Source organism: Meleagris gallopavo, chromosome 4, assembly GCF_905368555.1.
Source record: "Meleagris gallopavo chromosome 4, MGAL_WU_HG_1.1, whole genome shotgun sequence".
In the NCBI taxonomy this organism is placed as follows: domain Eukaryota; kingdom Metazoa; phylum Chordata; class Aves; order Galliformes; family Phasianidae; genus Meleagris; species Meleagris gallopavo.
The window spans coordinates 39,800,804-39,859,137 of NC_139407.1; the positions used below are offsets into that span (position 1 = coordinate 39,800,804).

A 58,334-nucleotide genomic window follows, 5' to 3' on the forward strand; every position below is an offset into this window, starting at 1 on the left:
TACTCAAGGTGGGGCCTCACAATTGCTGCATACAAGGGGAGGGTTCCTTAAGTAGTTCCGCTAACCACACAATTTCTGATACAAGACAGGATGCCATTAGACTTTTTGGCCATCCTGTCCTGCAGCATCGGAACATAATGTGCAGAGCTGAGTGCTGGGAAGAGGGTACACTGACCACACCATGCCAGGCAAACAATACGCCCATAGGAACAGCAGTTTCCAATAAAGAAGTAAAGCATGCTTTTACCTTGACACGCACTTCGTGTGCCTTTGGAGGTGCAACCTCTATCTCCTCAACAGAGAGTGATTTGCCCGCTGCCCAGGCAACTGCAGCTCTGCATCGGATAACCTGGAAGAATGGGAGCGGTGTGGCTGGGTGAGAAGGTGAGCCTTTGAGAAACAGTAATTGATTAAAAACAGGTCAGTTGGTGGTTTGTCGGCCTCTGTCAATAGCACAGCTCCAAGGAAGTACTAAATGCTCATTGTGCCCTGGCCTGTGCCCTCCCAATGACCGCTTCAGCAGCCTGTTCTTTCAATGGGATCCTGCGGTCTCCCTCTTGCAAGCAGTTCCCGAGGAGAGGAGAGGACTGAGGCAGTTCTGGAAGGAAACTGAATCGCACACTGTGTTCCTGGACAAGGAGTCTGGAGCAGAGGAGCAGCTGGCATTCAGGTAGTGTTCATAGCAAAACAGCTACTCAGTTTTCAGCGGGAGAAAGCTGTTTAAAGCCCCCCGTGCTGGGTAAGCTACTGCCTCACACAGATTCTGACGCGCTGCAGCTATATGAGAGCAGAGGCTTGTGTAAGTCAAAGAGGTTTGGGTGAGACAGGGGAGTCAGAGAAAAGATGGTCTGCAGCCCAAGCGTGCTGGCTGAGCCATTCCCAGGGTATCTCTGTGGGAGGGCAGAAGGAAAAAAGGCAACAAGGCGTCCTTACTTTTCCAGTAGTGGCCATGTGGTCTGAGAGGAGCTGTCTCCAGCAGTGGCAGAGGATGGAGGCTTGGTGCCGTCTGTCCGCCTGAACCCGAGTCTTGCGTGGAACCCCTGAGCGCAGCTGGGCACCGCTGGCTGCAGGTGAAGGTACAGCAGGGGCGTGCTGGAGTCCTGGCGGAGGGCCAGAGGAAGCTCAGAAGAGAGTGGGAGAGGTGGTTCCCCTGCATACAGGGGTGGGTGCTGAGGGCGCAGTGAGCGGGGAGGAGGTGGGCAGAAGCAGGGAGGTACTGATGGTTGGCAGATATGCTCTGTGGGGAATAAGTAGAAGTCCTCCAGGATGGCTTTTATTGGCGGCTCAGCCTTTTGGGGAGACTCCCCACGCCCTCTGAAAGGCGCATCAGAGCTCAGAGAGACTTTTTCTCTCTGGCTGCTGGTGGAAGAGCTGGAGGGAGGGGACTCCCATCACCACCTGTGCTTCCTTAGACACCACTTGTTACCAACGAGAAACCTTTGGCCTGGCAGCAGTTTGCCCCAAGGTATTTGTGAAAAGGTTAATAATTACAAAAAAACCCACCAAGATAACTGTGATACGGTGAAGTCAGGGGTGGGAGCTCGTGCTTGCCATTGGCAGTGAGGCCCAAAACCCAGCTTCCAAGTCACATTAGCACTCTCAAGCTTCCCCAGTGCAGAGAGGCATGGCTGATGTGTCTTTCTTGTGGCTGAGCTGTCCCCTGGGGCTTGGAGGCCCTGTTGGGTGACTGTGGCTTCAGCTGTGTGGAAGTACTTCTGGGCAGCCTGTTCTCCAGCCCTGCTTGTTCAGCCCAACATCTGCGCTGTGATGATCAAGTTCTGCCACGCTGCTGTCAGGAGCCTGAGCTCTTGGTGTTCCCAAACCTGTGGGCTCTCAGGACAGCAAAAATGGACTTTACATGCTCTTGAACAGGACAGAATTGAGAAAGTTTGTTGTACGTCACTCCCTAGCTCTTTTTTTTTTAATTTTTGATTCTCCACCGTGATGACTGATGTTATATTCCCTAAAATTCATGCCATGAAGGGCCTCGGAAGCACCATATTTGTGGCACATGGAGGACAATTTCTCTGTCGCTTCTATTCCTGCTGTCTGGGTTTAATCAAACCTTTTTTGACTTCTGTTGAGCTCCTGATTTAGCTGCGTCTTAGCTGATACAGAAAAGCAGCTTTGCCTCCACAGAAGAAGCTTTCTTAGAAGCCACCAAGAACTGAGACGTGATTCCACTCTTGTTTCTACTGAATCCGCATTACCACAGACGGGATCAGTTACATAGAATTGAAACCCTCCTCCCACTCCTTTGAACAAACATGCCAGTGATACAGTTCATGCTGTTGGTGCTCATGCAACCTGCCCTGAGAGAGATGAGATTCTTCTGCTGAGCTTCACCAACACACACTGCTTTTACGGTCCACAAAAAGTCTTTGGACCTGACTGCACAGATAATGCCACATAAAGAAATCCTTGATGTTTGGGTCTCCCTTGCTGTGCAAGCTGGGTTAAGTAGACGCTTATGTTTGAGCAGCTCCCTCTGATAGGTCTAATCTCTCAGTAAACCTGTCTTCAAATCATTAACCCTGCTGGCCTGCTCAAGGACTTGTTCAGCTGACGTACCCTGTATTCTTTGTCCCCGTATTTCAGCCTCCTTTACCCAACTATTGGGAAAGCACTGTATGTCTTCCTTTGTGTACTTAGGACTACTGGAAGTGGCTATCATCTCTTTAAGAAGATAAGTTGATATTGACCATGTTTTCCAAGATAGAAGTGCCTCTGTCCACAATGCTAGGTTGCTGAAAGCAGCAAGATTCCATTTTTGTTTTGGCAGCTGAGGGGATGCACTGGAATGGCACTGAGCTGTACTAGTGGCGGTTCAGGCTAGGTAGTACGAAACTTTTCCTTCTGTGCAATCAGACGTAGGAACAGATTTTGTAGTAAGGTGGCTGAATAGAAATAGCTCCTGTTTCAGTTTCTTGATTACAAATTGATTACAAAAGCCATTAGATTCTTAGTTTGATTTTTTGCAGTCTTTTACCTGTCACCTCTTTCTTCCCAATTGCTTGGAATTCACAGACAAGGGCTGGGAACACTTCTTTTTGTTTAATGGAATCTCATAAAAATGAATCTACTAAAAGAAAAGAAAGGAAAAGAAAGTTACAGAAAGCTCAAAACCTTTAAAAGAAACTTGCAGGAAGAAAAAACCAAAAACATCAGAGCTGTTTTCCAGGAGGTTTAGAGGAGTTGTAGGGGCGATTTTCAGGAGTTCTTCCTGTAACCAGTGGCTGTAAAGGTAAACTCTGAGTGGTGCAACTTGTTCTGGGCTGGTACCTCCCTCTGAGGGAAGGAGCCTTTCCACTCTGTGAGCTAAAACGGAAGAAGCAGCAGAGTGAGACACACAGAAATCCGTGGCACTGTGCGGCGCTACGAACCACGGAGCCAGCAGTGTGTTCATGTGGCCAGGAAGGCCAGTGCTATTGTGGGATGAATTAAAAGGAGTGAAGCCTGCAGCAGGCTGAGGGAAGTTATCCTCCCTCCGTACTCTGCTCTGGTGATGCCACCTCCGGAGTACCGTCCCCAGGTCAAGTAAAGCAGGGAAATTCTTGAGAGACTCCACTGGAGGGCTGCAAAGAGGATGAGTGGCCTGGAGCACCTCCTTTAGGAGGAAAGGCTGAGAGACTGGGAACCATTCAGCCTGGAGAGGAGAAGACTGAGGGGACCTTATCAGTGCTTGTAAATATGTAATGGGCAGGAGTCATGTGGATGGAGCCAGGCTCTTTTCAGTGGAGCTCAGCAAGCGGCCAGGCGTGAATGGCACAAAGTGAAACGCAGAAAGATCCGTAGAAGCATGAGGAAAATCTTCCTTCCTTAGAGGGTTTACAGAGCACTGGAACAAACTGTCCAGTGAGGGTGTGGAGCATCCTTCTCCGGAGATATTCAAAACCCATCCGGACGCTTTCCTGTATAATGTAGTCAAGGGAACGTGCTCTAGCAGGCGGGTAGGAGTAGATGATCTGCGGGGGTTCTTTCCAACCCCCAACCCTCTGTGATTCTGTGAAGGAGAGAAAATTGAGAGAGTCAGACATTGTGGTGCAATGAGAAGAAGCTGATGCTGAAATGAAAGCTTGGACTGACGGGCTGTGTCAGCGAATGACTTCGTGGAATGAATGAAACACACATCCTGATGATCCTGAGAGATGAAAGACTGGCAGTGCGGGCGCTCTGTCCCTTGGTCTGAGTCACAGCATTCAGCCAGCTGAGATGGTGGCCGAGGTGGAAGTGCTTGTGCAAAAGTGTGCAAGGTGTTTGGTGTGAAAGTGTGCAAAGAATGGCAAAGAATGTGCGGGTCAGAAACATGAGCACCTTTTGTTCCACAGAAGAGTTTGTGAGACAGCCTTTATTTATATAACTGTTTTCTCAGGAGAGGGTGGGCGCAGGAGCGCTGGCAGCTGCAGCACAGCTGACAAGTTCCTTGTGCTTCTGTCTTTGCAGTCCATGAAGGGCGACGGGGGAGGGAAGGGCCCGCACAGGAGGGCATCTGCTGGGCTGTGTGCTGCACTCGTGCTGCCCCGATCGCATCCTTCAGAAGAGCAGCACGCTGCGAATGCTGGAGAGGGAGGAAAGGAAGGGAGGAGTTACAAGTGGTGCTACTGGCAGCGTCTGCGAGCTGACAGAAGTGCAGCTTCAATAGCTGCTGTGCATCACTCCTGTTGGTCCGAATCCGAATCTCACCTTTTGCCTGCACGTAGCAATTCAAATCCCTCGTTGATTTTAGCAAATGGCAGCGTGTGTGTGATCAGCAAGTCAGAGTTAAATTTCTTCTCCAAATAGCTGGCAATTAATTTGGGGATAGAGTCTCTCATTTTCCAGCCTGGAAATGGGAGAAATGGCATGCAGTGAATAACTGGAGATTTAGATTTATTGTTGTTACATGTTCTATTGTAGGTGCCTCCAAACTCAGTATATTCTATGATTCTCTTATTCTGTGAAGTGGAATTTCAGTATTCATTTTCACTTGTAGCTTTAACATCAGCAGCCTCCTACAAAGTCCTTCTGGGATGCTGCCAAGCTTGAAGTATTCACGATACCATAGAGGCTAATGGATAACAACTGTGAGGTATATGTCTTTTGCTCTGATACCAAGTACCTTGCTGAACCATGTAATTGCATTCTGAAGGAAAGCATTACGTTATGTATGTTATGTCCTAGAGCATATTTGTTCCAGAGACATTTGAGAATTCCCGTGAAGGAGAAGGTTGAAATGTCCAAAATATCTTTCTTGGCTTCCTACCTCCAAGCAGAATCCCTTTACAGGTGCGCCCACTTAGTAGAAGGAATGGATCAATGGGAACTGTTGAACCAGCAGGTGGTTCCCCAATCATCACACAGACTCCAGTGCTCATATTGCAAGAGGCCAGGGCAGCAATCTGATGGGACAGGCAAGCACATTAGCTGAATTTGTCATAAATGCATTTTTTCCTTGCAGGTTTTGTGCCTGCCTGATACCTAATAATGGCGGGTGTTTCCTGCAGCAGCCTTGGAAACCTTCATTCCTATTGTGACACTTCTGAATCATTTCTCCCCAAGCAGAATGAGGAGTATCAGGAGAAGTAGTAGGAGTAGTAGGGAATGTCAGGAGTAGTCCGCATGTGTTGACCAGGGGGAGGTCATGCTTGACCAACCTGGTAGCCTTCTATGACGTTGTCACTGGCTGGGGTGGATGGGGGGAGAGCAGTGGATGTAGTCTACCTTGATTTCAGCAAGACATTTGATACTGTCTCTCACAATATCCTTGCAACAAAGCTGAGGAAGTGTGGGATAGATCAGTGGACAGTGAGGTGGGTGGAGAACTGGCTGACTGGCAAAGCACAGAGGGTTGTCCTTGACGGTGCAGTGTCCGGTTGGAGACCTGTAACTAGTGGTGTTCCTCAGGGGTTGGTGCTGGGTCTGGTCTTGTTCAACATCTTCAACAATGACCTTGATGAGGGGATAGCAGCCACCCTCAGCAAGTTTGCTAATGATACGAAGTTGGGAGGATTGGCTGACACGCCTGAAGGCTGTGCTGCCATTCAGCGAGACCTGGACACTCTGGAGAGCTGGGCAGTAAGAAACCAGATGAGGTTTAACAAAAGCAAGTGTAGAGTCTTGCATCTGGGGAGGAATAATTGCATGCACCGATACAGGTTGGGGGATGGCCTGCTGGAGAGGAGTTCTGCGGAGAGGGACCTGGGTGTCCTGGTGGACGACAGGTTGGCCATGAGCCAGTAGTGTCCACTTGTGGCCAAAAAGGCCAATAGTATTCTGGGATGCATTAAAAAGAGCATAGCCAGCAGGTCGAGGGAGGTGATCCTCCCCCTCTACTCTGCCCTGGTAAGGTGTCATCTGGAGTACTGTGTCCAGTTCTGGGCTCCCCAGTACAAAAAAGACAGGGATCTCTTGGAAAGAGTCCAGCGGAGGGCCACAAAGATGGTGAAGGGCCTGGAGCATCTCCCCTATGAAGAAAGGCTAAGTGAACTGGGTCTGTTTAGCCTTGAGAAAAGAAGATTGAGAGGGGACCTGATTCAGGTCTATAAATATCTAAGGTGTGAGGGCAGAGTGGCGAGGCCAGATTCTTTTCAGCAGTGCGTGGAGACAGGACAAGGGGAAATGGCCAGAAACTGCAGCATAAGAATTTCCGCACAAATGTGCGCAAGAACTTCTTTATGGTGAGGGTGACAGAGCACTGGAACAGGCTGTCCAGGGAGGTTGTGAAGTCTCCTTCTCTGGAGATATTTAAGACCTGCCTGGACATCCACTTGTGTGACCTGGTGTAGGGAACTTTCTTTGGCAAGGGGGTTGGACTCGATGATTTCTGGAGGTCCCTTCCAATCCTTACGATTCTGTGATTCTGTGAATATTCAGAATGACCTCAAGTGCAGGCAGCACGTAAGAAGGCAAGTGCTGTGATGGAATTTGTCTGATGGGATTCTGAGAAGAAGGACGTGCTAAAATGTCACATACCACGGTATCTGCAGTTCCAGCGGCCTCAAAGGAGTAGTCTACACCATGACCGGTCATCTCGGTGAGCACCTGCTGGATAGGCTTCTTGAAGTCTTTAGGGTTGATGCACTCGGTGGCTCCCAGCTCCTTGGCCTTGGCAAACTTGTCCTTGTTGATATCGATGGCAATGATGCGGGATGCTCCAGCTGCCTTGCAGCCCATGACAACAGAGAGGCCGACTCCTCCGAGGCCAAAGACAGCACAGGTGGAGCCCGGTTTTACCTGCATGACGTGGGGCTGAATTAGTCTCCTGTGTGAGGAGGAAGTCTGTTGCTTTTTTGAGGATGTGAAAGTGGCTGTGGGATGCTTATTTTCGACACGTCTGAATACCAACCTTGGCAGTGTTGATGGCAGCCCCATAGCCTGTGGGAAAACCACAGGCAAGCAAGCAGACTTTGTCCAGAGGTGCAGCAGCATCTATCTTGGCCAGGGTGTACTCAGGCACAACAGTGTATTCTGCAAAGGTGCTGTTCCAGAGGAAGTGATGGATTCGTTTTCCTTTGCAAGTGAATCTGCTGGTCTTGTCAGGCAGCAGGTTTTGTGGTTCAGTGAAGCTGTTGGAAGTATATGTGTAAGTTGTTCGTCACGTAAGGTACATGTAAGGTGTGTGCATGTCAGAATTGTTGACAGTTTAGCCTGCTTGGGTAAAGGGGTAGGTGAAAACAAACTCACTGTGATTTCAGGCAGTAGTTGGAGTCAGGATTCAAGCAGAAGCTGCATTCTCCACACTGAGGAAGTGGAAAGAGAATGACTTTGTCTCCTGGAACAAAGCAGATCCAGCATTGTTAGCTGCCTCTCACTCAGCGGCCTGTTGGTGTGCCTCTGGTGAGCTTTGTGATGACGGCCACCTGGCATGAACGCTCTGCTTTCCCTGTCTGAACAACACGTTCAGAGCCCGCCTCAAGCACTTTGTGGTATGGATGAGGAAAGTGTGAGTGAGAGCGTAGCACAATTGGTGTGCAGCCAGAGGGAGTTTCTGATCTCTGGGCAGCCTTACAGAATTTGAGAGCTGAGTTCTGGCTGCATGTGTTGGTTACCTGGTTTCACAGAGGTCACTCCTTCTCCAATGCTCTCCACAATCCCAGTTCCTTCATGGCCTAGGATGACTGGGAATTCTAGATCAGGAAATGTACCTTCAAGAACATGGTCATCTGTGCGACAGATTCCTGTAGCCACAATCTGTTAGCGGTGAAAGTGCAGAGAACATTTGGAACAATGTTGATTGGCTCTGAGACCCTCAGTGCCTTTGTTGTGGGAACTATGAAATGTCACATAACTGTGCTTTGGTGGTTTTTTGCTCCACCTGAATGCTTATTGATCTATGGGGTCCAGTATTATTTGCCCCAGGATTCTCAAAGAGCTGGCTGATTTCATTGTGGGTCCACTCTTAATTATTTTTCACTAGTTTGGGAAATCTGGCGATGTTCCTATCTACTAGCAGGTGGTATACTTCCCAGTTGTCAGAAGAACAAGAAAGACAATTCTGGTAGTTACAGGTCTGTCAGTCTCACTTCTTTGCCTGGCAGAATTGTGGAGTAGATTATTTTGGGAGATATTGTAAAATACTTGAAAGATAATTGGTCACATCTAATGTGGGTTCACATGGGGGGAAAGTCCTGCGTAATGAATTAATGTCCTTTTACAACAAGGCTAACCCCTCACCCCACCCTCCCTCCCACTTGACCAAGAGAAGCCTTCTTGGCTTTTAGCAAATCTTTCAGTACCTGTCTTTATCTTTCAGGACCAAATGTCCAGCATACAGCTAGAATGAAACATAATTCAGTGGATGAACAACTGGCTGATGGGTTGGGCTCAGAATACTATACTAAATGTGGTCATAACTACCTGGTGACGAGTCATAAATGGGTTTTGTCAAGGCTCCATCTTGGGGCCAGTTTTCTTTAATGATTTCATCAATGATTTGGATATGGAACTTGATGGTATACTAAGTAAGTTTGCAAATAATACTACATTAGGGAGGGGCTGTTGACTCTGTAGGGGGCAGAAAGATCTTGAAGAGAGATCTTGACAAAATGGAGAACTGGGCAATCGCCAACATATGAGCTTAACAGGAGAATGTGCTAAATTCTGCGGCTGGCACGGGCAACTGAATGCACAGAATGGGGGATGAGAGCCTGCAGAGCAGTCCTATGGAGAAGGACCTGGGGGTTCTGATTGCTGGCAAGTTGAATCTAAGTCAGCAGTGTGCCTTGGCACAGCCCATGGGGCGAACCATACCCTGGAGTGCATCACATCGAGCACTGCCAGCCAGTCAAGGGAAGGGATTGTCCCACTCTGTTCTGCACTGGGCCAGCCTCACCTCGAGCACTGTTCGCAGTTTTGGCACGACAATATAGGAAGGACATAAAACTATTTGAGAGTGTCCAAAAGAGACTTACAAAGATGGCGAAGGCTCTGAACAAGATTTGTAAGGAGTGGCTCAAGTCCCTTGCTTTTTTAGCCCAGAGAAGGGGAAACTGAGGTATGGTCTAACAGCAACCTTACTCCTTCCTCATGAGTGGAGCAAAGCGGCAGGCGCTGAGCTCTGCTTGATGGTGGCAGGATTCAAGGGAGTGCAGTGGAGCTACATCAGGACAAGATGAGACTGTGTGTTGGGAAAAGGTTCTTCACCAGAGGCCAGTCAGACATGGAACAGTCACCACAGGGCAGTGGTCACAGCGTGAAGCTGCTGGAGTTCAAGAAGCATTCAGACACTGTTCTCAGATATAGGATTTGAATTTTGGGTGGTCCTATGTGGAGACAGGAGCTGGATTCAGTGAGCCTGGGTCCCTTCTAGCTTTGGATATTCTATGGTAATATGATTCTAGAAACAGCTTGACCACCACTGATCCCCATGATTGATCCAGGAAATTGGGAAGGAGACAAACATTACTACACACTAACCTAGGGAAAGATTAAGCTTCAGTGCACCCTGATTGCCAGTGGTTATATTCAAGCTAAATCCTCCGAAAAATATCCCATAGTGGAAGGAGGGAAAAAAAAAAAACCCAAAAACAAACCAACATGCTTTTACCTTGACACGCACTTCGTGTGCCTTTGGAGGTGCAACCTCTATCTCCTCAACAGAGAGTGATTTGCCCGCTGCCCAGGCAACTGCAGCTCTGCATCGGATAACCTGGAAGAATGGGAGCGGTGTGGCTGGGTGAGAAGGTGAGCCTTTGAGAAACAGTAATTGATTAAAAACAGGTCAGTTGGTGGTTTGTCGGCCTCTGTCAATAGCACAGCTCCAAGGAAGTACTAAATGCTCATTGTGCCCTGGCCTGTGCCCTCCCAATGACCGCTTCAGCAGCCTGTTCTTTCAATGGGATCCTGCGGTCTCCCTCTTGCAAGCAGTTCCCGAGGAGAGGAGAGGACTGAGGCAGTTCTGGAAGGAAACTGAATCGCACACTGTGTTCCTGGAGAAGGAGTCTGGAGCAGAGGAGCAGCTGGCATTCAGGTAGTGTTCATAGCAAAACAGCTACTCAGTTTTCAGCGGGAGAAAGCTGTTTAAAGACCCCCGTGCTGGGTAAGCTACTGCCTCACACAGATTCTGACGCGCTGCAGCTATATGAGAGCAGAGGCTTGTGTAAGTCAAAGAGGTTTGGGTGAGACAGGGGAGTCAGAGAAAAGATGGTCTGCAGCCCAAGCGTGCTGGCTGAGCCATTCCCAGGGTATCTCTGTGGGAGGGCAGAAGGAAAAAAGGCAACAAGGCGTCCTTACTTTTCCAGTAGTGGCCATGTGGTCTGAGAGGAGCTGTCTCCAGCAGTGGCAGAGGATGGAGGCTTGGTGCCGTCTGTCCGTCTGGACCCGTGTCTTGCGTGGAACCCCTGAGCGCAGCTGGGCACCGCTGGCTGCAGGTGAAGGTACAGCAGGGGCGGGCTGGGAGTCCTGGCGGAGGGCCAGAGGAAGCTCAGAAGAGAGTGGGAGAGGTGGTTCCCCTGCATACAGGGGTGGGTGCTGAGGGCGCAGTGAGCGGGGAGGAGGTGGGCAGAAGCAGGGAGGTACCGATGGTTGGCAGCTATGCTCTGTGGGGAATACGTAGAAGTCCTCCAGGATGGCTTTTATTGGCGGCTCAGCCTTTTGGGGAGACTCCCCACGCCCTCTGAAAGGCGCATCAGAGCTCAGAGAGACTTTTTCTCTCTGGCTGCTGGTGGAAGAGCTGGAGGGAGGGGACTCCCATCACCACCTGTGCTTCCTTAGACACCACTTGTTACCAACGAGAAACCTTTGGCCTGGCAGCAGTTTGCCCCAAGGTATTTGTGAAAAGGTTAATAATTACAAAAAAAACACCAAGATAACTGTGATACGGTGAAGTCAGGGGTGGGAGCTTGTGCTTGCCATTGGCAGTGAGGCCCAAAACCCAGCTTCCAAGTCACATAAGCCCTCTCAAGTTTCCCAGCTGTCCCCTGGGGCTTGGAGGCCCTCTTGGGTGACTGTGGCTTCAGGCATGTGAAAGTACAGCTGGTTCAGCTCAACATCTGCGCACTGATGATCAAGTTCTGCCATACTGTTTTGAGGCACCTACGCCCTTGGCGTTCCCAAACCCATGCGCACTTAGGTCATCAGTACTTGACTTTACGTACTCTTGAACAGGACAGAATTTAGGAATTTTGTTTAGGTTTCTCTCCTATCTAGGAATTACTGCATGGTATCCCATGGGAAACTGTCCTCAGGAAGATAGGAATGGAACGTTGCTGCCAGCACTGTAAGAACACCTTTCTGAGAGCACAAGAGTTCTCCATCCCTCAGCATACGAAATGTAACAGAGGAGTCAGGAAACGGGCATGGCTGAGCACGGAACTGCTTGTCAGACTGAGGGAAAAGAAGGAAATGTATAAGCAGTGGAAGCAGGGATAGTGGCCTGGAAAGAATGCAGGGATGCCATCTGAATGTGCAAAGATGGGATCAGTAATGCCAAGGCACAGATGGAACTGAGCTTGATGAGGAATGTAAAAATTAACATGATGGGGTTCTAGAGAAACAATGGTCAGAATAGACAGACAAAAGAGAGTGTACTTCCTCTAGTAAATGAGAAGGGAGGACTAGCTTCAACAAACATATAGAAAGCCGAGGTACTCAGCAAGTTCTTAGCCTCAATATTCATTGGCAGCCAGGCTTCAAGCTGAGTGAGGGTAGATTTACGTTAGGTGTAAGGAAAAAATCTTTTACGGTTAGGGGGGTGAGGCACTGGAACAGAGTACCTGGTGGTTTGGTTGATGCCCTGTCCCCCCTGGAGACTTTCAAGGCAAGGCTGGATCAGGCCCTGGGCAACCTGATCTAGCTGTGGTGTCCCTGTTCATTGCAGAGGAGTTGGACTAGATGACCCTAAGAGGTCCATTCCAACTCTAAGGATTCAATGATTCACTAAGGGCACATTGTGTCTGACCAATCTGGTGGCCTTCTATGATAAAGTGATGGCAGTGATTGATAAGGGAAGGGCAATTGATGTAATCTATCTGGACTTCTGCAAGGCCTTTCATATGTTTCCATACCACATCCTCATTTCTAAATTTGAGAGATATAGAATTGAGGCTGGACTATTTGGTGAAAAAAGAATTTGTTGGATGGTCACAGCCAGAGGGTTGTGGTCAGTGGTCTATGTGTAGATGGAGGCTGGTCATGAGTCATGTCCTTCAGGGGTCAGTCTTGGGATTGGTGCTCTTCAACATCAATGGTCTAGACTGTAAGATCAAGTGCACCCTCAGCAAATTGACTGATGAGACTAAGCTGAGTGGTGCAGTTGATACAACAAAAAGAAGAGACACCATCCAGAGGGACCTGGACAGACTTGAAAAGAGGGCCCATGAGAACCTAAGTGCAACCAAATCAAGTGCAACGTGCTGCAGTGGGGTCAGGGTAATCACAGATATGTGTACAGACTGGGAGAAGAGCCCATTGAGAGCAGCCCTGCTGAGAAGGACAGGAGGGTCCTGGTGGATGAAAAGCTGGACATGAGCAGTAGTGTGTGCTTGCAGGCCAGAAGGCCAACAGTACCCTGGGCAGCATCAAAAGAGGGGTGGCCAGTAGGGCAATGGAGGTGATTGTCTCCCTCTACTCAGCTCTTGTGAGGACCCATCTAGAGTACTGCGTCCAAGCACAGAGTCCCTAGTAAAGGAGAGATGCAGAGCTGCTGGATCTCATATGAAGAAAGGAAGAGAGAGCTAGGCTTGTTTGGCTTGGAGAAGAGAAGGCTCTGGGGAAACCTCACTGCAGTTTTCTAGTGGATGAAGGGTGCTTTCATCCATGGAGGGAACTGACTTTTTACACACCCTGATAAGGATAGGACAAAGGAAAAAGAGTTTGAAACAAAAAGATGGGAGATTGAAGTTAGGTGATAGATGTAAATTCCTTATTTACTTACTGGAACAGGCTTCCCAGAGAAGCTGTGGATGCCCCATTATTGAAGGTGTTCAGGGTCTGGGTGGATGGAGCCCTGATCTGGTAGGTGGCAACGTTGGCCACAGCAGGGGGTTGAAGCTAGATGATCTTTAAGGTCTTCTTCAACCTAAGCATGATCTCTAGTATCCTCCGTGCAGAAGGGCAGTGCTAATGGGTGGACAGGTGGTGGAGCTGTCTCTTGAGGCACGGCAGCCCTGTGCTGTGACAGTGGCTTCTGCTCCATAGAAGTACAGCTGAGCAGCCCATTCCCGAGCCCTACCAGTTCAGCCAAACATCAGTGTGTTCATGACCAATTAATTACTTTCTATTCCCACTAGACAGGTTTAATCAAATTTTTTTTTTTTACTTCTGTTGAGCTCATGATTAAGATTTATCTTAGCTGATACAGAAAAGCTTTGCCTCCACAGACAATGTTTTGTTAGAAGCCACTAAGAACTGAGACATTATGCCCCTCTTGTTTCTACTGAATTATTACAGACAAGGATCAATTACATAGAATTGAAAGCCTGCTCCTGCTCCCCATTCCTTGAACAAACATATCAGTGATCCAATTCATGCTGTTGGTTCTCTCACACTACCTGCCCAGCTGATTCAGCCCAACATCTATGTGGTGATGATCAAGCTTTGCCACGCTGCTCTTGAGTGCCTGAGCCCTTGGTGTTCCCAAGCCCCTGGGCACTTACAACAGCAAAAATGGACTTTGCATGTACTTTAATCTGCTTTTATGGTCCACAAAGAGTCTTTGGACCTGACTGCACAGATAATGCCACATAAAGAAATCCTTGATGTTTGGGTCTTACTTGCTGTGCAAGCTGGGTTAAGTAGACGCTTATGTTTGAGCAGCTCCTGCTGATAGGTCTAATCTCTCAGTAAACCTGTCTTCAAATCATTAACCCTGCTGGCCTGCTCAATTACTTGTTCAGCTGACATATCTTGTATTCTTTGTCCCCTTATTTCAGCCTCCTTTACCCAACTATTGGGTAACACTATATGTCTACCTTTGTGTACTTCGCCACTTCCAGTAGTCCTATCATCTCTTTAAAAAGATAAGTCAATATTGACCTGTTTTCCAAGATAAAAGTGCCTCTGTCCATGCTTTTAGGTTGCGGAAAGCAGCAAGATTCCGTATTTGTTTTGGCAGCTGATGGGATGCACTGGAATGATACTGAGCTGTACTAGTGGCAGTTCAGGCTAGAGAGTAGCTGATTTTTTTTTCATTTTACTGTGTGATCAGATGTAGGAACAGGTTGTATAGTAAGGTGGTTGATTAGAAATAGCTTCTGTTCCTGTTTCCAGATTACATATGCAGAAAAGGCTGTAAGATTGATCTTTTGCAGACTGTCACCTGTCATTGTTTCTTCCCAATTGCTTGGTATTCACAGTTAAAGATCAGAAACCAAACCAAACCTTTCATAACACCTGTGCTAGCAGCACAGGCCGTAATATCATTTTTTGATACTAAGAGGAATAGGCATTGCAATGCAGAAACTTGACAGCAGTAATAAAAACAAAAGATGGGAAGAAAGATGATTATTTCCATTCTTGTTTTGCTTTGCTTGAAGTACTTTGCTTGAAGTCTGGATGCTGAGCTTGATCCTTTTAAGCGAAGGCAGTGGTGATGCTTTTCAGCAATGTCGGATTCGTATCAGTTGTACTGGCGCAGAATGAAGTTTGTACTGCTGCTAAGCCATCAAGAATCCTACAATACAAGGACGCTGCGAATACTGCAATATAAAATGACAAATTAGTGACTAGACAAAGGGCCCTGTGCCAACATCAGCAAAAAATTCCGCCATTTTCTCTGAAAAAAATCAGGCTGTCACTGTCAGCCAGGGTCGTCCTTTCCTCCCAGCCCCAGCTGTAGTAAAACAATGAAGTAGATATACAAAGCCTGCTGCAGATACAGAGAAGAGAGCAAAGTCCAACAAGCTAAATGCACGCACTATCAAATGAAAGAAAGAAGGGAGAGCAGAGCTGAAAACTGCCACGAGGATAGTGGGACCTTCAGCACTGGAATGGAAAGCATTTTCTTTCCCTTAGATTGGAGTTCAAAAAATAGGCTGTCAGCATAGAGACATTTGCCACAATAAATCTAAAAAAACTACCACCATGGTATGAGCATTCCCATTCACTTTTTGGGCTATTTGTTTCTCTTTTGCTGATTAGAAATGGCATGGAAGAAAATAATTAGCTCTACTCTAACTACTTTCTCAAGCAGGTTATGTTGATTTCTGGCATAGATAATGGGGCCTGGAAATTTTAGGTCAGGTAGGTCTTGGCTCTCACCCGCTAGAGTGTAATGGGCCTAATGTGCAGGGACAGCATACGCTGAGCACAGAGGCAGTCAGGAAAGGTGGTAATTCACTTTCTTGCAAGGGTTTAAAAGTTAGTCCCAACTTTTTAATGACTTTGGCTAAATAACCTATTCCTCATCCTAAAACACTTCCTGAGATGGGAAGCTAGGTCTATCACATGTTCTCTCTAGGTTGATGTTTTCAATTTCCTTGCGTGCTCTTTTCCAGTGGGTGCTGACTTGCTGTTCTGTGTGAGCTTTGCTCCCTCTGTCACAAGGACTCTTTGCTCAAACTAGACAGGAAGTAGAATCTAAAAATTTTGCTGTAAAGAAATAAAGCACCCAGTACATTTCAAAATCTAAAACTTTGCTACCTTTTGTTAGTACAGCAGCTACTCGTGGAAACATACTATTCTGGCCAAGAGTAATGGGCACTGTGGATTGCTTTCACCATTCTCTGTCACAAAGTTAGTCATGCTCTGTCTCACTGTGCAGTTCTTAAAGTTGTTTATAAACAGCTTTTACAATTAAGCAGTGTTTACCTCTTCCCTGTCCTTAGCAGATCAAATCCTTCATTAATTTTAGTGAAAGGAAGGGTATGGGTTATTAATGGATCCAAAACAAACTTTTTCTTCATGTAATCAGCAACCAGTTTGGGCACTGCATCTTTACTCTTCCAACCTGAAAGAAAACCACAGACTGTGGATAATGAACCATTAAATGCTATAAAAATAGATAAAACTTATAGGGGCTTAAATTTTTAGATAAACTTTCTACAGCAGAATAGCATGATGAAGTACTGCAGTGTAACTTGACCTTTGTAATATAGAGTGCCAAGAGGAAGTGCTGTACTAAGTGTAGCTAGTCTACAGTGGAGTACAGTGTGTATGACCAACCAAGCAAGTAAGTACTGTACTGGTGCAAGTCTAAAGTTCTGACTTTTGAATCTTAAAGACACCCCCCACACCCTCCTTGTATGGGAACTGCTGAATCACAGCCTGAACCTCTGATTGACCACCTGAGGCCATGAGTCAGCCATAGGAGCACAGGTGAAGGTAATTCAGGTGGAGGCTCCACCTCTCCTAGACCCCATTTAAGTGTTGACTGCCACTGAGGAAGGATCTCTTCCTAGAGATTACTCCTTGTGGAGAATATTGCAAGCCTACAACATTGGTAAGCATTTTCCATTTATTATCTTCCTGTTGCAATAATCTTACTTAGTCTAACTTTCCTGTATATTTCTTAACTATAACATCTGTATAGTCATTGATTATACATGCCTTAGTACTGTTTCATCCTGTTTATTGATGCTTCATTCCCTAAATCACACACAGAAAAACTGACATTCTGTTGGTGACTAGAAACTTACTAGGAACAAAATAGGGCAGCAGAAGGGGCTGCCTAGTTTTTTCTTGGCTTTATCTGGCACTGTTTGTCTCTATAATAACAGGATCTTCTCCCAGAATAACCTAATTTGTCTTTGACTCTTTTAGTCAGGTGTCTATGGAATGTATCAGAGGAACGGGTTGCAAAAGGGAAAACGCACTGCTAGAAATAAGCTTCCTCTGTCTTCTAGGTCTTTAAGTTTTGTGTTCAGTGAGTTAAGGTTTGCTGAGTGTGAAAATCCTCTGGAAAAGCTCAGAAGAGAGAGCAATTGTGAATGATGGCAGCTTGCTGGGCTTAACCTGATAAGCAGGTTGGTCTGAACTGAATGTTCTTTACAGTTCCCGACTCTGTCTTTGATCCCTGTTCTCCCTTCTTTTTTTCCTCTTCATTTGTCTTTTCTGTCCTTATCTCTTTCTTGCCCTGTCTTTCTCAATACTTCCACTTTTGTTCTTTCCTGTCTTTCATTTTTCTTTTTCCCCCCCCGCTTTCTTTTCCCTTTCTCTCCTTTTCTCCTTCCTTTCTTCATTCTTCCCATCTTTTTTCTCTCTTTTTATGCTACTTTTCTCCTGTTGTCCTTAGCCCCCATCTTTCTCCTTATGACTCCTTTTTTTAATCCATTTTATCTACTGCTCCTTCTACATGCACCAGTCCATCTGTCTTCTACCCTTCTGGGCCCTATCCTCTCTGCCTTTTTGTTTTTTTTCCTTCATTCTCTTTTTTTCTTTTTAATGTTGACATTTTTGTGCCTCTTATTCCCCTCTTCCTCTCTGTTTTTCTCTCTCTCCTCTGCTCTTCAGTAACCATTTGATAATAGTTCCTTCATGAATTCTTTGTGCTACTTTGTTAGCAAATTAGTTATCATTAGTATGTCCAGCTATCAATAATCCACTCCCTTTGATTCAGGTTAACAGACAAGTTTCACAAGCCAGCCAAATCACATCTGTCCAAGTCCTCACCTCCAAAGACGGACCCTTTCCAGGTGCGACCACTGAAGAGAAGCATGGGGTCAAAACTAATCTTCTGTGCTGCAGGGGGCACTCCCACAATCACGCTGACTCCATAGTTGTAGTGGCAAGAGGCCAAGGCCTCAGTCTGCATTTAAAACAGAGGACACACCAGTGTCATGCAAGTCTTGCCCTCAGGGCACAAAAACTTGATTCCTTCTCTCAGGGATCAGCTTGCATTTCCAAATCAATTTCTGTAGCTAACACCATTTTATCCACTCTTATATTTTAGCTTGTTCTGTTTTCCAATTTAGTCTTATTAATGATAAGACACTCTTGGATAGACAATGTTGAGTTTAGTTATATATGTGAAAGTGAGTCACCCTGCTTAGATTCCTTTCCTATTAGAATTTACATTTAAGATCCTTTTCTTAAGTTTTTGAGTATGCTTCTGTCCCTGCATCTCACTAGCTGATGATAGCCAGGCTTCATAGGTTTCAAGTTAACTTAACGCTTTACCAGCAGCTCTCAGCTCCTCACTACTGGTGCTTAGTGGGTTAGAGAAGAGACAGCTAATGAATTAATGCCTCTTTTGACCACATCTCTTGTTTGCATACCATGGTCTCTATACGGCCGATGACCTCAAAGGAGTAGTCCACACCCTGGCCAGTCATTTCTGTCAGCACTTCGTGAATGGGCTTCTTGAAGTCTTTAGGGTTGATGCACTCAGTGGCTCCCAGCTCCTTGGCCTTGGCAAACTTGTCCTTGTTGATATCGATGGCAATGATGCGGGATGCTCCAGCTGCCTTGCAGCCCATGACAACAGAGAGGCCGACTCCTCCGAGGCCAAAGACAGCACAGGTGGAGCCTGGTTCTACCTATATTAACATGGCATCCTGTTACAGTCCACATAAAGTACATAGCATTTTCTTACTATCAATATGTTCTCACCTAATCTACTTCTATATTAGATCACCTGTTGAGAAGACATTTGCTTATGCATATGTACTAATGCAGTAGCCAGCTACACTGATATAATCCTATATGCAACTAAGATAGGCATTAAGATCTGTACTGTCACTCCACTGGAAATAGTGAAGTCACAGCTGTAAAAAGCCACATCCATGTACTGCTACAAATTCTTTGAATTTACTGTGTAAAGTCTCAGAATAGAGGAAGCCTGAAGTTACAATAAAATATCATCTCTGTCATAACATTTTTTGAGGAGTGAGAAAGCTAGAGGTCTGAAAGAAAACTTAGCAAACTGCAATAAAGTTTTTTTAAAATTGGATTTTCAATTGAAGACTTTTAAATACCTTAGAGGAACTGAGGAAGGCAAAGAACTAATATCTTCCTACCACTCTGAACAAAGCAAAAAGAACATACGCCTGCTGGCTGCCATGCTGGCACCTTGCTTACAGGCCACACAATTCTGAACAGAGCAGAAACACCTACAGTGTTTACCTTGGCAGTCTGCAGAGCAGCCCCATAACCAGTTGAGAATCCACAGCCAATCAGACAAACTTTTTCCAGAGGAGCTGCAGAATCAATTTTGGCTACAGCAGTTTCATGTACTACCGTGTATTCGGTGAATGTACTTGTACCAATAAAATGATGAATTGCTTTCCCTTTACAGGTAAACCTAGAGGTGCCATCAGCCATTAATCCAGCAGGTGAAGAAGAAATCCTTTTGAAAAATAACCAGACATAATGGTAAATGAGATCTATCATATGTGGTCAGTTTTGGGTAAGTTAAAATCAAATAGGGGTTGCAAGTAACCTAGGAAACTCACTCATTTTTACTGCACAAATTGCCCTTGGTGCTTAAGCAAGATCTGCACTCCCCACACTGTGGAACAAAGAGTGGAATAACTGCGTCTCCTAGAAAGAAAACAGTAATGATTAAACAAGCAGGCACACAAGAAGCATTCAGGTAAAAACATAAAACAAGTACTTTAATTCCTAAAAAAAAAAAAAGTGCAGTAGGACTGTAGTGCTGGACTTATTTCCTTCCACTGCCTCTCTCTGACATAGCGGACATCATTAATGCATTTCTGACAACTGCTTTCAACATACAAAATCCTGGGTTTCTTTCACAGAAGTGAAACTGAGTTATGCCTTAAATCTTCAAGACTGCTGTCATTCACAAAGTATTCATTCAGCAGCTTTTTGCATCTCTACTTACTAATACACAGCTGAGGAAATAGATTAAAACTGACATCTTCTAGGGCAGGAAGTTGGCATGTTAAGGTAAGAGAACTGTAACTGTTTGCAGAAATGGGAAATAAGTTAAGCATTAATTTGCTAGCTCTCCTGAGTTGTCATCTTATTTAAAGTAATTATCAGAGAAGCAGCAATGAATGCAAGGTAAGACATCTCTAGTTCTTTAGTACAATGATGCCAATTAACTAAGTAACCTGTGTTCTCAGTGCAATCTTTTACCATTTCCCACAGCAACAAAGTATGATAAGTCCCTAAATTGATAATCTCTGCTGCAGGTTAATTTGTGATTTGACAGTTCTGAAATGTGGCCAATACTTCATGTGTTCAAAGTCAGTTTCTGATTTCCACTAAGAAGTGGAAAGTGACCTACAGAACACAAAATGCACATACATGCACAACATACAGGCTTAGTAATCATTCTGCTAAATGAACTTTGCAGGTCTTGGATCTTTTCCCCCTCCTTCCCCTCAACTCAGAGGTAGGTGGGGGTGGTGTGTGTATGCACAAGCCTGTGCTGCTGTTTCAGCTCACCAGGAAACATGAACAACAGAGTGATGCATCAAGTTCTGGAACCAAAACTTATGAGAAAAAGCAGCTAGGGCTATAATTGAAATTTAAAATATACATTTTTGTTGAAGCAGAAATCTCTAATACAACTTATTATATATACTGACCTGCTTTGAACAGTCTTCACAGTTGCAACACACTTGAAGTACAGCGGTGTTAAAAGTGAATTAGATAGGTAGTCCTTTGCAATACAAGTGTTCACACATAATAGGCTTCAACTTAAACAGGAGCCTGAAAACTCAGCACAGATTTTGTGTTCAGTGCTGCTTCATACCTGGCTTTAATGAAGTTACTTTCTCTCCAACACTTTCTACAACGCCAGCTGCCTCGTGCCCAACGATGATTGGAAAAGGCATAGTCAGTGCACCAGTCACCACATGGTCATCAGAGCGACAGATCCCTGTGGCTACAATCTGATTTAAGAGAAAGGTGAGAATGCTTCAGCATTTCACTAATGTCATGTCATATGTAAGTTGTCATATTTGGAGCAGTCCCTTGCTTATCTCCAAAATTACATGTGCACACAATAAAACTAAGGGTAAAAACACTCAATTGCTCGACTCCTAATCTTCATTGTTTGCATGTCTCTAATTTACAAACCAAAACTCCTCTGTGAATGCTTGCTGTGCCTCCTGTATCAGGAGTCCCACTGATTGCTGGGCAGAACAACAGCTGAAGAACAGAATAGAATCAATTCTTATTTTTATATTTACACACAGATATAAAACGCTTATCTTAGTACTACATAAAAAGTATTGAATTAAATAACATTTCTATATAAATATTTATCTTGTAATTTAAATCATAATTTTAAGATGTTAAAATTTTTATTATGCGGTAGTAAAATGTTGCTTGTAATTACATATGATATGATCATTTATTATATTTTTATACATGTATATGTTACATATGTAAAAAAAGCCATAAAATCTCAGCCATACATAATATTCTACAGCACATTTTGTCTTTTCTTGCATTCAGTTGTATTTGTTTTGAAAGATTTAAATATGCCTTAACAGCTTTTATTCTGACAAGTGCAGTTGTTGACCCCGTGTAGGGGTTCTCCTCACCAATACAACACTTAAAACTGCTCTAAAGCAATAGCATCTGAAGTGCAACAGATATTCAACACCCAGATCAAAAAGGAAGCACCCAGTTCTATTTCCTAGCACATATCCAAAAGCAAGGCAGAAAGTAGTTCAAAGCAAACAAAAAAGCCCTCTTAAAAAGAGACACAAGATTAGATTTATGACTTGCAGCATATTGCACAGGAGCTCACTGAATAGCAACTATTTACCTACTGAATATTTTCCAAGACCACATCCTAGAAATCTGCAGAAATAATTGGCTAAGCAACATTAAATGCAATTTGTAACACTTCTTTAAAAAAAAAAATTAAATACCTTAATACGAACTTCATGTGCTTTTGGTGGGGCAACTTCCACTTCCTCAAGAGAAAATGGTTTATTTGCTTCCCACAATACTGCTGCCTTACATTTAATAACCTGCAAAAAGAGCAAAGGTAGAGGGAGAGGCTCTTGCAATGAGAAGGTCAATACAATAAGATTCTTAACATTTGTACATGCAGAATTCCTGCTCATAGAGGAAGAGGGAAAACTAGGAAAAAAAATTAAAAACAACACCAAAGTCAGTATCCATAAGTCAGGGTTTTTTTTGTTTTTTTTTTTTTTCACCAAAATCATGCCTGACTTTGTTCCTATTTCTGTCCCCATTATTTGCTCCTGTTCTTTTTCGGTGGGGTCTTCTCATCACAGAACTTTACACAGCTAAAGCTCATGGAATAAGATTTTTCCACATCTCCCTTAAGGGGAACAGTCACTCCATTAGGTAAGATGTACTAACTGCAAGTCCTCAGGTGCTATTATCTTAAGAGCAAAACAGAAGAGAATTAAGTCTATGACACCAGAAGTTCAGCTGTGCCTAAGTATCCTGTGTGACTTGGGACCCTGCCATACAGTGTGACACCGCTGTGTTGCATGCTTCTGGGAAAGAAGCATAAAAAGCTTTGGTATGAAAAGTTAGCTAAGTAAAAATAGGCATGTCTAGCAACAAAATGTCAACTGGTAACAAAGAAAGCGAGTACTAGGAAATAACAGACCTGCAATGTAAAATAGTGCACTTTCAGTAGCCAGATGTAAAGTGGGAAAGAGCAAGAGCTTTGAAAAAGAGATATGAGAGATCTGCACTAAATCTAATGCTTCCAGTAAAAAAAAAAAGTTACAAGTGAAGCAAGATCACATTTTAAAGGACAACATTTTCTAGGAAACTTCCCTGAAAAGAGAAAAAGGACTTTATTGCACATCGCTCACTAATGATTTCACAATTTGCAAACAAAGTCTGTGCAATGTTTCTGAGAGCAAAGATAACCAATAACTGTGGATCGCTAAGAGCAAATGAATCTCTCATGCAATTAGACAGTGGTTAATTAGGCTGTATTCTGATGGCTGACCATGAGCTTTTATCAGCTGTAACAGAATCCCCCAGATGAGCCAACAGCACACTTGATCTATTATGGCAAGCACTAACTGGAGTCACAGCATATTTTTTTTCTACTCATGTTTTCTACCACCCTTACAAGTCATGGCAGCAGAAGAAAAGCAAGCTGTAGAAACACACCCTTTTAGAGAGGAGGAAGGTTATGTTACATGGTCACACAAACTGCAAGGTAACTTGCATACTGCCTCAAAGATTAAATACACTGAAAACAAAGTGTGGTAACTCCACCACAACGCTCCATCACGCTCAGGCAAAGGCTAAACAGAGAACTGAACTTGGTGAATTTACCTCTGCTTGATGGTCTTAACATATGCACGATTGCACCCTAAAATTTAACATAATGTTTTCTAAAGATGACAAACTTAGTAAATTTACATGAAATGTAAAAAAGCTAGAAAAAGTTAGAAACAGCCTGAGATCTCAGAAGGGAAAGTGATGCAGCTGATAAATACATTTATTTGTCCAAATACTTACTACATTATATGTTAACACAGTCAATCGGAGCTTGAAATTAGCTTTATTCTTACTCTAATGTTATTAGCTTATGTTGCCTCAGTATTTAAATAAATTGAAATTATTGCCTCGAAGAGCCTAGCAGCCATTTCCTGGAAGAGTACAGTGGTCCGCAAGGAAAAGCAGCTCTACTGCACCAGCTTTCTCCTACATTCCCATTTATATCACCCCATCAGTATTTCTGGTGTCCTTGCAAAGAAACTACATTTATAACACATTACTCAGCTGCAGCAAAGAAACTTTTCCTTAAAAAACAAACAAACAAACAAAAAAAAACTCAGCTTACTTTGCCCGCTGTGCTCATGTTGGCTGGCACGTCTGTTTTGAAACTTGCTCCCACAGGTACTGAGCAAAGCTGCTGATAGCACAGTCCTGGCCAATGCCCTGGAAGCTGGTCTTACAAAGTGCTTCTGCAAATGTTTAGCTCCAACATTTAGCCAAGCTGCTGAGCTTAGAGTCCCACCCCTTACATCTAATGCACCAGCAAGAAAGTGAGCCACCCATCTGCTGAAATCTTTACAGTTTACTGTTTTCCCAGACCCTTTGACACACTTATCCCACCCTTTTCATAGCCCATCGATGGCTGGCCTCAGCAATGATGGAAAGAAAGCACAAGCCCTGGCTGGAAGCTCGTCCCTTTTCCCTCCTCTTTGTGAAGCTGTCTTCCAAATCTACAGCTCTCAGGGGCACTGTGGAGGCAAGGAGAAGGGGTGAGCAGCTCCTGAATTCAAAATAGCAGGGTCATGGGAACACAAAGTCTTTGCTGAATTATATGGTTAACACTCTTTAGAGCTCAGCTGATGTATCAAAACACATTATTTGCAAGCTGCTTAAGAAACATACGCTGTTAATCTGTGGCTCTATCTGCTCCTCTGACTCCTTAAGTTTTACAATCTGGCTACTCATTGATCTGTTGGAATGGCTTTCAGTAAACAGTGACCAAAGACTACATGCTTAGTCATGCTGACTGGAAAACAAAAGAAGAGAGAGGACACGTGTTTCTTAACACAGTGCAACAGCCTGCTTGTTTTGCAAGTGATTGCTCGACCTGTTGTATCTGATAATATCAGCAAGCCCCCCCCTCTCCTCACACACCCACACACTCACCCTCTCTGGGTACAGTGCCCTGCTGTGAGGGGTTGTATTGCCCACAGATCATGAGGAGCAGAGATCAGAAGTGAAGGTGCAGGTATGGTAGGGTATGCTGAAGGTCATCATGCTCCTTTGCAGACTCAGTGGACCAGATTAAGTTCCAGAGTCCTGTAGCCTCAGGTGAATCTTCAGAGACAGCAGGAAGTTCCAGCAGCCTCAGAGGTGTACTTCAAGTCTGTTAGGGATGCAAGCCCTGTTTGGTCCAGGTTAGAGGAGCAGAGATCAAGAATCCCTGCTAAGGACTTAAGATTTAAAAGACCCATGGAGCAAAAAGAAAGGGGTTACTTAAGGCTTCCTATGGAAAGAGTGCAGAGGTGGCAACATGACACACCTCTGGGGCACAGCAGACATCAGGGAATTGATCCATAGTCTTCTCTCCTCTTCTGAAGCTAATCTCCTCTTTCTACTTCCAGGATCTTTATAGCACGATACAGCAGTGGTCATGATTCATCTCGATTGATCTTGAAAATACAGAACTATAGGCAACACAGAAATTTCACCTGCTTTCAGTAAAGATCATAGGCAATCTAACTGCATAAATACATTGATTTATGATAATTCTACTGATCAGCTATTACTACCTGTAGTATAGCAGGTACTATATGATATGCTGAGATGCTGTGTGAACTGTATGATCTTCGTGGCATGTCTAAGGCAGAAGACTCACAGATAAACCCCTCATTGGTGAAGCTCACAGATGGACACTAACTGGGCCATTACATCAATGGAAGTAACAAATGCTTTCTCCTGTGTATTGCTTACAGTAATACACTTACAACAACTCACTACCACGACATCAAGATTATGCAGCTAGTCTTCATGTCTGAATTTTCTGTTATATCAAACGGGCCAGTTTAGCTTGTGCTCTCTCATTAAGCTGCTTGAATGTGGGCTTCTAACCACCTTGGTCTGAGCCCTTTTCCCCACCAGCCAGAGATCTCATGCTGCAACTTTGACACATTGTCTGGAAAAGACGATGTATACACATGGATAACCTCAAAAAACTAGAAGGACTCATTTCTCACACCCAGCAAGAAGATAATCTGCTCTCCAAATCGCTATACATCCCACACAACCATACATCTCTACGAGTGGAGTGACAGCTAAAAAGCTCAAAGTAGACAGCTGAGAACCTCTAGGAAAATGTAAGTGATACCACTCATCTCAGATGTTGCCTTGTTCTGTCAAGTTTAGAATTTGTGAGGTGTGGTGCTATTAAAAAATTGATAGCATAACACAAAATGTCAACACAAAAATCACGTGTACAAAGAAGCTTCTGAATTTTGCCGTAAGGCCTTCAAGGTAGAGTATGTTCTGTGTGCTCTGTCTGGAAATACACCCAAAACACCATAGTATTCATTCCTGTCATGTGCAGACTTCTTTCACAGTGCCTAAGGAGGCAAGACCCAGTGACTTGTGCTTCCTAGAAAAACCTCAAAAAAAAAAAATATCACAGAATGGCCCAGGTTGGAAGGGACATCAAGGATCATGAAGCTCCAACCCCCCCACCACAGGCAGGGCCACCAACCTCCACTTTTAATACTAGACCAGGTTGCCCAGGGCCCATCCAACCTGGCACTGAGCACCTCCAGAGATGTGGCATCCACAACCTCTCTGGGCAGCCCATTCCAGCACCTCACCACTCTCATAGTAAAGAACTTGAATTTCTAGTCCAGTCTATTCCTTGACAGTTTTATTTTTCCTTTCTTCCCTTCTTCCAAAGTTCCCATCTATTTTTCCTTGTCAGTTTATCCACTGATCCCTTTATTTCCTTTCCTTTCCCTTCCCTTCAAACTCTCCTTATCTTCACCTTATGGCACACTGACTCCTTGGAAAAGTTTTTCAAGGAATGGAATGGAAGCTGTGATCTACCTCCCTTCGCCAGACTGAGTGCATCCAGTCTGCAGGTGTAGACAGAAATGGTCTTTAGGAAGAAGGTGGTAAGAAAAAGGACCACGCATAGAGCCAGTGAAACAAAGGTTGACATACATAAGCATGCTGCACAAATTATCTGTGTTGTTCTGTCAGATTGCTCAAGATGCTGGGAGCAGGGCATAGGCTCAAAGTCCTGGCATGCAGGGAAGCTGCAGTGCCTCCTCTTTTTGGCTTGCTCTCACAGGCCCTCAGGCTCAATGCTCTGTGCCTTGATACTTGCCACAAAACATGCAACTGGCCCCAGACTCTATCCTGTCTGGTTCTAGGGCAGTTCACTACGAAAGTATTTCTTCTTTAAGCTTATCTATCAAATCTTCCTTCTTATGCAATTAAAACATGGTAAGTAATCACTTTATCAGCCTTTTATCTCATTCTGTCCATCTGAACATGTGGCACTAATACTGCCTCTCCGTTGCTTCTCTCTCCAACCTAATAAGGTTCAGCAGATCCTAGCGAAGTGTAGAAACAGCTAAAGGGAAAGAAAAAACAACTGTGCAAAAACTATGCCAGATTTGTTAGTGGCTGTTGAGCTTGTAGACACAAGAATCCAGGGACAGCCTTTTCTACATGGGGCTTACAAAGCAAATGATAAGACTCTTCGGGGCTTCAGGATCAAAAACTAGCACCTGCATGGGCTGCTTATTAGCTAGGTTTTGCTATCAGTTGCCTTCTTTTCTTAGCTGCTTAGACTGTACATTACCCAAATACTTATCAAAATAATTAACACAAGAGTTACACCAGGAACTCTCCTTTTCCCTCCAAAATGTCAACAAATTAGCAGACAAACCTGTTTTATCTTTTGCTTTTCTCCCATTACTTGGAGAAATTGCCTTGTATTTCCAATCTCAGCAAGTCACAAAAAGGGAGAGAGTGTGCCTCCTTTTCCTGCATCTGAAGCTGAGACACACTCACAGAATATCCTGTGATTTAGTGTCTGTGTAACATTACATATAAGCTTGGAGAATTTCTAAGACCAGAAAACTGTTCAAGAATTGTAAACTCAATTTAGCAGTTGTCTGATTTTTGTCTTTCAGACAGACAACCAGGGTAATAAATTGTAGACAGTTCATGCTGTGTCTTTTCCCATCTTAAATTTCTTTTCTGTTACTAGATGCAAATGCCAATCCCATACTACATTTAAGAGCCTTACAGATCAATTCTAGAAGACATTTTCACAGACATTCATCCAATAAATCCCATGAACTCAAGTTTGTGACACCAATTTCATATGCTGCAAATGAACAGAACTACATAGCACTGCACTTATACTCCAGAAAAATTCCCGAAACTCCTGAAAAGCCCTCAAATCTCATTGGAAAATGTGAATTTTCTTGAATAGCCAAAGCTAATGTCAGGTAGTTTTACAGTCCTGTAGGTCACCATTTCTTCAATGTCCACATGGAAACATTAATTCTCTACAGAAACTAAAATTCCTCTCATGTTAAAGCAAAAGAGTGGTGAAATCAAAAAGGAGGAATTGGAAGCACACAACTATTTCTCTTGACTAATGAGAGACAAATATGAGGCTGCGTTGCTTCCATAGTAGCGTGTGCAGCTCAGATGCGTCACAAAGAACAGGAAGGATTCCATGGTCTCCAACCTTCACCACTCCCCTGCCTGCTTGTGGGCTGCTCAGCACAACAAGCCAGGCTGCAGCCTCCTCAGCTGCAAACCCCTACCCCGGGAAGGTTGCTGCCTACTGAGGGAAGTTAACTTGCTGTAGCTGGATGGAAGGAACTGCCAACCTGGCATCCTGGCGAGGAGGCCCTCTGCAGCACTGCTTCTCAGGTAGTTTGATCTTTCTGTGCATTACAACACTGCAACTTCTTCCATGCTCTCCAGGGAAGAGTTGAGAACTGGTAACATAACAATCATCAGGTGAAGTTACATCGTCTCTCACGAGCCCATTAAGGGAGTCAAGTTTAAGACTACTCTAAATAACTACTGTATGTACCTTCCCAAAGGAGTGTTTTTTTGAACACAGCAACGATAATCCACGTTTTGGCTGTGATTTTATTATGATAACAACAGTGCTAGCTAGTAGCACTTAACTTTACTAATTTAAATATTAACACAATGTTGTGACAAAGTAACACGTCTAAATTCCCCAAAACATTGTACCAGCAATAACTTTATGTAACACTTTGAGGTTTTTAAACATTGGCAAGATTTTAAACTTTAGTTAGACATGGTTCATCCTTTATAGGTAGACAACAAAAGCATAAGTAGTATATGCAGAAAATCAAAAGACCCAGGAAGAGAAAGTATCTTCCACTCCTATAACTTAATTTATAGGCTATTTTTAGTAAGCATTTAATCTTAAGCTTACGAACAGTACGCATTATGGTAAACAATATGTAATTTAAAATAAATACAAAATGGCTTTGGAAAAGCTAGTCTCTCAGTTTATTTTTCTTTAAATCAAAATTATAAATGCTTGCTAGGAAAAACAAATGCAATCAGATGTAATACAAATCAGCAGTTTTTGTTATTCTAATGAGTCAGTCAATCCACTACAACCAACACCATAAATTTTGTATATTTTACTTTTTATGTCAGGAGATACAGCTATCTTTCATTTGTATTATGTACTCTGCATCCAATCTATGGATTGGATGGAGAGTAAAGATGTACCAAAAAAAAAAAAACAACCTATTTCTATGGTTAGCCTATCTTTAAAAAAAATTCTTATCAACTTCTCTGCTGATATATTTTGGTATTTATGTTTAGAATAGATGAAATCTAGGCTAGACTGCAGTGCTAGTACAGATATAAGAGTTTCTCATGGCACAGAGGGTTTTTTTTTTTTTGCACCCTTTAAAGCAGCCTTTGGACAGACAGATGCCTGACGGTCAACAATCCCGATAAGATGTTTTGCTCAACAATCATTTAACACAGAAATCAGACCAAACAGAAGGCATGTTCTTTACTGAAATCACATCAAGACAGCAGCTCTGAAAGACAATGCCTCACATTTGTAGTGAGCAGATCAGGCGAGCTTCGGCTAACCAGTGTTCACTGCTGTTGCATGTTGCTTATAATTCATATCCTTGAAGGCAAGACAATTTCCTTTCTTGCAGGAGAAAGTCAGAAGTCAATTTTCTTTCATCTTTCTGTGTTGACCACAGTTAAATATTACTAAATGCAGCAGTAAAAACAAAATAAGTTCAATATGCTATACAATTCAGAGACTAAACACTTCGGAAAAGTACATAAATCATTACATTCTATGGCAGGGAATTCAACTGGAACTTTGAACTCTCTATGATGATTAATCCATTATGCTATATCTTTTCTGCAATCTATCATTTTTATACACTAAAACTAAAATTTTTCATTTAAATACTTTTACAATAGTAGAGAATAACACAAACCCATCAAATACCCACTGCTATAGAAGACAGTGTTAATTAGCAAGAACAACTGCTTCAAATCTTGTTTCACAGATGAAATGCAGTTTTCTGCTTTGAAATTAGTATTCGTGTTTATTGTTTTCTCCTAAACAAAACTTCTGATTTCATTCCATAAGAATTTAGAACAAGCCAGCAGAGCTATAGTAGTAGAAAACGTGGTAGTGAGGTAAAAAAATGACTTCAATCAATTTATGAATAGTTAAGTATCAAGAATGATTAGAAAAAATTAATGAGTGCACTCTGACTGATATCAAAGAGCACGAGAAGCACTGAGTACATTTGTTACAGCCACCATGAAATCAGGTTATCTGGCAGACTGCTTGGTATTTTTGATCAGGACTAGTTTGTGCAAGGCAGTGGTCTGCAGGAATAACACCAGGGAACCTGCAGTGTACAAGTATTGCTGTATGTGATCAAAACGGCAACTAAATGGTATGCAAACCATATATAATTGAGTATATAGGCTTTAATCACTTACTCCTTTCTGTCTTCTACTTTGTTGTTTTCAGCTCTTGTTAATAAGTCATGTTATTTCCTCAAGTATTCCACATGCCTCCAGGTACGTACAAAAAAAAAAAAAAAAAGAAAAGAAAAGAGATCTTGCCATTAGCTAAAAAAATAAAAATAAAAATCCTGTGAAATGTTAGTTCCACCCTACCACCACATGCCCTGAAATGTAACCACATGGGACATGACCTTTTCTTGACTGTCTAAGAGGGCATACAATGACCTTAACCCAAGAGCTTCAGCTCTGAGATTTACACTTTGTTTTCATATGGGGGCAAACCTCACATCTCATGGCCTTCTGCACACATTGTGAAATCCCTCAGTCCACTCAATTTTTTTTTTTCCTAAATCAGACACAGTCATGGAGTAAAAATGTAACTGTGCAAAACATAAGTGTTGCTTGAAAAGATGTCTTCATCCTTTCCCAATCCTCTTTTCTCCACATATTCCTTAAAATACGAACAGCAACCACATACTGCTTCCTTACCCTAATGGATAACTGATGAATGCTTATTCTGTTCTCGTGGCTGAGCAGCCCCTAAAGGTTTATTTTCCATTTTTTATTAATTTGGTTCTGAATCATCACAAGGTGCCTTAAATACGACACCATTCTTAGGATGTTCTTAAGATGTTATAGTAGTAGATATTCTAACCAAGGTGTCAGGAGCAAAGAACACTGAACATCAGTCATTCGTACTATATGGAAGGTAAAAATAAAAGTAACAGTAAAAACAGCTATTAGTCTATTATTCAATTTCTAAACCCAAAATCTAGAAGCAAGACACCAAGTATTTAGAGAAATAAGACTTCCACTCTGCATACACCACCTTTAGAAATCAAGGCCTCAGCATTTCTTTTGCTGTCAATACTTGTCCCTTCACTTCCCAAGTCAGAAAGCAATCTACTCCTGTTTCAGTGTATTTTGTTACTACAAAAAGGAATCTCACTAGGCATGTCAATGGGCAGCGAGCTCTTGAGCAGAAACAGCGAGGCAACAGAAGCAGTTGCAAAGCAACCACAGGCAGTATTAGTTGTCAGGGGTAACTACTTAGCCATGGAGCAGTAGGCAGCTTGCTTCCACCCTCCTGTGCTTATGGTTCTCCAAAACACACATGGAAGAGGTAAAATAACAGTGAAATATTTAGAGACTAAACACTAATTGAAGCTTCCTCTACTTTTATATGTCAATTCCTGTTCTTCACTTCCAGCATTCAGCCTCATTTGGAAAGCCTAAGAGCCAACCCACTCTACAGTAAGACACTCTGCAAGAGAATAGGAAAGCTTACACAATGAATACATGTCAACATTGTTCTCGCTCCAGGAGCTCATGGGTAACATACTCCTCTAGGAACGTTCCCCACCCTCGGATGCTTTGCCACATACAAGGTAAGAGCTGTACAGAGATCACACGGCAGCCCCAGACTGCCTTAGCAAGCACAAAGAGAAATGTAAGCTAACACAACTTTGTTCCAAAAAAAAAAAAAAAAAAAAAAAAAAAAAAAAAAAAAGCACCCAATGCTCCCATTTCACAGATCTAAAATAAGCATCTAATCAGCATTCACAGCTCAGTAAGAAATCTCACTTTTGGAACTGGTCAGTCATGGCCAAAATACTAAGACCCCTTGGGGACAATATGGGTAAGCAGCATCCCTACCATGACAGCAGTGTCATCTGCATAGTAGCATAGTGTTCATTACATAGAAAGGAGTAAGAACAGCTTACTCAGAAGTAGACATTGAAAAAATCTCTTAAAATCCTCTGCACTACAACATTGTTGCTCATAACCTTAAAATGTACCCTGAACACTCTCCTCTATGCACACACAAACTTATTGCCCTCACTTTATTCCACTAGTGTCTTTACCTTTTCTCAGCAATGAATAATCTCAGGTTGATACTGTAAAAGTTAGGAGCACTAAATTCTTTACACTCTACCGCTAAAACTATTTCACCAAGACAACTGAGGTTTCATTTAAGCTAGAACAACTTCTCTTTCCTTCTGTGCTCACAAGTGTACCTCAAATGCCAAAAACTCTGCTTAGAGAGACATGTTCTCACTTGTTTTTTTAAAATTACTTCACTCTCACCTATATCATTCTGATACTTTTCCAGGAACAACATATTGTGCAATACAGTATTTCATACTAACCTTGTGCTCCAATAATGCTGTGCTATTTTATTGCACACTAGATGTAGATGATTACTGTTCCTACTCCTGAAAGGAATACAGTCAGAAATCAGCATACCATCCACATCAGCAAAACAAATAGTTCTTCTTAGGATGGGCTTCTGTTTCTGAAGTTGAGCCTGTGTGCTTGTACAAAGACATCTTTTTGTCGGTGACTGAAAGAAAACTGTTGATGACTGGACAGATTTACATTGCAGAAAGTATATAAGGATCATAAAAGGGACACAAAAATCTCTACTGAGTTCCTCAAAAACTGTAAGGATAAGTAAATATTGTTAGAGAATTTATATTGGTAGTTGACGAGTTCATAATAAAACTTCTGCAATAAAGTGTGAAGGGTGATGCAGACCAAATTATTTCTGAAAAGGCTGAGTTTCTTCCAATTCAGAATGAACACCTTTGAAGGAAAAAAAAAAGACTTGACACTGACCACACAGCTTAAAATGCACATTTTGTACTCCTCTGTGTGCATATATACAATCTATATAAATTCAGAATATGAAATATATTATATATATATATATCTTTTAAAATGTTTAATATGTATAAAAATATATAAAAATACAGTACATTTATCTCTTTTTCTATAACCTGACAAAAGACAAGGCAGCAAAGATGAAAGTCTTATATTGCTTAGCCAGATTAACTCTAATTGGTTGGGTACCTTTTAATCTCAGCAGAATAACATTTTGCTGTAATTTCTTTCTGCTTCAGATTGGTCTTATGTCAGATACCTAAGAGAATCAAGGTTCTGAAAAGCACTCATCAACTGCTTCTTCTCCATTGCTTCTCCAACTCAGTTTGACTAATAATAAAATAATGGTTGTTTTTGAAATTCCAGCTAAGAAAGGAGGATTCTAGTTCTTCACTAACTGCTGCTACTCTCACTGAAGACAACAAGCTTTTTAAGTTAGGCATGAGAATTATTTCCTGATTACCACTGCTTCACTCTATCCAACCACTCTCCAAGATTTAATTTGGAACATCACATCTGTTAGGCAGAGCTTGATCTGCAGCAGAATGCTTATGGCTCTCTGCCACCTGTTGAAACATACCATGTTTATTCACTGTTTAAACACCTTCTGTTTGCTGTACTATTAAACTCACTTCTTTGGTTAAACAGTCAGGGAAATGGATCAAAAGTCTGTGTGTTAACAGTTTAGAGCCTCTATTTCAGTGTGTCCAACTCAGCCTCCGTGTGCTACCCATATGGGGTTTTGTTCTCATGATGATTCAAGAGCTCATGGACGCAGAATAAGATTCACTGAATGGTCAAAAGCAAAAAGCAAAGTTTTAGAAAAAACACTTGAGAAAAATGAAAAAGTGCCATTTCATTTGACACATGAAGCAGTGGATAGAGCTCACCCGTTTGTAATGCTGGCTATAGGTCATTCCCAAAAGGCAGTAGGTATCCTCTTCTCATATGCGGTACCGTCCATTTGTACCGCACATCTGGTCTAGAAGCAGATTGTGAGAGGTCAGTCACGGGCCTAAAGCAATGACACTCACACTGTCTTTGCAAGTTTTGTTGCAGCTGAGTGATATTTTTTCCTGTTAGGCTTCTCAGACTTTTGAAATTCCCTTTGACACATCCTATAAGCCCTATATATATATTCTATAAAACTTAAACTTTGATACATTTGTTTTCCGTTCATCCAGAATTGACTCTCCATGGAGATCACTTGGTAAGTTATTATGCTTGTTTACTGTAGTAAACACTGTAGCCATCTCTTTTGTTTCTATTGTTTTGGTTTTTTGCATAGGGTTAAACAATAGTCCGATCTGTTGTGTAAGACACAGCTGTTTTGGAGAACTCCCATATGCTGTCAAAACAGCCATCCCTGAGCAAAAAGCTGATGGAGAACATGTGCTAAATGGGAATGCCAGAGGCAGCTCACCTGCCAACAACTGTCTTCCAAGGCTTGAGGCTTTCATGCAGAGAGGGCCTGGCTCTTCACAGCTTGCGGCACGTGAGTAGGGACACCAAACTGCTGCATTACACAGCAGCAGCACAGCAGAGGAACCTAAACTGTTAAAGGTGGAACCAGGTCTCAGCCAGGGCACTGTGTTATCACAGCTCAGGTCCAGGTAAATGGAACCTAGGGCGATCCATTAAGAAGGCAAGTGTTTCTTCCCCTCCCATCTTAACAGATTTCTCCTTGCTGACTACACAGGCAATTCCGTAGGTTTTAAAAATTCTATGCTCACCAGATATCTAATGATTTCACAATTATCAGCAATTATTGCATCTGTGAGCAACATTCTCAGTAGCAGTTACATAGTACCATAAGCACACATCTGTAACATATGGTTTCCACAATTTTCTTCAGCTTTGTTAGGCATCCCAACAAGCACTTACAATAACATACAGTACTATGTGATATAGTAAAAGCAAATGAAAAAGGAAGGAAATACAGACTTCTAAAATATGACTTGGGCATTTTTGTGATTAAAAAGGCCCCCCTCAGATACAACCTAAGGTGCATCTAATGTTTTTTATTTTTCAACCTGAGAAAACACTCTGCCTACTGATTTCCAGAACATGGAGAAGGACTTGCAAATGTTCCAGAGAGGATTCAAAGTAGCCCCAAATCACCAGAAAAGGTGAGTTGAAAAAAAAAAAACAACCTAGTTCTTAATTTCAGCACTCTCCTTCTCACTTCTGAATACTGTAAACCAAACTCACCATCTCAGGCTGCTAAGGAAGAAACACACCCAAAAAGAGGGCTATGGGGAGAACTTGGAAGGGATACAGTATCAAGAAGAATTATGACTTAATCATCATCCTATCAATTTCAGCTCTGTAATATCACTGCGCTTTGCTAGCAAGAAAAATGGTCAAATCCAATGAATACAGGAATAAAAACTCACTTTGTCTCAAACTGCTGGAAGAAAAAAAAAAGATCCCATTATTCTACAAACAAGTACAAGATAAATCCTGCCCTTTTAACACAGATTCTTTACATTTTAATTGCCAACAGTTTTAATTTTGATAATACCATTTTGTAGAAGTAACATACTGGGGTTTAGATCCAACTTCACAGCTGTGTTTATGAACGCCATTAGAAGGTTCTCTTTGCAATAGCTCTTTAGTCTCAAGCTGCACGTTAACCACTTACCTTTACAGTGACTGTACAATAGCTGGTTGCTAAGTTTTTATGCTATTACAAACACTGTCACAACGGTGGCAAAAAAAAAACCGCAAACGTTGCTATACTGGTACTGAACAACAGAGGGCACTACTCAAATGTTTTGCAGAAAATATGCTAAAAATAAGAACTAGGTTCTCTCCTAACTTTCCCATTTTTATTTTTTTTCTGTCTAAATGTTGCTCTTTGATTCCCAATCTGGGCATAGTAAAGAACCTCTCTTACTTTTTCTGTATGCATGCAGAACACAGTTCTTCAAATTGTTTACTGTTTTGGTTGCAAAATAACTTTCCAATGGCCAGATACTGCCACATGGTGACACACGCAGAAAATTACTGTTGCTAACCGTTAGGTGCATTTTGCTTTTCCTCTGCCTTCCCCTGTGCGCTTATAAACAAAACCTTCTGCTACTCACATCGTAATTCCCAGGCTCTGGTAATTACTGGCCAAGCCTGCACACAGAGAAATGAAGAGTTGCTGAGGAGCACACTGCAAATCCATGATAGTACAGCAAACAAAGCATAGAGATCCAGATTCAACTCCTTCCTCATCCAGTTTCCCTTAGTTGTTATCCAGCATCACCTTCATTCTTATTCCAAAAATCTAGATATTTCCAGAAAACAGATTTTCAAAAAAGGTGATTCAAAGCAACGCTTAGTATAAGGTTGTACACATTTTCTTCAGCAGTAAGGGGAAAAATTCAACATTATGCTGTGGATATCTGACATTATTCCTGGTGACTATGTGTTAGAACCTGTAGTCATTAACCTATGCATTTCCTATTTCTGGCCATTTTCAGCCAAATAATAGTTATGCATGTGTTTACTGCTGAACATCCTTTCTGGGGATCCCTGTTAGACATATTTCACATTGCCTTTAATTGCTTTCAAATGGAGTCAAGGCATTTCCTTACAGATTGTTTTCTATTTTTGGAAAAGCTTTTGAAAAAACGACCCCAAACCTCTGCACAACCTGCAACTATCCAGGGAGTCCTCCAGACTCTCTCCCAGCCTTCTTCTGCATGCCTCAACTCGAATCACAGTCCTCATGCCCAGCAGAACACAGATTTTGACCTAAGCTACCTGCATGGGGAAATAAAGGTAAGATGTGACTGCTGCGGTACATGGCTTCCAATGACGTGATACATTTGTATTTCTTGAGGATAGCACGAGACATTATTTGACAGACTTTATTTGCCCCAGTGTGGATTCTACTGACTTAAATTTGTATTTAGCTATGACTCTGCAAGACACTTTGCCTAGCTGTAAAACTCTGCATGCTCAGGCTACTAAGGCTAAAGTAATACATGCACCAGAACTATGCTGCCAATCAGCTTTTCCATCTTCATAGTAACTATCTCGTACATCCTCCAGGTGCTTGAAAAACTGAGAAATGTTTTCCAGACAGATTCGCTTACAGAGATCCAGGAATGGCTCTCAAAGGCAAGTCTAAAAGGTAACAAGCACGTGTTCATTTTTGAAAGGAACAATCTCTCACATATTTGTATAAACTCCAGAAATTCTCACAGGCCTGAACTGTGTGGGATTGCTGAGTTGGAAGGACTCACTGAAGTGTGCCCAGATGTGGCCATTCTGAACAGAAAGCAGTCACCCAGATCTCAGTAGATTCAGGTCTGCCGCAGGGTAGGAAAGCCTCACACTCCTAGTAGCACTCTGGGCTAGGGGGAAGGCAGAAAACAAGTGTTATTTCTCATGTCCTTAAGCCCCTCAAAAAATCCCAGGTAAGGGAACTCCCAAATTCACCTCCAAACATCCAAATCAGCAAGCAATAATGTAAATAAAATCTCTGCTGTTTTCCAATTTCAGAGAAAGTCTTCATGTCCAGACTGATTTACTCTGAACTGACTGGTAAAGGCAGGCTGAATAACCAGCCACATGCAATGCAGGAAGGTGCAGGAGAGAGCACGAATATCCAGAGTTTGCTAAAGCCCCGGACTCCTTCTCAGAGAGGTCCAGAAGGAGATATAAATAACAGGTAAAATCTGTGGTGAGGCTGCTAAGGTGAGGGGATAAGCTAAGCCTAACTAGAAAGTTTCATTTTCTTTGCCTCTGGATTTTGTGAAAAATGCAACTTCGACTGAAGTGCATCACACAGATCTTGAATGAGAAACACTTCTAACTATAAAAGAGCTCACACACTCTGATACAAATTTAGTTATTATGGGAACAGAACAGAGCTTTCTGAGCACTTGAAAGCTCTTTCAAAAAAAGAAAAAAACACAACAAAAACAGAAAAGGCAAGCCTCCTGTACATTGCAGAGGACAGTTTATACTGTTTGACTTTTGTCCTTTTTCATTCAGGCCTTCAACTAACAGATCAGAAGCAAATCAAAACACGAAGCATGGTAAGTACTGGAAATTATAAGTGTTAAGATGCCATGTGCCTAGCATGCTACAGAAAAGGGACTGTGAATGTAGAGCAGCCTTACCTTTTGTCACTGCAGCAGGTCCCAAATTCACATGAGAAATTAAACTTAGAAACGGAAGTTCCCTAAGCCAGATACCCAAGACTCTTGAGGTCACTCAATTGGTTTGTCTTGATACAACATTCATGTAAATCTTTTAACCAATGCACCTCATAAATGCAGGAAGATAAGGGATGTGTACAACAGCATCTGCATGTTGCTGGAAAAATCATAGCAGCAGGAGGTACAGATTTAATTTCTTCCTTCTCTCTCTAAAATCTCCTTTTAGGAGTTTCACATAGGCTGAAACTCTTTCTGTTAACAAACTGGAATTTGCCAGCATGTAATGCATCTCCCTGCCTCTTTGCAGCCAAAAATCTCACTTTGAGATTTTTTTCAGCTACCAAAGCCCCCTTTTGAGTTTCTAGCCAGCCAAGGGAAACAAACATTACTGGAACTCCCAACAGAACCCACCAGTGCCTCTCTGTATCCCTTGTGAAACATAAAGCGACAACAAAAGTCAGTACCTAAATGCCTGATCATTTTAACAAAGCATTCACAGCAGCTCCAACGCATGTACTGCTGTTACTAACCTTACTGAAGGAGTAGGGAAGGATGATCTTTTATAAGAATAAGGACAAAAGAAAAAACCTTTGAAGCATCAATTTCTCCTTCAAAGTGCTTTTGGAGACATGGAAGAGGCGTCCTTTCTCAAGTGTCTACCAAAATTCTAAGCCTAGCCTGGTAACGTACTGCTTTCTTTTTCAAAATGTTTTCCAGAAATGGATAAAGACCGTATTTTGTTCTCAAAGCTGAGAAACAGAGGTCCAGCACATGCAGACACATCATCTCCAGAGAAGAGCCATGGCTGGCAATGGAAACAAAAAGACGTGCCCTTGAATGCTGCCCTGCAGCAAGCCAAACAACAGATAGCCCCCTCCCAAGGGAGGCCCACATCTTCATAGCCATTAAAGTAGCTGCAAGTCATTTTCACATACAGAAATGCATACTCTTAGCACTTACAGATATAAAAATTAGAACAAATGTAAAGAAATTGTTCAGATTCCCTTTTAAAATTATTTTCTGCTCATTACATTTGGCTTTCAAATCATGCTGCATAGGTACATGTGAAGTAAGCTAAATGGAAAAAGGCAGAGGCAATGCTTTTCAGTATCAGATTTGTGTTTTTGCATGACCCACCTAGGCCTGCACAAATAACTCTTGTTATTCTAATTCTCGACAGTCACAGGCATAATGAGACAAGGAGAGGGTCACCACTTTAAAAAAAAAAAAAAAGACCCTGAGTTCCCAAACTCAGTGACTGCAGTGACTTCAGATGCCTACCTCACAGCAAACCATTGTGTACTTCCATATCTCCCATTATTAACAGAGAAGCATCACAGATTGATTTTAGTATCTGCAGCACGTGGGGCAAACCAAACATGAAAACTACCATGCAAACCTCAAGCCACTGAAATGTAGGCCAATAAAGACAGAAAAATACCTGGACCTTTCTTAGGTCAGGTGAACCGTGAAAGCAGAAGAATTAGATTTTATCTGAACACATCTCTGCCAATTCATTCTCACAAAACCAAAGCATGCTGATAAACAAGCTACAGTTCTATTGATTTTTTAGAGAAAGAGAAATTTAGTGAAAACAGGCTCTTTCAAAAGAACTGCCTGTTTGTTGGGAAAGGAGAGAAAGAGAGAAATTGTTAGCATGTTATGGAAAAAGGAGTTTAGCTCTGAGCAGTGCTTAGCTTACTCCTCTAACAGCCCGTCATCATGTCCAATCATTTCTACCATAACAGCTACCTCCTCCACTCCCACTTCTCTTTGCAGGACAGGAGCACACTGTGACCTGGGTGCCCAGCTCTGCGAGCAGCCAGCGAAAAGCCACTTGCACAGAACAATTATTGCTCAGGTGTACTTGCCAACTCATACCACAGATGCAGAAACTCATTTGTACAAACGATTTAAATGAGCATCAGTTTCTGGGATATGTTAGGCATATCGTTTCCCTACAGCTGTCCAACAGTATTAGCCTGTAGGGCTGGGTAAATGGGAGCAGAGCTTCAAATGGGAGGAGTTGACAAGCATTATACTGTACAAGACGAACCCCTTCTCTTCTACGGTGCTTTGAAGTTTCCCTTGTGTCTCAGGTAATAACACTACAGAAGAGGTGGAAACCAAATAGCAGCAAAACTGAACAGCAGGGCTGAGTGACCATACATCAAGTGAACAGTAACAATATCTGTGTGTGTACTTCTGGGCCATATTCACATTGCCTTAATTCTATGTAAATCTCTGCCCTAAATGTTTCTTATCAGCTGTCTCTTAGCATCACGCTGTGTTGAGCCTGAAAAGCTTAATTAAATCTCAGAGACCTTGGAGACTCATTACTGAATAGAATCAGAATGAAAGCAAGGTTAGCACAGCTTTTCAAAAGCACAGTTACATCCCTCTATGAAGCTGGCAGGCTACTAAGCAAACACGTTAGAGCCAGTAAGTGAGACAGTTTGCAAGGTTAGTTTTAATCAACTGCACCTTCAAAGATATCTCCCTTCAAAGCCATAGGCTACTACTTTTGCTAGATGTCCAAAACAAATCTCCCTCAAAGGTGCTTTACCCATCTAGGAAAGTCATAGAATCATAGAATGATTTGGGTTGGAAGGGATCTTTAAGATCATCTAGCTCCAACCCCCCCTGCTACAGGCAGAGACACCTTCCACTAGACCAGATTTCTCAAAGCCCCATCCAACCTGGCCTTGAACACCTCCAAAGGGTGGGAATCCACAACCTCACTGGGCAACCTGTTCCAACATCTCACCACCCTCACGGTACAGAATTTCTTCCTAATATCTAGTCTAAATCTACCCTCTGCCAGTTTAAAGCCATTTCATTTCTTCCTGTCACTACATGGCCTTATGAAAAGTTCCTCCCCAGCTTTCCTGTAGGCCCCCTTCAGGTATTGGAAGGCCACTATAAGTTCCCCCCAGAGCCTTCTCTTCTTCAGGCTCAAGAGCCCCAGCTCTATCAGCCTGTCCTCACATGGCAGGTCCTCCAGCCCTCTGATCATCTTCCAGCCCTCCTCTGGACCTGCTCCCCATCCTTCTTCTATTGGGGGCCCCAGAACTGGATGCAGAACTCCAGGTGAGGTCTTACAAGAGCAGAGTAGAGGGGCAGAATCACCTCTCTCAACCTGCTGGCCATATTCCTATTGATGCAACCCAGGATACAGTTGGCCACCTGGGCTGCGAGCATAAAAGACAAACAAGTTTCAATGTGTAAACCTTAAGACTAGAATAAAAGTTATTTATGTTTAGAGGATAAAGATTGGCAAAAGTCACACCAGATCAACAGGCTACAGCCTAATACAAGTGTTACCCAGTCATGCTGTGCACCTGTTCTGACTCCTTCCCTGGTCTTACCTGCCTGCTCTATTGATGATGTAGATTCTCTAACAGGAAGAGCTGAAACAGATTCTTACAAACACCAAGGCATAGCAAGGACAGAGATCCTTGAAAGACTATTCTGGTGAGGCAGCTGCATTTCTTTGTCCTGTAATAAAATTAGATGCCTCATCTTCAGAACTATCGTTTGTTCTTACCACCAACAGCTGGGAGTCTACAGCCTTTTGGAACCATCCTCTGTTACTGAGAAGATTCTAAATGCTTCATGAACTACTCGGGTTGCAAACCAATCTCCCCTGAATGTATTTATTTCCATTCCTCTTCAGAGAGGTTACACTGTCGCTGCAGATTGGGCCCGCTCAATATATCTCTGCAGTGCGAGTTCAAACAGAAAAGTTACACACTTCACTGCAATAACTAAATATGGACAAATTTTCAGAGTTTTCAGGAAATAAAAAAAACTATGCAGTCATTGAAAACTATTTCAATAAGCAGTTCTGAAAAAAAAAAAAAAACCTCATTATTCTAATACATTTGAGTATCTTTATTATGTAACTTACTCACTCAACAAATAGCTGACGGCACTCATCGTTCACTGCCTTCAGTTCAGATCTCAGGATACCTGTCCCTTACTGGGGATTAACTTGGACCTGAAATAGCAGTGGCCATCTCTCATTTTTAACAGCTGGAATCATTACTGGTGTTTAGGCAGCTTTCTCTAAGTGATATGTCCAGCCTCCCATGAGTAATTTTGCTGTCATGCCTGCAGCACAGCTGTCAGAAGCCCGCCATGTATATTACAGGATGCAATTCAAGCAGCTTGGAAGCCACGCTTAAAGTCCTACAATTTCTCACAAATCCCATGATTTTTTTTAAATCACTTGACTGTTTCCTGCTCGCCACTGCAGAGCAACAAGGTACTAAGATGTACTACCTGGGAAGCCCATGCTCTTTTTCACAGGGGCAGTCAAACATTCAGGGAAACTGGAAAATATAGAAAATATAGAAGGACAACGTACACATCCAAGTGAAATACAGAACAAGACCAACGCTACTCAGGACGCTTCTCCCACGGATGTCAACAGATGCCCATCCTACCATTTTGCACTTCCACAAAGCAAAAACTCTTGAGAGTCCTCACTTTGTCTCTTAAATGAGGCACATCTATGAAATAAGTCTTAAAAAAAACCTTCAAGAGACCGAAGAGTCTTATACCAGGTTTAATAGGTGCTATGTACATTAGCATGCAGTGCCTCAGCTGTAAAGATGTACTTCATTGTAATTTCAATGTTTTACAAAGTTTCATCAAAACTCAGTATAATAAATAATGGGCACACTTACACTGCTCTTGTTACAGATATAATACCAGCAGTGCTTTTATTAAGAAGCTAACCTTGCTGGAACAAAAGAAATCACGTTCTTATGTAGCCTAACAAAACTAAACCAAGAACTACTTGAGGAAAAAAAGCCACCCCTTCAAAAGAAGAAACTTTTCTGTGGTTATTTTAGAAGTATACGGAGAGGTTTAGGAAGTCACGACCACTTCGCTGCCAACCCTTTAGGGACCATGAGGACTCTGCAGGGATCCCACTTCCATTCTCAATTAAAAAGCAATAACAGAGGGAGAAATACAGATATAAAGTCACATTTGCATCTCCTCTGATTCCAGGTCAGCAGAGACAAGCAGTCACAGTAAGGTGGGTTTTAGCTCTTCAGCAATCAGTGTGAGAGCCATACTTTCTCACATTCCAAAATGCCCCAGCAGCTACTTGGACAGCCACTACAAACAGAGGGAATGGGGCACATTCTCACAGGTGAGAAGCAAAGCCACACCTCCAAAGTGTCCATTTCTGAACTTGGAAAAAGCACCAACAAACTGGTTTACAGCTTCCAGCCAAGACAGAAACTGTGGCTTTAAAAGGGAAAAAAAAAAAAAAAAAAAGCAAAGCACTTGACAGACAACACAGTTAACATAATGGGGAAAAAAACAACAAAACAAACAACCAAAAAAACCCAGGTATACTGAAGCTGAAGAATAAGATTTGTAACTAAGAGATCCTGACTTCTAGTATTATTCTGGCACTGCAGGTTAAATCTTACTACGATGATCAACATATAAGAAGTGATCATGTCACCTGAACTCACTGCACATGCACCAACAAATGTATCACACGCCAGCCAAGGCACATGCTTTGCATGTACGCAGACAACCATTTACTCAAACTGAAGCATTAAGCAATGGCTTGACCCCACACTTGTATTTCCTCCTCTGACCACAACTAACTAAAATCAGGGGTATAAGTTGGAGTGGCTCAGCTGATAAAGGCAACCCAGTTGCTTGTGACTGTCTGTTGAGATGCTCAGGAAAATCAGAGTTATTTCTATTTTTAAATGAACGCCTTGCAACAGGCACTAGTGGTACAGGTTTTGAGGTCACAGGATTATTTGTAATTCATTGCTTAGAACTGAAACAGAGATGAATGCACACATTAAAACAGTGATTAAGTATTTTGGGTAATATACCCAAACAATTATTAAAAAAAAAAAAAACACATAAATAACATAGCTTCCTTGGTAAACAAAATAAATTCTGCATTTACTATTCATTTATTTTTTTTTTTAAAGCTATTAATATAGAAGTTTCAGGATAAAAGCTGCATTTGTTTTTACCCTTTCTGTCCAAGAACAACTTTGACCCAACTCCGAAGCTACCAAGCGTTGAGACAATTATCACAAGGGCAGATGATCTTCAGAGCTTAACTGTTTCGTGTCTCAGTGTTATCCCACAAACTGCATGTCTCATCGTTCCCATCTTCTTATTCTGCAGGCTAGTTGCTGTCTGTGTCATTGTCTTCCCCTTCTTTCTCAGATAGAGCATGTTGGGCTTCTCCCAATGGAACTGCCCCTTTCCGCTGTGGCAAGACACTGAAAAAGGCCTCCTTCCAGTCTCTCTTCTCCAGGTACGCGAGGATGATTTCAAACACTGCAACGTTAAGAAACACTATCAACTCTTTTACAAGAAAGAAACTGAAGTACTGATAGGAACACAGCTCCAAATCCATTTTTTACAGACATTTACATGCATTTGGGTAGAGCCAAGGAAGTGAAGGAAGAAGCAGAAGTGGCAATTCTGAAACTGCTGCAGTTTAAAGCAAAGCACTTTCAGTCTCTGGTCTCTATAGTCTCTCAGTTACTACAGCAACACTTTTCTGTAGTTGCTCCACTTTGAATTGATTTCTCTGAGGGACAGAGGAATGTCCATCCAGTCCTTCAGATCTCACAAGTGCCTTCTATACTAGCATTAACACCTTCCCCATGTTAGAAAGGAACACTCCTGTGGATGCGCCTCAACAATGACATTGCTTCCCTCCCAAATTAAAACACAAAGACAGTCCCAAGTCTTCCTAAAACCTACTATAACCTCATTATCTTTCTCTTCCACTTTAACTGATGAAATCTGAGCTTAAAGCAAAAACTCTCATTACTCCTCCTTTCAGCAAGCATTAATAATACAAACTTCTTGCTATTGCTATTATACTAACCGTAACCTTTACCCAACTCCTTCCTGTTTCACCTCCCACAATTTTCCCTGGTTGACAGGGAATGCTCCAAAGTGCATTAAATGCAAATGTAATCAGCAAATTCTTATTTAGAAAAATCTCAGGCTGCCCCCCCCAAAAAACTCTTAACGTAAATTGCAGCTCTGCAGCAGCAGGGAAGGCAGGAGGCAGCCCTATGGCTCATAGATAAACCAGACATAGCTAACAAATCTGGAGTGCACAGGTGGTTCCTCAAGTTTGAGGCTACAGAAATAGTGCTAACACCATTTGAGAAGGGAGACTTAAAAAAGCACCCAGTGCAAATGTTCCATATGAGAAAGGATCGGAGGAGCTATAAGGGAGGAACTGCACAGATCTCATGCTGAGAGTCAGGATACAGAAAAGCATCACATTTACTAGATGTTTCCTAGATCCAGGTTTCCCAGACAGCCTGCCAGGATGCCCAGATTACAGGACAGTGTGACACTGACATAGATGGCCATTTTACCGAGCAGGTTATTCACCTCGAGAGGTCATACTTTTGCAGTGCTTTCAAAGATCGTACCACTACATAAAGACCACTCTAAGTTACTCCAGAAACCACCTGTGGCAAAAATGGCTGCTCAAGAAACAAGAATACAAGGAACACCATTGCTTTGGAACTTGATACAGTAAAATTAGAACCAATGGAAAGAGAGAGGCTTCAACAGGGCAACAGAGGCTTCAATGATACGCTGCAATAGCAACAAAAGCATTCAGCAAGGATGGGAAAAGACAATGTGAACAGTTAATAGACATCACCACAGACTGGAACGTAACATGGCACTGTAACATACGCTAAAATGAATTTGCCTTGGCATAGAAACCTGAACAGATATTTGTGTGCCTCATGCCATTATAACATGCAGGCTCTGAACCACTGGTAGAAGTATACAGAGACACCATCCCAATAAAAGGTATAAATAAGCAAATAAATGAAAAGCAGCATATGGACTCGACTGTTAACAACGCTAGCGATTTCTCACCACCAGAGGGCCCCGTTCAATTTAAGTGCTTCAAAGACTGACAAGACAATTAATAAAGAGTTTCTTCTGTGAGATTTTTCAAATTCACCACTATTAAAAGCAGTTCCATAGGGACCAGGCAGGTCCTACAGTCTCATCTATCCCATGCTCTGGTCTTCTAGCTTCAATCCCTGCACTGAGAGCAGGCACCCAGATGTCAAATTAACCAAAACAGAAATGGTGAGCAAAAGCAACAAGATGTGTTCTCAGGACAACAAAAAAATCTCAGTGAAAATGCACAAAATTTATATGAGACTTGAGAGACAGCTTGATCCTGTTCATCTTCTTCATATCTAGTAGCATTTCCCTTGAAAACTGTCTTTTTTAAATTTAGCTTGTGTTACTGGGGTTACAGTATGGACCAGGGCTATAATTACAACCATAACATCCCTCCACTTTTGGCAGTGGTGGAATTATTCTTGCCTAAAATCCTTAAGCAAAATACTGTCATAGCAGAACCTTTACCTCACAAATGGTCTGTGTGTTATGTGTTTTTCAACTCTGATCTGAAAATATTTTAGAAGAGTACGGGAATGCAATCCCACACAGTATGAAATCCCAGCAACTAAACTGCAGCAAAATCAGGTGCCTAGAAGTCTAGCACAAGAAACGTGCACGATATCATAAAACAAATAAACGAACATCAGAATATAAGTGATCTTTTTTTTTTTCCACATAAGGCAGCCTCCAAAAATGCTGACACTAGAGGTCAGTATAAGACCGAGCAGAAAAATTCTCCAATAAAACTCTACAGATAGCAGAACTTCTAATAAGTGGCACGAAGATTTGCTAGTGCCTATATAAAGAACACTTAAAGATTAAGTTTTAGAAACTATTTCCTTTATGTTTAAATATTCTTTATTATCATGCAAATGTGCATCTCATCAATCACTGGCCTCTCATGAAATTAAAGTTACCATGCAACACATTAATAATATAACAAACTTGACACAAGGCAAGACAAATAAAATAAATGAACATGAAGTGAGGCAAAATGAAAACTCATATGCCATGTTAAGAAATTCCCATAATGGTCTGTGTAGCCCCTGTTTTCTGTGCTTTTTTTTTTTTTTTAAATGACACTGAAAAATAATAACAGAACAGGAGGACTAGAAGGCATCAAGACTTTGTCAAGCATAATTGTATACTTCAACCAAAACGAGGAAGCTAGGTAAAAATGCAATTATGAAAAACTCAGCAGATAGAGTACTGCTTAATCAAACTAGGTCAGCATACAGGTACCTAAGCAGTGACACCTGTACAAAGCTGTCAGAAGACATGAAAAAAAGATCACATTCTTAACCTCCAATGGAATAAAATACACAAAACGGTTTTCAACGTTTTACTCACTTATCCACTAAGTCTAGAAATAAGGCTGGGGTGGTAGTAATGCCAAAATTAATCATGGGACAAGGTAAAGAGAACAGAAGGTGCACTTCTCAGTGGATAAGGCACTTCCTTAGCTACTTTTGTATTTTCCCACACATAAAATACTTAAAGGTTATGACTACTGTATCCCAAAGGCAATTAGATTCAAGAAGTACCAGCACACTAAGAACAGGATGTTTTCACTGTAGCGCACATTCTGAGGTTTCAGACTCAGAATTTTGCAGGTATATTCTGTAACAGCGCAATCATTCAGTATTTTAGAACTTACCATGATTGACTGCTAACACTTTCCGACTGTTCATCTTCACGAAGTTTCCCAGAGGGAGCTGTGCATGACCAATTCCTTGCTCTACAGCCTTTCTATAAGTAATTCCCTGGAGGAAAGGCATAAAAACAACTGGACTGAGTACCACAATTCCATATCAGCACAAACAGATAAGATTACAAGCATCATTTTCTGTCCAGAGTCTCACCAGTACTGCCTCACTACTGCTGTAGAAGATATTTAAAAATAGAGAACTATCCAGATAAGACAGTATCTGCTTCAAGAGTTACCTCTGGAAAACATGCCACCTCAAATACATGTCACTCCTATGATGTATGGTCAGAAGGATGGCAAACAAGACCTGGTCATACAGGTCTAGAACATACCAGGCACAGCCTGTTTCAAAGGCAAGCCTGAGCTTAAGCACAAAGTTACTCAGTTTAAGGTAACCAGGTATTTTTTTTTGAGGAAGAAATACAGGTGGAAAAAAAAAAAAAAAGCAAATTCAGTACTTGAGAAACAAACAAGTTCTGGAAAGTGTGTACAGTCAATAAGTATATAGAGGTTAGCCTTGGTAAGATGTAAAATCAGTAAGTATACAGATGTTAGACTTAATAAGATTATCACAGTGGAAAGATAATCAAAATAAATGAAAAAGCTCACTGGTATTGTAGGCTTGCAGTAAACTCCACAAGGAGCAATCTCCAGAGAGAGACTTTCTCAGTGGCAGTCAGTCCTTAAATGGGGTCTAGAAGAGGTGCAGCCAGGCTCCACCCCTTCCTGGTAGCACAGGTGAATTACCTTCACCTGTGCTCCCACGGCTGACTCACTGCTTGCCTCAGGTGATCAATCAGACTGTGATCAACAGTTCCTGTACAAGTGAGTAACCACTTGTATCATAATGACCATAAGGGATTTAGGGATTTGCTTTAGTTTAGTTAACTGTGGACTGTTTTAGTGTCATTTGTGATGCTAAAAAAAAAAAAAAAAAAAAAAAAGAATGAATCTTAAGACTCAACACGTCACCAGAAATGACATCGAGGTTTCTTTGAAGAAAAGCAGGAACAAGTAATGGGAACAAAAGCACACAAAAAGAGCTTTTATTTCCCAGCTGCATTCTCCATGACTTTCCAGGTTCACACAGCACAGTCCCATGTGCAGCTATGGAACCAGATCTCTCAGGCATTTGCATTACTTCACTAAATTCTCCTGACAAGCAAACTCATTAGAAAAGGACATTCAAGATTCAAGTGCTGCTCTTCATCTATTTTTGGGCACATAAAACCACACACACAAGTGCATGAACAGAAACCAAACCCTTCTGCCTGAAAACATGGCCCTCGGTAAGCTGAGCAGTGTTATGAATTCCATTCCTATATTTAAAATGAAAAGATTAAATCCTAAGAGGCCTCAGCACGTCTGCACTCTGGAACACAAGTCACTGATCCCACCACAAGTTTTATTTTCTCTTTTCTGCAACAAATTTTTAATGAAATCTTTTTTGAAAACCTTTTCTTATTATTTATTTTTGTTAGTTTATATGTGTGCATTATTTATGTAAAACAAGACATGAATAGAAGAACTGTAAAGAAGAAACATACCCACAATTTACCTTGTGGTGATTATGATCCACCAGTCCTCCAATCACATAAGCCTTCCTCTCGTCCAGCTCACTGAGAACATCTGGGGAATCTGAGGTGAGGTACACCAGGTCTTCTTTCTTTATTAGTTCGCTGTAGTGCTCTGTTCTAATTTGGATATCCTAAAAGAGTTTAAAAAGTTACATTTAACTGACGACTTGCTGGGCAATCTTTACAGACCCAAGACTGAACCAGCAAAAATAAGAGTCACTTTATGCCCCTCATTCACGTTTCATTACATCCCATAGTACAGATTGCATACTCCATGATTGATCCACAGACCCACCATAGCTCCCAAAAGCACTGGCGTGTAAAACAGTCACTGAGAAACTTTCTGAAACACCAAAAGAACTCTGCAAAACCTTAAGTTCTTGTGATTCCCTTCAAGTGTTACCTTATGTCCCACAGGGATCCCAATCATTTTCAAGACCACCTTTCCAAAAGAGCAAAAACGGATGCAAACGCTAACTAAGCTAACAGTACTTGTTAGGATTTGATATGAGAGGTTTACTCTGTGCCTTTGCAAACTGGCGATCACACAAAATCTGCTCCAAGTGGAACCACCCTTCAATCACACAAAGTGTTCCTATTTGCTGGAATGCTTGTTTAACAGGAGTCACAAGGAAAACCAACATGATACTGTGTCAAGCCATTTCTCTAAAGAACACTTCAATATTGAGAGGTGATATAACAGAAGTGAAATGAGGAATCACCTCATTATTTCAAAGCAGTACTCTTCCCAATAAAAAACTAAAAATAAAAAACAAAAAGAGCACTGCCAAAACAGAGACTGTCAGAACTGCCTACATCAAGCAGTCCATCAGAGAACAGTATCTGTTCAAGAACAAGTGAAGATTGCGTGTTTGGAGAGTTTAAAGCAAAAAAAAAAAAAAAAACCACCTAGATTCAAGACAAACACTCCTTGACTTAAGTTATATTATTGTAGAGCACAAAGAGCCTCACTTTAACATGATATTACTCTGAAGTCGCAGAAAAAAATTATATTTATATATAATATATATAAAGCACTGGTCCTTCACAATACATAACTTAGCTAACAATTGTAATGAAGATTTTTTTTTTCCGTTCTTATAGAAATAGTCAAATATTCACCTTCCAGTTGACCCATCCTTTGTCATTTTCATTCATATTGCTCTTCAGCTGTCCTCCATGGCTGGTCAAGTAAAACTTTGACAAGAACAAATGAAAGATACACACTGCTAAATTGTTAAAAAGTCTATTTGTTTCCCCACTGTACAATTTTTTTTTTTTTCTCTTAAGCATTAGCTAAAATGTTCTTACCATCTAGTTAAAAGTGGTAGTGGTGCTAAGACCACACTCATGCAGTTAGAAACAAAGAAATACACACAGTCCCTTTTTTCCACCTTTGTGTGTGTCATAGACAGAACTGACTATCAACGCTGCTTTAGTGGCACACCAGTATCCGGCACGGCACCAACAGCCACATACTTTTTTTGTGTGTGTATTTTTATAACTTTTGGGTTGAAAATTCATCAGCTAAAATAGATGTAGTTTTTTTATTAAAAAAACAAATTTTTTTTTTTTTTTTTTTTTTAAATGTCCACTTGTGTTGCAACTGTCTTTTTCACACACTTCGTATGTGACAATACAGTCAGTACTTAGTTTGTTTCAACATACCTGCACAGGATGGAATGCTTTGCGATTTTCTGCATAACATCTCTGAATTTGCTTGTGAAGCTTCTTAACATCCTGTATACAACACAATTTGTTTTTACATAGTCCTTCAGACAGACCACCACAAAATGCTTTACCATGAGCCAGAAGCTAAAGAGAGAAAAAGGAGGCTTTTAACTGGCAAAAGTGACTGCTGACAGAGAGCGGACATCGGACATCAGACCCTGACAGAAGGAACAGCCTTTGTGAAGGGATTCTGCTGACATGGAAACATACATTTTCCGCATTTAAACACCTCTATGCACGTGCTTGATTTGCGTTGCTCAAGGAAACAAACAAAATAAAATCACTGATATTCAAATACACATTTAAACATTCAAAATTAATCTCAGGAATCAATGAGATTTGCCACACCGCAACACTCAGTCAGTGCTACGCATGCTCCACATTGCAGTCAAAAAGCAGCCAGATGGGCTTTGCAAAAGCTCGAATTCTCGCAGTCTTGCAGGACAGTGAAGTCAGAGCAGTAGAAAGGCTCAGGGTAAAAGCAAGGGGAGAGGTCTGCCTTAGACACTGCAGGCTGCACTCATACATGAGGCTGCAAAGTAACGCATGTTCCTTGTAGGGGTAAAGCTGTTCTGATCTCAAAACGGCAGACCAAGTGTCTTGACCAGTGGCTGGGTACCATGGCTGATCTTTCTCATATTTACCTCTCCTGTGAACATAGCTCCCTTTTTTTTTTTTTTTTTTTTTTTTTTTTTAAATATAATCCACTCTAGGATTTTAGAAATGGGCTCAATTGTGCCGTCCTGTCCAAACCACTTCTGGTGTACCTAAGAAAAATCTCAGTATCCTCATAATGCTAAGAGTTCTAATTTCCACAGAACCTCTCTAACACTGCTGGGAGCCTCGCAGATAATTGGATGTGGCATTTACAACCTTTCTAGCAAAACCACTTTGAAGCAGAATTGCATACAGCTTCATAGAGAACAGACTGCACAAACTGTTTCTATATTCCTGTTTTATGGAATCAAACCAACTCACCACATCTCCGTGAATGTGATCATAATCTTCAGCAAGCTACATAAAGGTACATTCTAAACCCTGAAAATGTCTGCAACTGACATGAGCAGTTCTAGGAGTCATTACAATCTGAAAAATGCTAACTATCCATTACTATCTGCTCTGATATTGCATCAACACTGCAACTGGAGTATCTTCCAACATTTGTATTTGACGGGTAAATTTGATTTACCTTTAGCACCATCAAGTCATCAAAGCTGCAGTCCACTATGAGGCGAAGCGTGCTGGGAACAACTTTCCTTCGCATACGCTTTCTGTCATTCCCTTCGTTACTGGTGTCTGATTTTGACTGACGTTCTAATTTTCTCTTCTGGCGTTTTTCTTTTCGTTTCTGCCTACACAAATAAACAAACAGATAAATCTTTGATAAAGAGGTGCTGCTGAGGTGCACATTATGCACATAAATGCAATGTGATAAAGATGGATGGCCCATAACAGTGGTAATTTAACTTCTCTCTGTTGCTCGCATCTGTGCCAACAGAACTATGAAACCGATACCCCGACTCTGCTTGTGAAGTTCTAGATATACATACAAAGATAGATATCTGTGATTCAAACGAAAGCAACAGCAAGAGCTTTGTGGACTTAAAGGTATTCTGAGTCAGGACTTCTGCCCAGATATGCTTCTTCCCACAGAAGAATACACCTCACCATTGTCCAAAAACATTTTCACAGGTAAGTCCATGTAACTAGCAGTACAGCATTTCATGTGTCAAAAGAGAAAAAAAAAGAAAACAACAAAAAAAATCAACCTAGTGCTTTGCAAGATCTGCCAGCAACAAGAAAAGGCACATCCTCCTTCCTGACAAGCTAGTAACATGCAATTTTGAAGCCCTCCTCCTACTGCTTCAAGCTGAGGAACACTTCTAGCATGGAAAAAATGCTTACCTTTACAGCTTCTTCATGCTCAGATGGAACAGACTGTGACTACTGCTTTAAACCTAGTATAGGAAAAAACTGGTTCAAGAGCCCTGATTTGCTAAAGCTATCTATGCACAGATTCTGCTAACACGTTACGACTATCACAACAAACAGGCACACACAATCCTAAGAAAACCATTTAGTGAACCATACCTTCGGAGATCCTTCTGCTCTTCCCACTGTTTTTGCTTCAGTAGTTTCTTCCTTTGCCTCTTGGACATGGGCTCGAGGCATTCTGTTTTGCCTGTGCCTTCCTCTGGTCTTTCTACTTGCCTGTCACATGACTTCGCCTTTGCTTCCACCTCAGGTGCATCAGGGGGCATGGTGCTTTCTGTTGGTGTTCCCGATGACATTAGCTTCTGGCTGGCTTACTGACTTGAATCTCATCCGCGTGATAAATATTTCATGAAAAAACAATTTCTAATCTCACCAGTTCTGTAAGATACAAGAGAGTAGTCACTAGAAAGCTATTAACAATAAGTTCAGTCAGAACGAACACCATTCTAATGAACATCTATCATAAAAAACAGAGTGCCTTTTTCGGTTTGCTTAAAGCCAGGTTAATAACACATAAAGCACCAGAGCCGGGCTGCACGCCGTCAGAGGTATTTAGTTACTTCAGCTAACCGACAGCGCCGTGTCACCCGGGGGTACCGGGGCGCGAGGCCCAAGAAGAGCAGCCGCTCGGCGGCACAGCCCCGCCCGCAGCACCGGCGCCCGGCGCTCACCTGGCCGCTTCCTGAGGGCTCTCACGCACGCACCCGCACAGATACACATCTGTACACACACACGTATGTTCGTATCTTTGTTCACGCCCCCCAGCCATCACATACCTCGCCAGGCTCTTCACCGCCGCCCCCAGGACTTCCCCAGAGGCGATGCCTACAGCCGCGCGCTGCAGGCGGCTGAAAGGGCTCTCACCGGGCCCACCGACAGGCGGCCATCTCCCCCTTCCTCTCCGCCCCGCCCCCCGGCTCCCCGCGCGCTCCCCTCAGGGCTAACGGCCGCGGCGCGCGCGGACCCCCACGTACCCGCGCGCCGCCCCACGCGCCAGGCCTTCGGAGGAGCAACGGCCTCTCGAGCGCACGCGCGCGCCCTCCCCGCCCGCCGCGACTTCAAATCCCAGCGGGCTACGGGCGGCCGTCACGTGCTGCCGGCGGTCACCGCACCGCCGCCCCCGGGGCGTCGCAGGGGGCGCGGCGCTGAATCGTAGAGCCGTCGAACCGCTTGGGTTGGAAGGGACCTCAGGAATCATCAAGTTCCAGCGCCCCAGCCGCGGGCAGGGTTGCCAGCCGCTAGTCAACGGCAGATCGGGCTGCTCAGAGCCTCCCTAGTCCGGCCCTGAAGCCCCCCAGGAACGGAGCATCCGCCGCCTCCATGGGCAGCCTGGGCACCTCACCATACTTTCAGTAAATAACTTCCCCCTGGCATCCAGTCTAAATCTTTACTCCTTGAGTTTAAAGCCGTCCGCCCTTGACCTATGATGCCCTTGGAGGATCCGTCGGAAAAGCGCTGCTTCCCGCCCGGGGAGCTGCGTGGGCTCCGCGGATTGAAGGGAGCAAAATATAGTCGGAAAAACTTGATCGGATGGCTCTGATGGCACTAGCGAGTTCACACAGAGGGCAGCAGAGTCCTTCTAAGCGCTGCCATTCCTCAGGGCAGATGCGCCTTCCAGCTCCATATCTACGTATATAAAAGCCCCCACCAGCTGGCTCTTGCGCCCTTAGTGCCAAAACGCGTGGACAGCGTTCCTTCCCCTCCTGATCACTTTGTGAACGACGCTGTCCGGGCACAGGAGTTAATGCTGGAGCCTTGGATTACGAGAAAAACACAATTTGGGCAGCCTAAGTCTGTGTGCCGGTAGCAGTTTGCCTCTGGCTAATGAGGTGCGTGCAGCAAACAGGAGAGTGCGTGCTGCCATCATCTCTTCTCCGTGTGCATCGGTGTTTGTCTCAAGTTTCACTCGTTCCAGATATACACACTCTTCCAGTCCTGCTGCTGGTTTCAGGTTTGCTACGGCTAAATTAAAGTCACAGAACTGTAGGGGGTCACTACTGTAAGATGCTGACCTTTAGCTGCTGTTCATGCTGGATATTTGATGTAATATTTGATTTCATTTGTGATTATTTCCTGCATTACTTTATAAATAACCAGATTTGCATTTGCTTCTGCTCGCATCTATTTAAAACCTCAATTATGTTACTATTAGTATCTAGATTTACACACTAGGTTTGGCTGTTTTTCTCCCTGCCCCAGAACAGAAAGAAGGATGTCTTGGGAGCACTGCTCACTGAAACCCTAGCACTAGCTGGATGACAAAGATGGGCTCGGATGCTTTGGTGCACATGGTTTGAGCTGAAAACCATGAGCGTCACATCATCGTTTGTGAAGGGAAGACAAAAATGTTTTATTGACCCCTGAAAAATGTGAGGAAATCTCATTAGTTTTATAAGGTCATATAAAGATATGAGCTTTATTGTTTGGACTCTGGATAATGTACAGCAACAGTAATACTTTGACCCTAATACATATGCCAGCATGGCGTGAGGTGTCCGTTAAAGGGCTGATCCCACAACGTCTGCCTGTAGTGGACTTTGGTGGGTGCAAGACCTTTTCATGGGTGTCATTTGATGTTAAAGAAATCACTCCTGATTTAGCCCCAGCATAACTGAGGAGAGGCTCAGGCCTCCCCTTTTTCAGGTATTCTAAGACTACACCAACTGTGCTTTAAATGTACGTATGTAATTTTGTAGATATAAATATACATGCACGTGGAAGTACATAACACTGTTTCTCTGCACATACGTGATGGTTAGATGCTTAGTTCTGTAATGGGCATACAGTTGGCTGGTGTACAAACAACTACCCCAATGTAAATGATCTGGCCTCTAATATTCTGGTACTAAGAGAGGCCTTTGTTCTTTTAACTTCATTTCAGGGAAGACATACATTTCCTATGTCCCAGGAGTGTAAGAGGAGGATTACTTTCCTCGAGATTTCCAACCAACATCACCTCCTCCCAGTGAGTGAAGTGTAAAGATTCATTTCCAAAGCAGAACCTATAGTTCTGTTCTTTTTCTAGCTAGAGCTGTTTTGCACAATGATTGTGTCATTTTTAATTTTTTTTCTAAAAATTAACAGAGAGCTTGGGGAGTTTCTTGTTTACCGAATGCAGCAAAAGGATCAGCTGGAGTGCTGAAATGCATACACACACAGGTTACCTAACTCTTACATGCAGCAAAACAGTGCACAGAAAATAGAGCTTAGAACAGGACACAAGGAAACAGCAATATGAAAGCAGTATGTCCACCTGATAACATTTCCTTCTGCGAACTGGGAGAAGGACTTGGCTTATGGATTCAGGGATATACTCAAATTAACAGGGAAAATCTGTCTCTTGGGGCATCCATAGAGACTGGAAATATCTCCTGGAGACCCCCATCTGGCCTGTGTGTGCTCTGGCCTCTGTTTAGACATCTTCACTTGTGTATACATGAGGCTGTGCCTCCAGTCCCTTCAGTTCAGAAGCGTCTTGCAGCCTGAGTTGTGGAAGCAAAGTACCTAAAAACCGGGGAGCAGCAGGAGCAAGGCTTTCTTCTATTAATCCCTCCCTGCCTCCTTCCCTCTATGCACACACACAAACAGTGCAGAGAATTTCCAGGGGGCTTCTACCAGGTTTGGAGATATGAAGGAGAGGACCAGTTGTGGCTCTGCTGCTTCTCACCATTGCATGACATTTGCAGCCACTGTACCAGGCTTCTCTGTCAGCACAAGGCAATGAAGGAGGCATTTACGCTATCCAAGGCTGTTCTCACCTAACAGTCCTTCAGGCATACAGAAGACCTGATTGGTATTGCTAGCAGTTAAATACAGCCTGGGGCAGCACTGCTTTAGTTGGGATATTTGTAGCTAGCAGCCAGCCAAAAGTCCTAAGGCTGTAATGTAATGACAATGCAAGTAGCACTGTCACCCATAGTGGAGAATTCATTTTGTGGCAGGGAGCTATTTACAGGACCTAGCTTGCTGGAGAAGAAAATAAAAATCTCTTGCTAAAATAACCTCTGAAATAGAGAAAGCAAGCATGGTGATGGCTGGTGTGTATCTATCCTTCTTACCCCTGCCTTACCCCTACTTAAACATGTAGGGGCAGATCCCTCCCAATGCAGAAAGAAGCAGGCTTCACTGGCTTGGAGAGATAGTGTCCTGGCACAGATTTTGGTGTGCAAAGTGTTCTGAGGAACACGTGGGGTTAACATGCTGCCACGCAGTTATCCCAGGGACAAGGGTTTCCTTAATGAGCCCTCTAGCAGCAGGGCTGACTGTGGGATGGGCTGGGGTTTGCTCTCAGAGGAAGTGGGGAAACATGTGCTTTAGTCAGGTGAGAGCTTATTGAGAGATAAACCGAACAAGAGGAAAGGGGAAAATATGGGTGAAAAAAGAAGGGCCTGGTTTGCCCTGTTCAGGATAAAGACAGAGTGGCTGGCTGTTTCATCTTTTCAGTCTCTAATCTTCTGCTGCAATGAAGTAATATAGGGGCTGCTAAAAAAGAGAGAGTTTCTTTTGTACAATACAAAAGCCAAGGAACTGATATTGCACATCAGTCTCCTTAACAGAGCATCATTTCTTTTTTTTTTTTTTTTTTTTTTTTTTTTTAATGGCACTGATAAATCCCTTTTACTTCTGTTCCCGGACCCTTACGAAGCATCTGCTTCTGGGATTGCCCATACAGTTGATACATGAAGTTGGAGAACAGTAGTGAGAATT

At 42.7% G+C, this 58,334-nt stretch overlaps 5 protein-coding genes across 12 annotated transcripts in view; 1 reads left to right on the forward strand and 4 right to left on the reverse strand.

The window, feature by feature from the left end:
- The window catches only part of LOC104915446 (alcohol dehydrogenase 1-like), a 5,475-nt gene extending 4,070 nt beyond the window's left edge, over positions 1-1,405 (reverse strand). The window contains exons 1-2 of the mRNA XM_085222955.1: positions 934-1,405; positions 248-349 (exon numbers count right to left, since the gene is read on the reverse strand). Coding sequence (XP_085079081.1) covers positions 248-349; positions 934-951 — 120 coding nt within the window. The 5' untranslated portion in view covers positions 952-1,405. The remainder of the gene's footprint in view (positions 1-247; positions 350-933) is intronic.
- Positions 1,406-4,333: 2,928 nt separating this feature from the next.
- Positions 4,334-11,186, reverse strand: LOC104910746 (alcohol dehydrogenase 1-like). Of its 2 annotated transcripts, XM_085222954.1 has the most exons (10): positions 10,996-11,186; positions 10,711-10,878; positions 10,025-10,126; positions 8,028-8,169; positions 7,663-7,750; positions 7,325-7,544; positions 6,952-7,212; positions 5,243-5,378; positions 4,684-4,822; positions 4,334-4,558 (listed from the first exon to the last, which is right to left on the reverse strand). In XM_085222954.1, exons 2-10 carry the CDS (start codon positions 10,726-10,728, stop codon positions 4,534-4,536), a joined length of 1,131 nt encoding a protein of 376 aa, XP_085079080.1. In that variant the 5' UTR covers positions 10,729-10,878; positions 10,996-11,186; the 3' UTR covers positions 4,334-4,533. The 2 variants fall into 2 exon arrangements, with proteins under 2 accessions (XP_085079080.1, XP_085079079.1); XM_085222953.1 differs by having other exon boundaries at positions 10,711-11,186.
- A 3,611-nt stretch (positions 11,187-14,797) lies between these two features.
- Positions 14,798-24,261, reverse strand: LOC100545163 (alcohol dehydrogenase 1). Its single transcript, XM_003205750.5, has 9 exons — positions 24,119-24,261; positions 22,206-22,307; positions 21,077-21,215; positions 19,806-19,893; positions 19,477-19,699; positions 18,630-18,890; positions 18,025-18,160; positions 16,225-16,363; positions 14,798-15,113 (listed from the first exon to the last, which is right to left on the reverse strand). Exons 1-9 carry the CDS (start codon positions 24,134-24,136, stop codon positions 15,089-15,091), a joined length of 1,131 nt encoding a protein of 376 aa, XP_003205798.1. The 5' UTR covers positions 24,137-24,261; the 3' UTR covers positions 14,798-15,088.
- On the forward strand, positions 21,091-44,574 carry C4H4orf17 (chromosome 4 C4orf17 homolog). 3 transcript variants are annotated; one of them, XM_085222956.1, is made up of 11 exons: positions 21,091-21,231; positions 24,405-24,542; positions 25,398-26,129; positions 32,048-32,225; positions 34,790-34,996; positions 35,566-35,630; positions 37,114-37,275; positions 37,549-37,630; positions 38,002-38,170; positions 38,497-38,540; positions 39,381-44,574. In XM_085222956.1, the coding sequence occupies exons 4-11, from the start codon at positions 32,129-32,131 to the stop codon at positions 39,563-39,565; spliced, it is 1,011 nt and encodes a 336-aa protein (XP_085079082.1). In that variant the 5' UTR covers positions 21,091-21,231; positions 24,405-24,542; positions 25,398-26,129; positions 32,048-32,128; the 3' UTR covers positions 39,566-44,574. The 3 variants fall into 3 exon arrangements, with proteins under 3 accessions (XP_085079082.1, XP_085079083.1, XP_010708328.2); XM_085222957.1 differs by lacking the exon at positions 25,398-26,129; XM_010710026.3 differs by lacking the exons at positions 24,405-24,542; positions 25,398-26,129 and having other exon boundaries at positions 21,092-21,231.
- Positions 44,575-44,601: 27 nt separating this feature from the next.
- TRMT10A (tRNA methyltransferase 10A) lies at positions 44,602-54,760 on the reverse strand. 5 transcript variants are annotated; one of them, XM_085222960.1, is made up of 8 exons: positions 54,602-54,760; positions 53,724-54,005; positions 52,822-52,984; positions 51,570-51,641; positions 51,024-51,098; positions 49,883-50,032; positions 48,274-48,379; positions 44,602-44,996 (listed from the first exon to the last, which is right to left on the reverse strand). In XM_085222960.1, the coding sequence occupies exons 2-8, from the start codon at positions 53,921-53,923 to the stop codon at positions 44,842-44,844; spliced, it is 921 nt and encodes a 306-aa protein (XP_085079086.1). In that variant the 5' UTR covers positions 53,924-54,005; positions 54,602-54,760; the 3' UTR covers positions 44,602-44,841. The 5 variants fall into 5 exon arrangements, 4 of the variants coding, with proteins under 4 accessions (XP_085079086.1, XP_085079085.1, XP_010708331.2 ...); XM_085222959.1 differs by having other exon boundaries at positions 51,570-51,716; XM_010710029.3 differs by lacking the exon at positions 54,602-54,760 and adding an exon at positions 54,404-54,560 and having other exon boundaries at positions 51,570-51,716.
- Between the last annotated feature and the right edge of the window lie 3,574 nt (positions 54,761-58,334).

Bases quoted from the DNA above. Each gene is read 5' to 3' on its own strand.
- LOC104910746 (XM_085222954.1), bottom strand. The intron at 8,170-10,024 runs GTAAAAGCATGT...CACCGCTAACAG, and splicing joins CACACGAAGTGCGTGTCAAG to ATTGTGGCTACAGGAATCTG. The intron at 7,545-7,662 runs GTGAGTTTGTTT...TACTTCCAACAG, and splicing joins AACTACTGCCTGAAATCACA to CTTCACTGAACCACAAAACC.
- LOC100545163 (XM_003205750.5), bottom strand. The intron at 19,894-21,076 runs GTATGAAGCAGC...TTTTCTTTCTAG, and splicing joins AGTAACTTCATTAAAGCCAG to GAGACGCAGTTATTCCACTC. The intron at 19,700-19,805 runs GTGAGTTTCCTA...ATTTTTCAAAAG, and splicing joins AATTTGTGCAGTAAAAATGA to GATTTCTTCTTCACCTGCTG.
- C4H4orf17 (XM_085222956.1), top strand. From the start codon at position 32,129: ATGAATACATGTCAACATTGTTCTCGCTCCAGGAGCTCATGGGTAACA. The intron at 34,997-35,565 runs GTGAGTAGGGAC...ACTGATTTCCAG, and splicing joins CTCTTCACAGCTTGCGGCAC to AACATGGAGAAGGACTTGCA. The intron at 37,631-38,001 runs GTAACAAGCACG...TTCCAATTTCAG, and splicing joins CTCAAAGGCAAGTCTAAAAG to AGAAAGTCTTCATGTCCAGA.
- TRMT10A (XM_085222959.1), bottom strand. From the start codon at position 53,923: ATGTCATCGGGAACACCAACAGAAAGCACCATGCCCCCTGATGCACCT. The intron at 51,717-52,821 runs GTAAATCAAATT...TTCTCTCTTTAG, and splicing joins ATGACTTGATGGTGCTAAAG to CTTCTGGCTCATGGTAAAGC. The intron at 51,099-51,569 runs GTATGTTGAAAC...TTCTTGTCAAAG, and splicing joins AAGCATTCCATCCTGTGCAG to TTTTACTTGACCAGCCATGG.